The 72,089-nt window shown below is 38.0% G+C and overlaps 2 protein-coding genes across 2 annotated transcripts; one reads left to right on the top strand and one right to left on the bottom strand.

Moving 5' to 3' along the window:
• Positions 1-49,555: 49,555 nt before the first annotated feature.
• Positions 49,556-53,944, top strand: LOC112797220 (uncharacterized). Its single transcript, XM_025840043.3, has 3 exons — positions 49,556-49,822; positions 50,607-50,738; positions 51,043-53,944. The coding sequence occupies exons 1-3, from the start codon at positions 49,673-49,675 to the stop codon at positions 51,118-51,120; spliced, it is 360 nt and encodes a 119-aa protein (XP_025695828.1). The 5' UTR covers positions 49,556-49,672; the 3' UTR covers positions 51,121-53,944.
• Positions 52,887-53,646, bottom strand: LOC112797219 (auxin-responsive protein SAUR72). The gene has a single exon (XM_025840042.3). It carries the CDS (start codon positions 53,644-53,646, stop codon positions 53,119-53,121), a length of 528 nt encoding a protein of 175 aa, XP_025695827.1. The 3' UTR covers positions 52,887-53,118.
• Positions 53,945-72,089: the final 18,145 nt, after the last annotated feature.

The raw sequence follows: 72,089 nt of genomic DNA, 5'->3' as shown, positions 1-72,089 counted from the left end.
GATGCACAAAACCGCCATATAACCATTTTTACCCATCTCAAACAAATGGCTAATTTACAAACACATTAACATGTCATACATCTTTCCTCATCCCAATTTCCAACAATACTATTTCCAATCAATCATCATTACACATAATCAATATTATACTCACTGTCACATAGTTTCACCCACAAATCAACCTTAATCATTTCTCAAGCATATACCACAACATACATATCTCTTATTCATCATCATACCATCAAGGAATCAATAATCATGATCACATATACGACCACATAACATACCTCAACCAAAACCAAACATACCTCATCTATACAATTTCACCCAGAATTACCAATTTCCACACTTCATCTCCTCAAACCTCATTATTCAATAACCAACCCAATCATTCATATATTCATTATCTAAAATCCATCCAATCACTTGTGTCATCATACAATGCACACCTCAACTTACCTTCCTTACCTCTTACCGGCCTCCGGCCCAAAATTTACGGCCTCTGGCCCAATTTCACAATTTAAATGCATAAACCACAAATCAATACTCATTACCCAATACATCAAATTTTTAATACACCAAACATACAAGGCCACACAATTCTCAATCCAATCATTAATTTCACATTACATACCAACTATGTATATTAGCACCAACCATTTACACAATCCAAACTTAATCCTAGGGGCATCTAGCCTAGGAATTCTCATCACACCACACGGTACTTAAATGAAACTTAAACCGTACCTCTTGTAGCCAAACCAATTGAGCCTCTTCTTTAGAAGCCTCCACCAACCTTAGTCCCAAGCCTCACTAAAGTTCCTCAAGCAACACCAATCTCCCAATTGTGCACCAAGATCATCAAAGGCACTAACATAACCAATATCACATACATACATCAACCTAGGGCTCATAAAAATGACAAATTACAAGGGTTTGAGCACTTCTTACCTCAGCCCATATGAAGTAGGGATAGAACCCACTTAGAATCCATGTTGGAGTATCCCTAAACACCCAAAATCACAAGATTTCAACACTAACTTCCCAAAAACGTGTAACAGTGGGAATTTCGAAAACTGGGCAGAGATGAATGGAATAATCACCACAAAACTTAGATAGAATTGTAGAGGATGAGAAGAGCGACGCGTGGCCGCAAACGGCTCGTCAATCGGAGCTCCGTAGCTCAAGTTATGGTGGTTTGAAGATCAAAGAGAGTTAGGTTTTCTCTCTTCTCTTCTCTCTTCTTAATTCAGCGCCCCAACCCTTCTTTTTAGGGTAAAATGAGCTGAAATGCTCATAACTAATGTTTATATATGTTGGGTCTTGGGCCCACTTAGGCCCGGTTCACTTATTTTTGTCCGTTGGCCCAATTTTGGGCCAAAACCTTTAAGATTAGCGCTCCAAATCGCACTTTAAATATTTCTACCTCCCCTAATCATAATTCCTCATTTCTTAATCTTATTTACTCATAATTAATTTTCTCAGCTGCAGTACCAGACAAGTCTCAGCCGGTACTGTCGGTCAAAATTCCACTGCGCGCTTTTACGCAGAAAACTATGTCTTCCGACTCGGAAAACTTCACTGAATCCAAATATCATATTTAAATCATCAAATTCCAATTGCCAAATATTCTAATCATATTCGCTACTACTTAACTCACTATTTAATTAATTTCGATTAGACCGGGTATTACATTCTACCCCCCTAACAGAAATTTTCGCCCTCGAAAATTCCATCCATCACTACGAGTACGCGAGCGTAGTCTGCCTTTATATCCAACACATAACAGTTCCAATGTCCTTTTACTCTGCGCGCTTCCGCTACCGCGCTCTGATTTCTCTATTCCTGAGGGTCTCGGTCGTTCGTTCAACGCTGACCAACAGCCTCGTTCCTTACTTTTACCGTCTCATCAACCCGCACCCTATTAAATCTCAAATCATGTCATCAATAATATAGCCATCTTCGTTAATCATAGCCATCATCCCACATCACTATAATCAATCAAAGCTTTCTTCGTTTTTAGAATTCAATGAGTTTGGACTAACAAGCCAACAAACCCTTAAGAATCCGCTTTCCTTTACTAATCTATAAAAGCTTTCGAGACACATCTCTTTTGTTGAAGTTACTCAGATCAAAAATCATTTTCTAAAATATAACCAACACTCCTTCAAATTCTTGGGAAAAATTCAACAGCACCTCCCCAAAAATTGGAGTTTACCACCCGTCACGGATTCCCTCAAACCAATCTCAGTACCGCATCAGCATTGCAATTTAAAGGTTTCCAAACGATTCCTCTGAAACCGATCATTACAAATCTTAGCACTCATCTCTCGAACACGACAACTTGCACTCAATCATCATCTAAATTCGACTACGCATCAATGATAATTTCCTCATCCGTTTCAGAACCATTAAGGCTCACAGCTGCAATTAATTCCAATTATCGAGAATCAGTATCTGTATAAGCTCACTAAACTTTTAAGTACTCAAAGCATAAAGCATTTCTAATCATACCCCACTTTTCCTTATTATTACCATACTATGCTAACGGTTTTAGCAAGCTTCCGCTATGCCACTTTGATTTCTCGTCAAGTATTAGCCCCATCACTTATTTCCTCAAGTACCCAACCACAACTTAGCATGACTGGTATTTCAAATCAACGTTTCTAAATCCATCATTTAGGACCATTTCTTATCTATTTAAATCAAAGGAACTAAAAGTCACAGGTTCAATCCGTTTTACCAAAAATCTAGAAATCAACCAACTACATAGCAAACACAACACATCATTTTCAACAGAAAATCATTTACATCACAGGCATTTATCCATTTGTATTAAGGCAATTCCTTACTCAGACCATCCGGTTTGCTTCTCAGTCTAATATTAAGATTGACATTCCCAGTTTTACTGTACATGCGGTATTATAAAATCACACACTGCCATTTAAGCTTGATTATTGCAATTACCTCAATCTTACTGCCGCAATCGGCCCGCATCCTGACTCTCTCCCTGTTGGCAATTTCTTGATACATGCCCTGGTAACCCGCACTTGTAACATACGCCTAACCCCAATCGGCATGGCCTATTTGGGTGATGACTTCCACACCTCTGACAGCTCAAAACATTAGAAGCAGCCGCTGCCCGTTTTCCCTTACCATTCCTTTGGGACTCCTCACTCGTCGCAAGGTCATTTCGCCTTTGAGGAAAACGTTGTGGGTATCCTCTTCTCTTAGACTCTTGACCCCTTGTTGGGTATTCTTGATTGTGCTCCCTGCGGTGGGACTCCCGACGGTCATTCTTTGCCTCAACAGCCTTCCTCACACATTCTTCGGCAATACGGCTCTTGTTCACAAGTTCAGAGAAGACCTTAATCTCCATCGGTCCAACGGAGCTCAGGATTTCACTTCGAAGTCCTCCCTCATACTTAATACACTTCCATTCCTCAAAGTCTCCCGGAGCTCCCTGACACATGCGGGAAAACCTGAATAGCTCCTCAAATTTGTCTGTATACTCAGACACAGACATAGCACCTTGCTTTAGCTGTAGTAACTCCAATTCCTTGGCTGTTCTGGCGGAATTCGGAAAGTACTTCTTATAGAATTCCACCTGGAAGGCATCCCAAGTGATAGGATCATTCCCCTGTTGCAGGAGACGTCGAGCCCCTTGCCACCAATGTGATGCTTCCCCCGTGAGCAGATAGGTAGCAAATTCAACACGCTGCTCTTCAGGCACCAACTGCGCTTGCAGTGCTCGCTCCATGGCCCGAAACCAAGTATCAGCTTTAGTCGGATTGGTGGTTCCCTTGAACTTAGGTAGATTAACCTTTAAGAAAGTTGCCAGTGTCATCGGGCCCTGAGCTTCCCTTCCGCCATTGCCATTATTGTTTATCTGTTGCCCAAGAGCCTCCGCAGTGGCTTGCATAGCAGCAGCCATATTCTCCAATGCCGCCATAAGGTTTACCGGGTTATTCAGGTTGACTTCCGGTTCCTGCGTGCTAGTACGATCTCTCTCACGTCCCCGACCGGGTCCACGAGGCGCCATCTGGTTCCTATACACACCAAACAATCGATATCAAGTTGATCAGTCTCAATATCGGAAGTATAGTGCTTCAAAATACCAAAGGTACACTCATGGACTTCATGCTAGATGTATCAGTTAGATACTCTAACTAGCACAGGCACAAACTCAGAGTATGCATTGAAGCATAAGCAGTTCCATCCCTCAGGCTCACGAGGATGAACTGCTCTGATACCATAATGTAACACCCTAATATTCAAATCCTTATGCTCGAGTCATAGGTCAATGATATTACGGTGGTACGACTCTCAGGTGGATTTTTAATATATAAACATAGGTAATTTCGAAAGAAGTATTAATCGAGAAGCCTGAAAAGAGTAGAAATAAAATCGCGAAGACGTATCACTCACGTTTCGACAACGAAAAGATAAAACGTGAAGCCGAAAGCGATATATGGACAAGGCATAAAGGAGATTAAGAGATAGATAACAGATAGATATATATAACATAAGTAAATAGCCACTAGTCGCGACCCGCGAAGTTTAGGCCGGCTAGGGTACAGTATGAAAGTAACTGACAACAGTACATCCTAATCTCTCCCAAAGGAAACATAAGAGCCTCTATAGGCAAGTTCCAAAATAGTTCAACACATAATATAATCTTTTCAAAGCAAAGGTGGAGAGATTCTAAGGAAAACACAAAGTAGAGAAAATAAATATCTTCGCCGTCTCTAAGACGAACCGCAGCTCACTTCTGAGCACCTGAACCTGTATCTGAAAAACAAGAGATATATACGGAATGAGAACCCCGGGCCCATGGGTTCCCAGTACGGTAAAAGTGCCAAATAAATACAATGCACTGCAATAAAAGCTCACTAAGCATCCTAAACTCCTTTTCACCAAGTATTCAGCCTAGATTCTCACTAATCCATAAATAGGCATCTGACGTAAGGGGATACTAAATCTAGTTCATGTTACACATGTTTCCCAACTCGCTGATTCTTCCACGAATCAGACTCAGAATCATAAGCAAAACCATCACCAGTTGTTCTGCCTCAGCAACTCTATATCAATACATCATACCCTCACCTGGAGCTAGTGAAATCACATCACTGCGTCTACCCAGGGGGCTCAAATTATCTCATTCAAAAATCATCATCATCATGCAATCGCATCATCAATTCATCTCATCAAGAACAGCCCTCAACATACACCGACACCAACATGTGGATCTCTCAGTTGTACAAACACAAGCAATACAGACAAGTAATACACAAATAAGGTACAAGTAGAACAAGTAGCACATAATCAGGTAACATAGCATATATAATGTAGAAATCCAAAACAAATAGGCAAACCCAAACAATTCAAACATATGCAAATGATGTATGCCTGCCCTATGGCTGATGATATCATCTGTCGGTTATATAGCCAACCCGACATGTCCTGGTAGCTAACCATGGACAGAAACACCCCTCGCGGAGCAAGTGAGTTTGAGCTACAACCCATTGCTACTACCCGCTCAACCCAGAGCCAGTGGATTAACCACTACTGCGGCTACTACCCAGGCGTCACAATCTCTGACCTGGAGCAAGTGGGACGAACCACAACCCTTGCTACTGCCCAGGTATCTTAAGCATTAACCCGGAGCAAGCGGGACGAACCACAACCCTTGCTACTACCCAGGTATCTTAAGCATATATTCAATCAATCTCAATTCACATTATCAATCCTCATTGTTATCAAATCTCAAACATTAACCTGGAGCAAGTGGGACGAACCCCAACCCTTACTACTACCCAGGTATCAGAGTTACATTCATTCAAAACTCCATAATTAACTCATTTATCATAAACATCCTTTTCCATCTCGTACCCGGAGCAAGTGGACAACGCCACTGCCTACTACTCGGGGTTACACATCACATTTCAACATTTCCATTATTATCCATTTAACACATTCATTCATTAATCATATATGCATTTATACTCAGCCATAATCAATAATGGCTTTGCCGTGACCCGGCAATAACTCAGCCATCCGGCTCATGGTTCAATCCAGAACCAGCCATTTATCAATAAATATAGCCCTTCGGCTCATGGCATACACGGTACTTCTACCGTCATCCTCCATATCTCATATAATCATCGTTGATCACCATTGATCATAACTTTTCCCCTTGCTTCACTCGCAAGTTACCACATCCCCTAGCTCCTTTCTCATTGCTAGGCATATCATAATGATCTAATACATGAGGGGTGAGATCAGAGGCTTAGAAGTATGAGATTTAGCTTTTAAAACTCAAAAATCAACTTTGGGATGAAAACAGGGCCACGCGCACGTGTGGATGGCCACAAAGCACATCGACGCGTATGCGTCATACACACAGACGCGCGGATTGAAACACAGCCAGACGACGCTTAAGCGTCAGCCACGCGTACGCGTGGGTGCATTTGCACCCCAGGCACAAAACTGGCACAACTCTCGGGAAAATGGCTGGGCATTGGGTGCAGCGCATCGACGCGCACGCGCACACCACGCGCGCGCGTGGATGGTGCCTTTTTGAAGAACGACGCGTACGCGCCAAGTGCGCCTACGCGTGGAGGGTCATTCTGCTAAAAATTTTCTAAGTTAAGAGCTGCAGAATTCACAGATTCAACCCCCAATCTTCCGACGAACATAACTTCCTCATTTTAAATCATTTTTCACCCGTTCTTCGAACGGCAGGGACATCCCGGATCCAATTTCATTTCTAAACAGATTTGGTACAAAACAGAGATCCGTAGTCCAAGTTATGTCCCGTCAAAGTATGCCCAAAAACCATGTTTTTCATACAAAACCACAAGGTGCCCTTTTCAAAACAAGCCATTTTCAACCCTTTTTAAAATCAACCAAAACATGCTAGTTTCAACCCTTTTCGAAATCAATCAAAATATACCAAAATCAACATCAAGCCTCCTCAACTCATACATTAACACTTTACCACGATGCACAAAACCGCCATATAACCATTTTTACCCATCTCAAACAAATGGCTAATTTACAAACACGTTAACATGTCATACATCTTTCCTCATCCCAATTTCCAACAATACTATTTCCAATCAATCATCATTACACATAATCAATATTATACTCACTGTCACATAGTTTCACCCACAAATCAACCTTAATCATTTCTCAAGCATATACCACAACATACATATCTCTTATGCATCATCATACCATCAAGGCATCAATAATCATGATCACATATACGATCACATAATATACCTCAACCAAAACCAAACATACCTCATCTATACAATTTCACCCAGAATTACCAATTTCCACACTTCATCTCCTCAAACCTCATTATTCAATAACCAACCCAATCATTCATATATTCATTATCTAAAATCCATCCAATCACTTGTGTCATCATACAATGCACACCTCAACTTACCTTCCTTACCTCTTACCGGCCTCCGGCCCAAAATTTACGGCCTCTGGCCCAATTTCACAATTTAAATGCATAAACCACAAATCAATACTCATTACCCAATACATCAAATTTTTAATACACCAAACATACAAGGCCACACAATTCTCAATCCAATCATTAATTTCACATTACATACCAACTATGTATATTAGCACCAACCATTTACACAATCCAAACTTAATCCTAGGGGCATCTAGCCTAGGAATTCTCATCACACCACACGGTACTTAAATGAAACTTAAACCGTACCTCTTGTAGCCAAACCAATTGAGCCTCTTCTTTAGAAGCCTCCACCAACCTTAGTCCCAAGCCTCACTAAAGTTCCTCAAGCAACACCAATCTCCCAATTGTGCACCAAGATCATCAAAGGCACTAACATAACCAATATCACATACATACATCAACCTAGGGCTCATAAAAATGACAAATTACAAGGGTTTGAGCACTTCTTACCTCAGCCCATATGAAGTAGGGATAGAACCCACTTAGAATCCATGTTGGAGTATCCCTAAACACCCAAAATCACAAGATTTCAACACTAACTTCCCAAAAACGTGTAACAGTGGGGAATTTCGAAAACTGGGCAGAGATGAATGGAATACTCACCACAAAACTTAGATAGAATTGTAGAGGATGAGAAGAGCGACGCGTGGCCGCAAACGACTCGTCAATCGGAGCTCCGTAGCTCAAGTTATGGTGGTTTGAAAATCAAAGAGAGTTAGGTTTTCTCTCTTCTCTTCTCTCTTCTTAATTCAGCGCCCCAACCCTTCTTTTTAGGGTAAAATGAGCTGAAATGCTCATAACTAATGTTTATATAAGTTGGGTCTTGGGCCCACTTAGGCCCGGTTCACGTATTTTTGTCCGTTGGCCCAATTTTGGGCCAAAACCTTTAAGATTAGCGCTCCAAATCGCACTTTAAATATTTCTACCTCCCCTAATCATAATTCCTCATTTCTTAATCTTATTTACTCATAATCAATTTTCTCAGCTGCAGTACCAGACAAGTCTCAGCCGGTACTGTCGGTCAAAATTCCACTGCGCGCTTTTACGCAGAAAACTATGTCTTCCGACTCGGAAAACTTCACTGAATCTAAATATCATATTTAAATCATCAAATTCCAATTGCCAAATATTCTAACCATATTCGCTACTACTTAACTCACTATTTAATTAATTTCGGTTAGACCGGGTATTACATCTCTAATTTTCGAAAACCACTAACCCCTTTTTCAAAATTATTTTCAATTAACTAATTATTTTAAATTCTAATTTTATTTTATTTTATTTCTTTCAAAAAAAAATTTCGAAAATTTTCCCTCTCTCTCATCTCTTTCTATTTAAACACTAGCATTCCTCCTCCATTGTCAATTCGGACTCTCTCCTTCTTTATATGTTCAAATTTTTCCTTACCTACCTCATCCTTCTATTCTCCTTTTCCTCTGACACCTCAAGGAATCTCTATACTGTGACATAGAGGATTCCATATTTCCTTTGTTTTTTTCTCTTTCATATGAGCAGGAACAAGGATAAAGGCATACTTGTTGAAATTGATCCTGAACCTGAAAGGACTCTGAAAAGGAAGCTAAGAGCAGCTAAAGCACAAAACTCTGAAGAGGACCTGACAGAAATTTTCGAAAAGGAAGAAAAAAAACAAATATGGCCGAACCTAATAACAATGCAAGGAAGGTGCTTGGTGACTTTACTGCACCAACTTCCAACTTCTATGAAAGAAGCATATCAATCCCTGCCATTGGAGCAAACAATTTTGAGCTAAAGCCTCAATTAGTTTCTATGTTGCAACAAAATTGCAAGTTTCATGGACTTCCATCAAAAGATCTTTATCAGTTTTTAACTGAGTTCTTGCAGATCTGTGATACTGTTAAGACCAATGGGGTTGATCCTGAGGTCTACAAGCTTATGCTTTTCCCTTTTGCTATAAGAAACAGAGCTAGAACATGGTTGGACTCACAACCTAGAGATAGCCTAAACTCTTGGGATAAGCTAGTCACGGCTTTCTTAGCCAAGTTCTTTCCTCTTCAAAAGCTGGACAAGCTTAGAGTGGATGTTCAAACCTTCAGGCAGAAGGAAGGTGAGTCCCTCTATGAAGCTTGGAAAAGAAACAAGCAATTGACCAAAAAGTGTTCTTCTGACATGCTTTCAGAATGGACCATCTTGGATATATTCTATGATGGTCTGTCTGAATTATCTAAAATGTCACTGGACCACTCTGCAGGTGGATCCATTCACCTAAAGAAAACGCCTGCAGAAGCTCAGGAACTCATTGAAATGGTTGCAAATAACCAGTTCATGTACACTTCTGAGAGGAATCCTGTGAATAATGGGACGCCTCAGAAGAGGGGAGTTCTTGAAATTGATGCTCTGAATGCCATATTGGCTCAGAAAAAAATATTGACCCAGCAAGCCAATATGATTTCACATAGTCTGAATGGATTGCAAGATGCATCCAACAATACTAAAGAAGCATCTTCTGAAGAAGAAGCTTATGATCTTGAGAACCCTGCAATGACATAGGTGAATTACATGGGTGAAGCCTTTGGAAACACCTATAATTCTTCATGGAGAAATCATCCAAATTTTTCATGGAAGGATCAACAGAAGCCTTAACAAGGCTTCAATAATAATAATGGTGGAAGAAACAGGTTTAGCAATAGCAAACCTTTTCCATCATCCTCTCAGCAACAGTCAGAGAATTCTGAGCAGAACCCCTCTAGCTTAGCAAACATAGTCTTTGATCTATCTAAGACCACTCTCAGTTTCATGAATGAAACAAGGTCCTCCATTAGAAACTTGGAGGCACAAGTGGGTCAGCTGAGTAAAAGGGTTACTAAAACTCCTCCTAGTACTCTCCAAAGCAATACAGAAGAGAATCCCAAGAGAGAGTGCAAGGCCATAAACGTAGCCAATATGGCCGAACCTAGAGAGAGTGAAAAGGCAGTGATTCCCAGTAAGTAAGACCTCAGGGAACATCCACTAGCCACTAAGGAGTACCCTAATGAGGAACCAAAGGAATCTGAGGCTCATATAGAGACAATAGAGATTCCATTGGACTTCCTTTTACCATTCATGAGCTCTTATGACTATTCATCTTCTGAAGGGGACAAAGAAATTGCTGAAAGGCAAATTGCTCAGTATTTAGGAGCAATCAAAGCTGAATGCTAAGCTATTCGGTAATGAGACTTGGGAGGATAAACCTCCATTGCTCATTAATGAGATGAATACCTGGGTTCAGCAAACTTTACTTCAAAAGAAACAGGATCCTAGCAAATTCTTAATACCTTGTACCATAGGTACCATGAACTTTGAGAAAGCTTTGTGTGACCTGGGGTTAGGGATAAACTTAATGCCACTCTCTGTAATGGAGAAACTGGGGATCTTGGAGGTACAAGCTGCAAGAATCTCATTAGAGATGGCAGACAAATCAATGAAACAGGCTTATGGACTAGTAGAGGACGTGCTAGTGAAGGTTGAAGGCCTTTACATCCCTGCTGATTTCATAATCCTAGACACTAGGAAGGATGAGGATGAATCCATCATCCTTGGAAGACCCTTTCTAGCCACAGCAAAAGCTGTAATTGATGTTGACAGAGGAGAGTTGATTCTTCAGTTGAATGAAGACTACCTTGTAGTTAAGACTCAAGGTTCTCCTCCTGTACAAATGGAGAGTAAGCATGAAAAGCTTCTCTCAATACAAAGTCAAACTAAGCCCCCACATTCAAACTCTAAGTTTGGTGTTGGGAGACCACAACCAAACTCTAAGTTTGGTGTTGAGAAGCCACAGTCAAACTCTAAGTTTGCTATTGAAAGACCTCAACCATGCTCTGATTATCTGTGAGGCTCCATGAGAGCTCACTGTCAAGCTATTGACATTAAAGAAGCGCTTATTGGGAGGCAACCCAATTTTATTTTAATTTTATATATCTATGTTATTTTGTGTTTTCTTTTAGGTTGATAATCATGCGGAGTCACAAAAACAATTGCAAAAATTAAAGCAAAATAAAAAACAGCATTGAAAATAGCACACCCTGGAGGATAAGAGTACTGGCGTTTAAACGCCAGAAAGAAGCAACAGACTGGCATTTAACGCCAGAAAGAAGCATCAAGCTAGCGTTAAACGCCAGAAACAAGCAATAGCTTGGCGTTAAACGCCAGAAATGGTATAAAAGCTGGCGTTTAACGCCAGAAACAGGAAGCAGTCTGGCATTAAACGCCAGGATTGCACTCTAAGGCCTTTTATACGCCTAATTGGAGTAGGGCTGAGAAATTCTTGACCCCTCAGGATCTGTGGACCCCACAGGATCCCCACCTACCTCAACTCACTCTCTCTCCTCTTCATATCTTTTCACAACACTCTTTCCCAAATACCCTTCACCAATCACCTCCATATCTCTTCCCAAATACCCTTTACCAATCACCTCCATATCTCTTCCTCAAAAACCCCACCTACCTCCAAATTCAAAACCATTTCCCTTCCAAAACCCACCCAATTCCATTCGGCCTACCCTCTCTCATTTCCCTATAAATACCACCCTTTACTTCTTCATTTTCACATATCTCAAAAACCTTCTTCCCCCCTTGGCCGAACCATATACCACCCTCTATCTCCTTCATTTTCTTCTTCTTCTACTTCTTTCTTTCTTCTATTTGCTCGAGGACGAGCAAAACTTTTAAGTTTGGTGTGGTAAAAGCATTGCTTTCTATTTTTCCATAACCATTTATGGCACCTAAGGCCAGAGAAACCTCTAGAAAGAGGAAAGGAAAGGCAATTGCTTCCACCTCTGAGTCATGGGAGATGGAAAGATTCATCTCAAAGGTCCATCAAGACCACTTCTATGAAGTTGTGGTCAAGAAGAAGGTGATTCCTGAGGTCCCTTTTAAGCTCAAAAATGGCGAATATCCGGAGATCCGACATGAGATTAGAAGAAGGGTGTGGGAAGTTCTCTCCAATCCCATTCAACAAGTTAGAATCTTAATAGTTCAAGAGTTCTATGCAAATGCATGAATCACTAGGAACCATGATCAAAGTATGAACCCGAACCCAAAGAATTGGCTTACAGTGGTTCGGGGAAAATACTTAGATTTTAGTCCGGAAAATGTGAGGTTGGCGTTCAACTTGCCAACGATGCAAGAAAATGCACACCCCTACACTAGAAGGGTCAACTTTGATCAAAGGTTGGACCAAGTCCTCATGGACATATGTGTGGAAGGAGCTCAATGGAAAAGAGACTCAAGAGGCAAGCCGGTTCAATTGAGAAGACCGAACCTTAAGCTTGTGGCTAGAGGATGATTAGAGTTCATCCAACGCTCTATCATTCCTACTAGAAACCGATCCGAAGTAACTGTGGATCGGGCCATCATGATCCATAGTATCATGATTGGAGAGGAAGTGGAAGTTCATGAGATCATACATCTAGAACTCTATAAGGTGGCTGACAAGTCCTCCAGTATGGCAAGGTTACCTTTTCTCATCTCATTTGTCACCTATGTAATTTGGCTGGGATTGTCATAGAGGGAGACATCCTCATTGAAGAGGACAAGCCCATCACTAAAAAGAGGATGGAGCAAACAAGAGAGCTCATTCATGGACCTCAACAAGAGCATGAGGAAGTACCTCATCAAGAAATCCCTGAGATGCCTCAAGGGATGCATTTTCCTCCACACAATTATTGGGAGCAACTCAACACCTCTTTGGGAGATTTGAGTTCTGATGAGCGGATAATTTGTACGCTTTTTGGCATTGTTTTTAGTATGTTTTTGGTATGATCTAGCTAGTTTTTAGTATGTTTTTATTAGTTTTTAGTTAAAATTCACTTTTCTGGACTTTACTATGAGTTTGTGTGTTTTTCTGTGATTTCAGGTATTTTCTGGCTGAAATTGAGGGACCTGAGCAAAAATCTGATTCAGAGACTAAAAAGGACTGCATATGCTGTTGGATTCTGACCTCCCTGCACTCGAAGTGGATTTTCTGGAGCTACAGAAGCCCAATTGGCGCGCTCTCAACGGCGTTGAAAAGTAGACATCCTGGGCTTTCCAGCAATATATGATAGTCCATACTTTGCCCAAAATTTGATGGCCCAAACCGGCGTTCAAAGTCACCCTCAAGATTTCCAGCGTTAAACGCCGGAACTGGCACAAGAATGGGAGTTAAACGCCCAAACTGGCACCAAAGCTGGCGTTTAACTCCAAGAAGAGTCTCTACACGAAAATGCTTCATTGCTCAGCCCAAGCACACACCAAGTGGGCCCGGAAGTGGATTTTTATGTCATTTACTCATCTCTGTAAACCTTAGGCTACTAGTTCTCTATAAGTAGGACCTTTTACTATTGTATTGAGACATCTGGGTAGCTATCCTTGTTCTTATGCTATCTTAGATCATTGGGAGGCTGGCCATTCGGCCATGCCTAGACCTTGTTCTTATGTATTTTCAACGGTGGAGTTTCTACACACCATAGATTAAGGTGTGGAGCTCTGCTGTACCTCGAGTATTAATGCAATTACTATTGTTCTTCTATTCAATTCCGCTTGTTCTTGTTCTAAGATATCACTTGTTCTTCAACTTGATGAATGTGATGATCCGTGACACTGGTGCACGAAATTGCAATCACACTTTGCAATCCCGCACAACTAACCAGCAAGTGCACTGGGTCGTCCAAGTAATACCTTGCGTGAGCAAGGGTCGATCCCACGGAGATTGTCGGCTTGAAGCAAGCTATGGTTATCTTGTAACTCTTAGTCAGGATATCAGAAATTATCAGGATTGATTGTGAAAAACAAAAGAACATGAAATAAGTACTTGTTTTGTAGTAATGGAGAATAGGTTGAGGTTTTGGAGATGCTCCATCTTCTGAATCTCTGCTTTCCTACTGTCTTCTTCTTCAAGCACGCAAGGCTCCTTCCATGGCAAGCTGTATGCAAGGGTTTCACCGTTGTCAGTGGCTACCTCCCATCCTCTCAGTGGAAATGTTCAACGCACCCTGTCACGGCACGGCTATCCATCTGTCGGTTCTCAATCAGGCCGGAATAGAATCTAGTGATTCTTTTGCGTCTGTCACTAACGCCCCGCCTTCAGGAGTTTGAAGCTCATCACAGTCATTCAATCATTGAATCCTACTCAGAATACCACAGACAAGGTTTAGACCTTCCGGATTCTCTTGAATGCCGCCATCAGTTCTAGCTTATACCACGAAGATTTCGGTTAAAGAATCCAAGAGATATCTACTTAATCTAAGGTAGAACGGAGGTGGTTGTCAGGCACACGTTCATAGTTGAGAATGATGATGAGTGTCACGGATCATCACATTCATCCGGTTTAAGAACAATTAATATCTTAGAATGGAAGCAAGCATGATTGAATGAAAAACAGTAGTAATTGCATTAATCCATCAAGACACAGCAGAGCTCCTCACCCCCAACCATGGGGTTTAGAGACTCATGCCATGGAAGATACACAAAGAAATGTGTAAAGTGTCATGAGGTACAGAAACAATGTCAAAAGATCCTATTAATAGTAAGCTAGTAACCTAGGGTATACAGAAATGAGTAAATGACGTAAAAATCCACTTCTGGGTCCACTTGGTGTGTGCTTGGGCGGAGCATTGAAGCTTTCATGTGTAGAGACCTTTTCTGGAGTTAAACGCCAGCTTTCATGCCAGTTTGGGCGTTTAACTCCAATTTCCATGCCAGTTCCAGCGTTAAACGCTGGAAATTCTGAGGCTGATTTGCAACGCCGGTTTGGGCCATCAAATCTTGGGCAAAGTATGGACTATTATATATTGCTGGAAAGCCCAGGATGTCTACTTTCCAACGCCATTGAGAGCGCGAAAATCCACTTCGAGTGCAGAGAGGTCAGAATCCAACAGCATCTGCAATCCTTTTTAGCCTCTGAATTAGATTTTTGCTCAGGACCCTCAATTTCAGCCAGAAAATACCTGAAATCACAGAAAAACACACAAACTCATAGTAAAGTCCAGAAAAGTGAATTTTAACTAAAAACTAATAAAAATATACTAAAAACTAACTAGATCATACTAAAAACATACTAAAAACAATGCCAAAAAGCGTATAAATTATCCGCTCATCACAACACCAAACTTAAATTATTGCTTGTCCCCAAGCAACTGAAAATCAAAATAGGATAAAAAGAAGAGAATATACTATAGACTCCAAAATATCAAGGAAACTTAGCTCCAATTAGATGAGCGGGACTAGTAGCTTTTTGCTTCCGAACAGTTTTGGCATCTCACTCTATCCTTTGAAGTTCAGAATGATTGGCATCTATAAGAACTCAGAACTCAGATAGTGTTATTGATTCTCCTAGTTAAGTATAATGATTCTTGAACATAGCTAGTGTATGAGTCTTGGCTGTGGCCCAAAGCACTCTGTCTTCCAGTATTACCACCGGATACATACATGCCACAGACACATAATTAGGTGAACCTTTTCAGATTGTGACCCAGCTTTGCTAGAGTCCCCAATTAGAGGTGTCCAGGGTTCTTAAGCACACTCTTTTTGCCTTGGATCACAACTTTATTTCTTTCTTTTTCTTTTTTTTTTCTTCTCTTTTTTTTCTTTTTTTTTCGAAATTTTTTTTTTGTATCCACTGCTTTTTCTTGCTTCAAGAATCAATCTGATGATTTTTTTTTAAGATCCTCAATAACAGTTCTCTTTTTTCTCATTCTTTCAAGAGCCAACAATTTTTAACATTCTCAAAACAACAAATTCAAGAGACATATGCACTGTTTAAGCATTCATTCAGAAAACAAAAATTATTGTCACCACATCAAACTAATTCAACTAGTTTCAAGGATAAATTTCGAAATCCTGTACTTCTTGTTCTTTTGTGATTAAAGCATTTTTCATTTAAGAGAGGTGATGGATTCATAGGACATTCATAGCCTAAAGACATGAATTTTAAATTTTATTAGTTATGAATTAAGAACAAGACTCAAAGATAGATATAAAATGAGACTAAAAAAAATCAACAAAAAATTTAAACTAGGCTCCTAATAATAGAGGTTTTCACAGAGTTAGGACTCAACAACCTTGATTTTGAGAAGTGGATGCTCCCTCAAATTGAGAGGAGAATTTCTGGCGTTTCAGCTCTTGGAGTTCACGCCCCTGCTTCTCTTGTTCCTTCAGCAATTTGCAAAGCATGCAGTTCTGATTCTGCTGTTCTTACTTAAGTTGCTCCATAGTCTCTTGCAACTTGGTGATAGATGCTTCTAGGCTGGCCCAATAGCCAATTTCAGGGAATTCAGGGAGGAACTCCTGCGCCCTCCTTTTGATAGAGTTGTCTTGCATTTGTCCTTCCATTGACTTCTTGGTGATTGGATGTTCAATGTGTATGAATTCATCTACTCCCATCTTCACCCCAGCCTCTTTACAGAGCAAGGAGATCAAGCTTGGGTAAGCCAATTTGGCTTCAGTGGAATTCTTATTTGCAATTGTGTAGATCTCACAAGCAATCACATGATGAACCTCCACTTCTTTTCCAAGCATAATGCAATGAATCATCACTGCTCTCTTGATGGTGACTGATGAGCGGATAATTTGTACGCTTTTTGGCATTGTTTTTAGTATGTTTTTAGTATGATTTAGTTAGTTTTTAGTATATTTTTATTAGTTTTTAGCTAAAATTCACTTTTCTGGACTTTACTATGAGTTTGTGTGTTTTTTTGTGATTTCAGGTATTTTCTGGCTGAAATTGAGGGCCCTGAGCAAAAATCTGATTCAGAGACTGAAAAGGACTGCAGATGCTGTTGGATTCTGACCTCCCTGCAATCGAAGTGGATTTTCTGGAGCTACAGAAGCCCAATTGGCGCGCTCTCAACAGCATTGGAAAGTAGACATCCTGGGCTTTCCAGCAATATATGATAGTCCATACTTTGCTCAAGATTTGATGGCCCAAACTGGCGTTCAAAGTCACCCTCAGGAATTCCAGCGTTAAACGCTGGAACTGGCATAAAACTTGGAGTTAAACGCCCAAACTTGCATAAAAGCTGGCGTTTAACTCCAGAAAAGGTCTCTACACGAAAATGCTTCATTGCTCAACCCAAGCACACACCAAGTGGACCCGGAAGTGGATTTTTACGTCATTTACTCATTTCTGTATACCCTAGGCTACTAGTTTACTATTAATAGGATCTTTTGACATTGTATCTGTACCTCATGACACTTTACACGTTTCTTTGTGTACTTCCTACGGCATGAGTCTCTAAACCCCATGGTTGGGGGTGAGGAGCTCTGCTGTGTCTTGATGGATTAATGCAATTACTACTGTTTTTCATTCAATCATGCTTGCTTCCATTCCAAGATATTACTTGTTCTTAAACCGGATGAATGTGATGATCCGTGACACTCATCATCATTCTCAACTATGAACGTGTGCCTGACAACCACCTCCGTTCTACCTTAGATTAAGTAGATATCTCTTGGATTCTTTAACCGGAATCTTCGTGGTATAAGCTAGAACTGATGGCGGCATTCAAGAGAATCCGGAAGGTCTAAACCTTGTTTGTGGTATTCTGAGTAGGATTCAAGGATTGAATGACTGTGACGAGCTTCAAACTCCTGAAGGCGGGGCGTTAGTGACAGACGCAAAAGAATCACTGGATTCTATTCCGGCCTGATCGAGAACCGACAGATGGATAGCCGTGCCGTGACAGGGTGCGTTGAACATTTCCACTGAGAGGATGGGAGGTAGCCACTGACAACGGTGAAACCCTTGCATACAGCTTGCAATGGAAGGAGCCTTGCGTGCTTGAAGAAGAAGACAGTAGGAAAGCAGAGATTCAGAAGATGGAGCATCTCCAAAACCTCAACCCATTCTCCATTACTGCAAATCAAGTAATCATTTCATGTTCTTTTGCTTTTCACAACCAATCCTGATAATTTCTGATATCCTGACTAAGATTTACAAGATAACCATAGCTTGCTTCAAGCCGACAATCTCCGTGGGATCGACCCTTGCTCACGCAAGGTATTACTTGGACGACCCAGTGCACTTGCTGGTTAGTTGTGCGAGGTTACAAAAGTGTGATTGCAATTTCGTGCACCAAGTTTTTGGCGCCGTTGTCGGGGATTGTTGAGTTTGGACAACTGACGGCTTATCTTGTTGCTTAGATTAGGACTGTTTTATTTTTGTTGGTTTAGAGTCTTTTAGTTGAGTCTAGTTTCATATTTTAAGTTTGGTGTCAATTGCATGCTTTTCTTTTTTCTTTTAATTTTCGAATTTGCATGTCTTTAGTCCCTTTTTGATCCGTAAAAATTCTAAGTTTGGTGTCCCCTTTGTGTTTTTCCTTCAAATTTTCGAAAATTAGTGTTTGATTTTCTAAAAATTTTAAGTTTGGTGTCTTTTTGTTGTTTTTCTCTTTCCTCTTTTCAAAAATCAAATCTTTTTCATAAAAATTTTTAAATCATATCTTTTTAATTGCTATTTTCAAAATCTTTTAATTCACTAATTGATTCAGTTCTCAATTTGCTTGATCTTATTTTCTTTTTGATTTTCGAATTTTTATCTTAATTTTTTTTTGTTTTATTTTATTTTTTTTTCGATTAATTCAAAAAAAACAAAAAACAAAAAAACAAAACAAAACTTATCTATTTGCAATCCATTATGGACCTAAGTGGGATTGATCAGTCCAAAAGGACTCTGGGGTCATATGCTAACCCCATTACAGCTGCATATGGGAGTAGCATCTGTACACCTCCCATCAAAGCAAGCAGCTTTGAGCTAAATCCTCAACTCATTATCATAGTGCAGCAAAATTGCCAGTATTCCGGTCTTCCACATGAAGAACCTACTGAGCTTCTGGCACAGTTTTTACAAATTGCTGACACAGTACATGATAAAGAGGTGGATCAGGATGTCTACAGACTATTACTGTTTCCATTTGCTGTAAAAGATCAAGCTAAAAGGTGGTTGAATAACCAACCTACAGCAAGCATAAAGACATGGAAACAGTTGTCAGACAAATTCCTGAATCATTTTTACCCTCCAAAGAGGATGACACAGCTAAGGCTGGACATCCAAGGCTTTAAACAAGAGGATAATGAATCCCTTTATAATGCCTGGGAGAGGTATAGAGGTATGCTAAGGAAATGCCCCTCTGAAATGTTTTCAGAGTGGGTACAGTTAGACATCTTCTACTATGGGCTTACAGAAAAAGCTCAGATGTCTTTAGACCACTCAGCTGGTGGATCTATACACATGAGGAAGACAATTGAAGAAGCTCAAGAGCTCATAGACACTGTTGCTAGAAACCAATATTTGTACTCTAGCAATGAGTTCTCTCCAAAAGAGGAAGTCATGGCAGTAGTCACTGACCCTAGTCCTCAAGAACAGATAATTAAGCTTAATCAACAATTGCTCCTGATGACAGAACAGTTAGCAGACTTTAAAGAGATGCTCCATGAAACTAAAGTTGCTAACAAGAGCATAGAACTACAGTTGAATCAAACAAAACAGCAAATATCTAAATAGATAACAGAGGAATGTCAAGCAGTTCAATTGAGGAGTGGGAAGACACTGAATACCACTGCTCAAAAGAGCAGAAAGCCAAACAAGGAACAATTGACAGAGGATAACCAAGCCACTGTTCAAAATCCCTCTGAGGACAGTAAGAGCCCAGAGAGGAACGTTATTGGCGTTCAAACGCCAGAAAGGGAAGGAAAGCTGGCGTTAAACGCCCATTCCTTGCCCAGTTCTGGCGTTCAAACGCCAGAAAAGGGGGAAAAGTTGGCGTTAAACGCCCATTTTCCACCCAATCCTGGTGTTCAGACGCCAAGAGAAGATCAGACACCTGAGAGTGCTGACAGTAATCCTTCTAACAAGGCTTCTTCAACCACTTCTGTAAGGAATAAACCTGTAGCATCTAAGGTTGAAGACTATAAAGCCAAGATGCCTTATCCTCAGAAACTCCGCCAAGCGGAGCAGGATAAGCAATTTGCCCGCTTTGCAGACTATCTAAGGACTCTTGAAATAAAGATTCCGTTTGCAGAGGCACTTGAGCAAATACCTTCTTATGCTAAGTTCATGAAAGAGATCTTAAGTCATAAGAAGGATTGGAGAGAAACTGAAAAAGTTTTTCTCACTGAAGAATGCAGTGCAGTCATATTAAAGAGCTTACCAGAAAAGCTTCAAGATCCAGGAAGCTTTATGATACCATGCACATTAGAAGGTGCTTGCACCAAGACAGCCCTATGTGATCTTGGAGCAAGCATCAATCTAATACCTGCATCCACTATCAGAAAGCTTGGGTTGACTGGAGAAGTCAAACCAACCCGGATATGCCTCCAACTTGCTGATGGCTCCATTAAATATCCATCAGGCATAATAGAGGATATGATTGTCAAGGTTGGGCCATTCGCCTTTCCAACTGACTTTGTGGTGCTGGAAATGGAGGAGCACAAGAGTGCAACTCTCATTCTAGGAAGACCTTTCCTAGCAACTGGACGAACTCTCATTGATGTACAAAAAGGGGAAGTAACCTTGAGAGTCAATGAGGATGAGTTCAAGTTGAATGCTGTAAAAGCTATGCAACATCCAGACACACCAAATGACTGCATGGGCGCTGACATTATTGACTCTCTGGTAGAAGAGATCAATATGACTGAAAGCTTAGAATCAGAGCTTGAGGACATCTTCAAGGATGCTCAACCTAATCAAGAAGAATCAGTGGAAACAAAGGAATTTTCGAAAATTCCTCAGGAGGAGGATAAGCCTCCCAAACCTGAACTCAAACCACTACCACTATCCCTGAAGTATGCATTTCTGGGAGAGGGTGACACTTTTCCAGTGATTATAAGCTCTGCTTTAAATCCACAGGAAGAGGAAGCACTGATTCAAGTGCTAAGGACACACAAGACAGCTCTTGGGTGGTCCATAAGTGACCTTAAGGGCATTAGCCCAGCTAGATGCATGCACAAGATCCTGTTGGAGGATAATGCCAAACCAGTGGTCCAACCACAAAGGAGGTTAAATCCAGCCATGAAGGAGGTGGTGCAGAAAGAGGTAACTAAATTATTAGAGGCTGGGATTATTTATCCTATTTCTGATAGCCCCTGGGTGAGCCCTGTCCAAGTTGTCCCCAAAAAGGGAGGCATGACAGTGGTTCATAATGAAAAAATGAAATGGTTCCTACAAGAACAGTCACAGGGTGGCGTATGTGTATTGACTATAGAAGGCTCAATACAGCCACCAGAAAGGATCATTTTCCTTTACCATTCATAGACCAAATGCTAGAAAGACTAGCTGGTCATGACTATTACTGCTTTTTGGATGGCTATTCAGGCTACAACCAAATTGCAGTAGATCCTCAGGACCAAGAGAAAACAGCATTCACTTGCCCTTCTGGCGTGTTTGCCTATAGGAGGATGCCTTTTGGTCTGTGCAATGCGCCTGCAACCATTCAGAGGTGCATGCTCTCTATCTTCTCAGATATGGTAGAGAAATTTCTGGAAGTCTTCATGGATGACTTTTCAGTATATGGAGACTCATTCAGCTCCTGTCTTAATCACCTAGCACTTGTCTTGAAAAGGTGCCAAGAGACTAACCTGGTTTTAAACTGGGAGAAATGTCATTTTATGGTGACTGAAGGAATTGTCCTTGGACACAAAATTTCAAGCAGGGGAATAGAGGTGGATAAGGCAAAGGTAGAGGTAATTGAAAAATTACCACCACCTGCCAATGTTAAGGCAATCAGAAGCTTTCTAGGGCATGCAGGATTCTACAGAAGGTTTATAAAGGATTTTTCGAAAATTGCTAAACCTTTGAGTAACCTGTTAGCTGCTGACACACCATTTGTGTTTGACACACAGTGTCTGCAGGCATTTGAGACCCTGAAAGCTAAGCTGGTCACAGCACCAGTCATCTCTGCACCAAATTGGACATTGTCATTTGAACTAATGTGTGATGCCAGTGACCATGCCATTGGTGCAGTGTTGGGACAGAGGCATAACAAGCTTCTGCACGTCATTTATTATGCCAGCCGTGTTCTAAATGACGCACAGAAGAATTATACAACCACAGAAAAAGAGTTACTTGCAGTGGTCTATGCCATTGACAAGTTTAGATCCTATCTAGTGGGGTCCAAAGTGGTTGTGTATACTGACCATGCTGCTCTTAAATACTTACTCACAAAGTAGGATTCAAAACCCAGGCTTATAAGATGGGTGTTGCTTCTGCAAGAGTTTGATATAGAAATAAGAGACAGAAAAGGGACAGAGAACCAAGTAGTTGATCATCTGTCCCGAATAGAACCAGTAGCTGGGGCGTCCCTCCCTTCTACTGAGATCTCTGAGACTTTCCCAGATGAGCAACTCTTTGCCATTCAGGAAGCTTCATGGTTTGCAGATATTGCAAATTATAAAGCTGTGAGGTTCATACCCCAGGAGTACAGCAGCGTACAAAGAAAGAAATTAATTTCAGATGCCAAGTACTACCTCTGGGATGAACCATATCTCTTTAAGAGATGTGCTGACGGAGTGATCCGCAGATGTGTACCCAGAGAAGAAGCACAAAGGATCCTATGGCATTGCCATGGATCACAGTTTGGAGGACATTTTGGAAGTGAGCGAACAGCCACTAAAGTCCTCCAATGTGGCTTCTACTGGCCTACTCTCTATAAAGATTCCCGAGAGTTTGTGTGTAATTGTGATAGTTGCCAAAGAGCTGGTAACTTGCCTCACGGATATGCCATGCCTCAACAAGGGATATTAGAGATAGAATTGTTTGATGTATGGGGAATTGACTTCATGGGGCCATTCCCACCATCATACTCAAACACTTACATTCTGGTGGCAGTGGACTATGTATCTAAGTGGGTAGAAGCAATTGCTACACCCACTAATGATACCAAAATTGTGCTGAAATTCCTCCAAAAACACATCTTCAGCAGATTTGGTGTTCCCAGAGTACTAATCAGTGACGGAGGCACTCATTTCTGCAATAGACAGCTACACTCTGCTATGGTTAGATATGGAATTAGCCACAAAGTGGCAACTCCGTATCATCCACAGACAAATGGGCAAGCTGAAGTCTCTAACAGAGAACTAAAGAGAATCCTGGAACGGACTGTGATAGCCCGAAGAAAGGATTGGGCAAAGAGCTTGGATGATGCTCTGTGGGCATACAGAACAGCATTCAAGACTCCTATAGGAACCTCTCCATACCAAATGGTGTATGGGAAGGCCTGTCATCTGCCCGTGGAACTGGAACATAAAGCCTACTGGGCAACCAGATTCCTAAACATGGATGCTCAGTTAGCTGGTGAAAAAAGATTGCTCCAGCTAAATGAGCTAGAGGAGTTCAGACTCAATGCCTTTGAAAATGCAAAAATTTATAAGGAAAAGGCAAAGAAATGGCATGACAAGAAGTTGTCAACCAGAGTCTTTGAGCCAGGACAAAAAGTTCTGCTCTTCAACTCCAGGCTCCGATTGTTTCTAGGAAAACTCAAATCCCGGTGGAGGGGTCCGTATGTGATTACAGGAGTGTCACCATATGGATATGTTGAGCTTCAGGATATTGATTCTGACAAAAAGTTCATTGTTAATGGACAGAGAATCAAGCATTATCTTGAAGGCAATTTTGAGCAGGAATGCTCAAAACTGAGACTTGAGTGATTCTCAGTAAAGGTCTAGCTAAAGACAGTAAAGAAGCGCTTGCTGGGAGGCAACCCAGTCATTAGGAGGTTATATGATTTGTTCTTACAGAGGCAAGTATCAAAAATGAAGGAATTCACAGAGTTACAGAAGGATTCAGCTCAAAAAGCAGAGAAAAAGAGCTTACCGGCGAAAAAACGCCAGTAAGGGGCATTTTGGGCGTTAAACGCCAGAATAGGTATCATTCTGGGCGTTTAACGCCAGGAATGGTACCATTTTGGGCGTTAAACGCTAGAATGGGCACCATTCTGGGCGTTTAACGCCAGGTGTGCAGCATCCTGGGCGTTTAGAAAAACGCCCAGTGATAAAGGAATTCTGGCGTTTAACGCCAGCCAGGGCACCTGGCTGGGCGTTAAACGCCCAAAAGGGGCATCAAATGGGCGTTAAACGCCATAATGGGTGCCATTCTGGGCGTTTAACGCCAGAAAGGTGGGGGGACCACAATTTTGTTTTCAAACCAAATTTTTTCAAACTTTCCTTTTCTTATCCATATTTTTCTACAAAAACACATTTCAATCTCTCATCATTCACTTTCAAATTTTCAAAAAAATCTAAAATCATTCTTCAAATCTCTCAAATCAATCCCAAATTTTGTTCAAAAACTCACCCCTCTCTCAAATTCTCTCCATATCTTCTCAAATCTTCTTTCAATTTTTCTTTTTTTTTCGAAATCTCTCCTCCCCACCTTATAAATACACGTTTTTCCCCATCATTCCTACACACCATTCGAATTTGCTCTTCTCTTCTCTCTCTCTTCTTTCCTTTCTTTTGCTTGAGGACAAGCAAACCTCTAAGTTTGGTGTGCTTTTTCGTGATCACTAAGCCAAGATTCATCAAGATCATGGCTCCTAAGGGAAAACAAACCAATTTAAGAGGAAAGAAAGAGAATAATCCAAAGAATCTTTGGAATCAAGAGAAGTTCTTAACCAAAGAACATGAAGACCATTATCACAAAATAATGGGTCTGAGGTCAGTGATCCCGGAAGTTAAATTTGATCTGAAAGAAGATGAATATCCGGGGATCCAAGAGCAAATTCAAAACAGAGGATGGGAAGATCTAACCAATCCTGAGATAAAGGTTGGAAGGAATATGGTTCAGGAATTCTACTCAAATCTGTGGTTAACAGATAAGCAGAGAATGACTGGAACTGCTTACCATACCTACAGAACCATGGTCAGAGGGAAAGTTATGTACTTCCATCTGGACAAAATAAGAGAAATTTTCAAACTGCCTCAACTGCAAGATGATCCTGAATCCTTTAATAGGAGGATGGTGAGAGCAGATAAAGGGTTGGATCAAGTTTTAGAGGACATATGCCTCCCTGGAACTAAATGGATAACCAATTCTAAGGGTGTCCCAAACCAACTCAAGTGGGGAGACCTCAAACCAATTGCAAGAGGTTGGCTAGACTTTATTGGGCATTCCATACTACCCACTAGCAACCGTTCTGAGGTCACCATCAAGAGAGCAGTGATGATTCATTGCATTATGCTTGGAAAAGAAGTGGAGGTTCATCATGTGATTGCTTGTGAGATCTACACAATTGCAAATAAGAATTCCACTGAAGCCAAATTGGCTTACCCAAGCTTGATCTCCTTGCTCTGTAAAGAGGCTGGGGTGAAGATGGGAGTAGATGAATTCATACCCATTGAACATCCAATCACCAAGAAGTCAATGGAAGGACAAATGCAAGACAACTCTATCAAAAGGAGGGCGCAGGAGTTCCTCCCTGAATTCCCTGAAATTGGCTACTGGGCCAGCCTAGAAGCATCTATCACCAAGTTGCAAGAGACTATGGAGCAACTGAAGGAAGAACAGCAGAATCAGAACTGCGTGCTCTGCAAATTGCTGAAGGAACAAGAGAAGCAGGGGCGTGAACTCCAAGAGATGAAACGCCAAAATTTCTCCTCTCAAGTTGAGGGAGCATCCACTTCTCAAAATCAAGGTTGTTGAGTCCTAACTCTGTGAAAACCTCTATCAGTAGGAGCCTATTTTTTGCGTTTTTTCTTTCTTTTGTTTTGTTTTCTATTTTTATTTTTTTTAGTCTCATCTTATATCTATTTTTGAGTCTTGTTCTTAATTCATAATTAATAAAATTGAAATTTTATGCCTTAAAGATATGAATATCCTATGAATCCATCACCTCTCTTAAATGAAAAATGCTTTAATCACAAAAGAACAAGAAGTACAGGATTTCGAAATTTATCATTGAAACTAGTTGAATTAGTCTGATGTGATGACAATACTTTTTGCTTTCTGAATGAATGCTTGAACAGTGCATATGTCTCTTGAATTTGATGTTTTGAGAATGTTAAAATTGTTGGTTCTTGAAAGAATGAAGGAAAAAGAGGACTGTTATTGAGTATCTGAAAAATCATCAAAGTGATTCTTGAAGCAAGAAAAAGCAGTGAAATCAAAAAAAAATTTCGAAAAAAAAAAGAGAGAGAGAAAAAGAAAAAGAAAGAAATAAAGTTGTGATCCAAGGCAAAAAAAGAGTGTGCTTAAGAACCCTGGACACCTCTAATTGGGGACTCTAGCAAAGCTGGGTCACAATCTGAAAAGGTTCACCCAATTATGTGTCTGTGGCATGTATGTATCCGGTGGTAATACTGGAAGACAGAGTGCTTTGGGCCACAGCCAAGACTCATACACTAGCTATGTTCAAGAATCATTATACTCAACTAGGATAATCAATAACACTATCTGAGTTCTAAGTTCTTATAGATACCAATCATTCTGAACTTCAAGGATAGAGTGAGATGCCAAAACTGTTCGGAGGCAAAAAGCTACTAGTCCCGCTCATCTAATTGGAGCTATGTTTCCTTGATATTTTGGAGTCTATAGTATATTCTCTTCTTTTTATCCTATTTTGATTTTCAATTGCTTGGGGACAAGCAACAATTTAAGTTTGGTGTTGTGATGAGCGGATAATTTGTACGCTTTTTGGCATTGTTTTTAGTATGTTTTTAGTATGATTTAGTTAGTTTTTAGTATAATTTTATTAGTTTTTAGCTAAAATTCACTTTTCTGGACTTTACTATGAGTTTGTGTGTTTTTTTGTGATTTCAGGTATTTTCTGGCTGAAATTGAGGGCCCTGAGCAAAAATCTGATTCAGAGACTGAAAAGAACTGCAGATGCTGTTGGATTCTGACCTCCCTGCACTCGAAGTGGATTTTCTGGAGCTACAGAATCCCAATTGGCGCGCTCTCAACGGCATTGGAAAGTAGACATCCTGGGCTTTCCAGCAATATATGATAGTCCATACTTTGCCCAAGATTTGATGGCCTAAATCGGCGTTCAAAGTCACCCTCAGGAATTCCAGCGTTAAACGCTGGAACTGGCATAAAACTTGGAGTTAAACGCCCAAACTGGCATAAAAGCTGGCGTTTAACTCCAGAAAAGGTCTCTACATGAAAATGCTTCATTGCTCAACCCAAGCACACACCAAGTGGGCCCGGAAGTGGATTTTTACGTCATTTACTCATTTCTGTATACCGTAGGCTACTAGTTTACTATTAATAGGATCTTTTGACATTGTATCTGTACCTCATGACACTTTACACGTTTCTTTGTGTACTTCCTACGGCATGAGTCTCTAAACCCCATGGTTGGGGGTGAGGAGCTCTGCTGTGTCTTGATGGATTAATGCAATTACTACTGTTTTTCATTCAATCATGCTTGCTTCCATTCCAAGATATTACTTGTTCTTAAACCGGATGAATGTGATGATCCGTGACACTCATCATCATTCTCAACTATGAACGTGTGCCTGACAACCACCTCCGTTCTACCTTAGATTAAGTAGATATCTCTTGGATTCTTTAACCGGAATCTTCGTGGTATAAGCTAGAACTGATGGCGGCATTCAAGAGAATCCGGAAGGTCTAAACCTTGTCTGTGGTATTCTGAGTAGGATTCAAGGATTGAATGACTGTGACGAGCTTCAAACTCCTGAAGGCGGGGCGTTAGTGACAGACGCAAAAGAATCACTGGATTCTATTCCGGCCTGATCGAGAACCGACAGATGGATAGCCGTGCCGTGACAGGGTGCGTTGAACATTTCCACTGAGAGGATGGGAGGTAGCCACTGACAACGGTGAAACCCTTGCATACAGCTTGCCATGGAAGGAGCCTTGCGTGCTTGAAGAAGAAGACAGTAGGAAAGCAGAGATTCAGAAGATGGAGCATCTCCAAAACCTCAACCCATTCTCCATTACTGCAAATCAAGTAATCATTTCATGTTCTTTTGCTTTTCACAACCAATCCTGATAATTTCTGATATCCTGACTAAGATTTACAAGATAACCATAGCTTGCTTCAAGCCGACAATCTCCGTGGGATCGACCCTTGCTCACACAAGGTATTACTTGGACGACCCAGTGCACTTGCTGGTTAGTTGTGCGAGGTTGCAAAAGTGTGATTGCAATTTCGTGCACCAGTGACCTCAGAACGGTTGCTAGTGGGCAGTATGGAACGCCCAATAAAGTCTAGCCAACCTCTTGCAATTGGTTTGAGGTCTCCCCTCTTGAGTTGGTTTGGGATACCCTTTGAATTGGTTATCCACTTAGTTCCAGGGAGGCATATGTCCTCTAGAACTTGATCCAACCCTTTATCTGCTCTCATCATTCTCCTATTAAAGGATTCAGGATCATCTTGCAGTTGAGGCAATTTGAAGATTTCTCTTATTTTGTCCAGATGGAAGTACATAACTTTCCCTCTAACCATGGTTCTGTAAGTATGGTAAGCGGTTCTAGTCATTCTCTGCTTATCTGTTAGCCACAGATTTGAGTAGAATTCCTGAACCATATTCCTTCCAACCTTTATCTCAGGATTGGTTAGAACTTCCCATCCTCTATTTTGAATTTGCTCTTGGATCCCCGGATATTCATCTTCTTTTAGATCAAATTTAACTTCCGGGATCACAAACCTCAGACCCATTATCTTGTGATAATGGTCTTCATGTTCTTTGGTTAAGAACTTCTCTTGATTCCAAAGATTCTTTGGATTATTCTCTTTCTTTCCTCTTAAATTGGTTTGTTTTCCCTTAGGAGCCATGATCTTGATGAATCTTGGCTTAGTGATCACGGAAAAGCACACCAAACTTAGAGGTTTGCTTGTCCTCAAGCAAAAGAAAGGAAAGAAGAGAGAGAGGAGAAGAGCAAATTCGAATGGTGTGGGGGGAATGAGGAGGCCAAACGTATTTTTATAAAGGGGGGAAAGAAGAGATTTCGAAAAATTGAAAGGGGATTTGAGAAGATATGGAGAGAATTTGAGAGAAGGGTGAGTTTTCGAACAAGATTTGGGATTGATTTGAGAGATTTGAAGAATGATTTTTGAAGATTTGAAAGTGAATGATGAAAGGTTGAGATGTATTTATGTAGAAAAGTATGGGTAAGAAAAGAAAAGTTTGAAAAAAATTTGATTTGAAAACAAAATATTGGTCCCCCCCACCTTTCTAGCGTTAAACGCCCAGAATGGCACCCATTCTGGCGTTTAACGCCCATTTGTTGCCCATTGTGGGCGTTTAACGCCCAGCCAGGTGCCCTGGCTGGCGTTAAACGTCAGAATTCCCTTTATCACTGGGCATTTTGCTAAACGCCCAGGATACTGCACACCTGGCGTTAAACGCCCAGAATGGTGCCCATTCTGGCGTTTAACGCCCAAAATGGCACCTTTACTAGCGTTAAACGCCCAGAATGGTGCCCATTCTGGCGTTTAACGCCCAAAATGCCCCTTACTGGCATTTTTTCGCCAGTAAGCTCTTTTTCTCTGCTTTTTGCGCTGAATCCTTCTGTAACTCTGTGAATTCCTTCATTTTTGATACTTGCCTTTGTAAAAACAAAACATATAACCTGCTAATGACTGGGTTGCCTCCCAGCAAGCGCTTCTTTACTGTCTTTAGCTGGACCTTTACTGAGAATCACTCAAGTCTCAGTTTTGAGCATTCCTGCTCAAAATTGCCTTCAAGATAATGCTTGATTCTCTGTCCATTAACAATGAACTTTTTGTCAGAATCAATATCCTGAATCTCAACATATCCATATGGTGACACTCCTGTAATCACATACGGACCCCTCCACCAGGATTTAAGTTTTCCTGGAAACAATCTGAGCCAAGAGTTGAAGAGCAGAACTTTTTGTCCTGTCTCAAAGACACTGGATGACTGATGAGCGGATAATTTGTACGCTTTTTGGCATTGTTTTTAGTGTGTTTTTAGTATGATTTAGATAGTTTTTAGTACATTTTTGTAGTTTTTAGCTTAAATTCACTTTTCTGGACTTTACTATGAGTTTGTGTGTTTTTCTGTGATTTCAGGTATTTTCTGGCTGAAATTGAGGGTCCTGAGCAAAAATCTGATTCAGAGACTGAAAAGGACTGCGGATGCTGTTGGATTCTGACCTCCCTGCACTCGAAGTGGATTTTCTTGAGCTACAGAAGCCCAATTGGCACGCTCTCAACGGCACTGGAAAGTAGACATCCTGGGCTTTCCAGAAATATATGATAGTCCATACTTTGCCCAAGATTTGATGGCCCAAACCGGCGTTCAAAGTCACCCTCAGGAATTCCAGCGTTAAACGCTGGAACTGGCATAAAACTTGGAGTTAAACGCCCAAACTGGCATGAAAGCTGGCGTTTAACTCCAGAAAAGGTCTCTACACGAAATTGCTTCATTGCTCAACCCAAGCACACACCAAGTGGGCCCGGAAGTGGATTTTTAAGTCATTTACTCATCTCTGTATACCCTAGGCTACTAGTTTACTATTAATAGGATCTTTTGACATTGTATCAGTACCTCATGACACTTTACACGTTTTCTTTGTGTACTTCCACGGCATGAGTCTCTAAACCCCAAGGTTGGGGGTGAGGAGCTATGCTGTGTCTTGATGGATTAATGCAATTACTACTGTTTCTCATTCAATCATGCTTGCTTCCATTCTAAGATAATACTTGTTCTTAACCCGGATGAATGTGATGATCCGTGACAATCATCATCATTCTCAACTATGAACGCGTGCCTGACAAACACCTCCGTTCTACCTTAGATTAAGTAGTTATCTCTTGGATTCTTTAATCGGAATCTTCGTGGTATAAGCTAGAACTGATGGCGGCATTCAAGAGAATCCGGAAGGTCTAAACCTTGTCTGTGGTATTCTGAGTAGGATTCAATGATTGAATGAATGTGACGAGCTTCAAACTCCTGAAGGCGGGGCGTTAGTGACAGACGCAAAAGAATCACCGGATTCTATTCCGGCCTGATCGAGAACCGACAGATGATTAGCCATGCTGTGACAGAGCATAGGAACATTTTCACTGAGAGGATGGGAGGTAGCCATTGACAACGGTGAAACCCTACATACAGCTTGCCATGGAAGGAGCCTTGCGTGCTTGAAGAAGGAGACAGTAGGAAAGCAGAGATTCAGAAGACAGAGCATCTCCAAAACCTCAACCTATTCCCCATTACTGCAAAAGAAGTAACCATTTCATGTCCTTTTGCTTTTCACAATCAATCCTGATAATTTTTGATATCCTGACTAAGATTTACAAGATAACCATAGCTTGCTTCAAGCCGACAATCTCCGTGGGATCGACCCTTGCTCACGCAAGGTATTACTTGGACGACCCAGTGCACTTGCTGGTTAGTTGTGCGAGGTTGCAAAAGTGTGATTGCAATTTCGTGCACCAATGACAACTTCTTGTCATGCCACTTCTTTGCCTTTTCCTTATAGATTTTTGCATTTTCAAAGGCATTGAGTCTGAACTCCTCTAGCTCATTTAGCTGGAGCAATCTTTTTTCCCCAGCTAACTGAGCATCCATGTTTAGGAATCTGGTTGCCCAGTAGGCTTTATGTTCCAGTTCCACGGGCAGATGACAGGCCTTCCCATACACCAATTGGTATGGAGAGGTTCCTATAGGAGTCTTGAATGCTGTTCTGTATGCCCACAGAGCATCATCCAAACTCCTTGCCCAATCCTTTCTTCGGGCCATCACAGTCCGTTCTAGGATTCTTTTTAGCTCTCTGTTAGAGACTTCAGCTTGCCCATTTGTCTGTGGATGATACGGAGTTGCCACTTTGTGACTAATTCCATATCTAACCATAGCAGAGTATAGCTGTCTATTGCAGAAATGAGTGCCCCCGTCACTGATTAGTACTCTGGGAACACCAAATCTGCTGAAGATGTGTTTCTGGAAGAATTTCAGCACGGTCTTGGTATCATTAGTGGGTGTAGCAATTGCTTCTACCCACTTAGATACATAGTCCACTGCCACCAGAATGTAAGTGTTTGAGTATGATGGTGGGAATGGACCCATGAAGTCAATTCCCCATACATCAAACAATTCTATCTCTAATATCCCTTGTTGAGGCATGGCATATCCGTGAGGCAAGTTACCAGCTCTTTGGCAACTGTCACAGTTACGCACAAACTCCCGGGCATCTTTATAGAGAGTAGGCCAGTAGAAGCCACATTGGAGGACTTTAGTGGCTGTTCGCTCACTTCCAAAATGTCCTCCATACTGTGATCCATGGCAGTGCCATAGGATCCTTTGTGCTTCTTCTCTGGGTACACATCTGCGGATCATTCCGTCTGCACATCTCTTAAAGAGATATGGTTCATCCCAGAGGTAGTACTTGGCATCTGAAATTAATTTCTTTCTTTGCACTCTGCTGTACTCCTGGGGTATGAACCTCACAACTTTATAATTTGCAATATCTGCAAACCATGGAGCTTCCTGAATGGCAAAGAGTTGCTCATCTGGGAAAGTCTCAGAGATCTCAGTAGAAGGGAGGGACGCCCCAGCTACTGGTTCTATTCGGGACAGATGATCAGCTACTTGGTTCTCTGTCCCTTTTCTGTCTCTTATTTCTATATCAAACTCTTGCAGAAGAAACACCCATCTTATAAGCCTGGGTTTTGAATCCTGCTTTGTGAGTAAGTATTTAAGAGCAGCATGGTCAGTGTACACAACCACTTTGGATCCTACTAGATAGGATCTAAACTTGTCAATGGCATAGACCACTGCAAGTAACTCTTTTTCTGTGGTTGTGTAATTCTTCTGTGCGTCATTTAGAACACGGCTGGCATAATAAATGACGTGCAGAAGCTTGTCATGCCTCTGTCCCAGCACTGCACCAATGGCATGGTCACTGGCATTACACATTAGTTCAAATGGCAATGTCCAATCTGATGCAGAGATGACTGGTGCTGTGACCAACTTAGCTTTCAGGGTCTCAAATGCCTGCAGACACTGTGTGTCAAACACAAATGGTGTGTCAGCAGCTAGCAGGTTACTCAAAGGTTTTGCAATTTTCGAAAAATCCTTTATAAACCTTCTGTAGAATCCTGCATGCCCCAGAAAGCTTCTGATTGCCTTAACATTGGCAGGTGGTGGTAATTTTTCAATTACCTCTACCTTTGCCTTATCCACCTCTATTCCCCTGCTTGAAATTTTGTGCCCAAGGACAATTCCCTCAGTCACCATAAAGTGACATTTCTCCCAGTTTAAAACCAGGTTAGTCTCTTGGCACCTTTTCAAGACAAGTGCTAGGTGATTAAGACAGGAGCTGAATGAGTCTCCATATACTGAGAAGTCATCCATGAAGACTTCCAGGAATTTCTCCACCATATCAGAGAAGATGGATAACATGCATCTCTGAAAGGTTGCAGGAGCATTACACAGACCAAAAGGCATCCTCCTGTAGGCAAACACGCCAGAAGGGCAAGTAAATACTGTTTTCTCTTGGTCCTGAGGATCTATTGCAATTTGGTTGTAACCTGAATAGCCATCCAAAAAGCAGTAATAATCATGACCAGCTAGTCTTTCTAGTATTTGGTCTATGAATGGTAAAGCAAAATGATCCTTTCTGGTGGCTGTATTGAGCCTTCTGTAGTCAATACACATACGCCACCATGTGACTGTTCTTGTAGGAACCAGTTCATTTTTTTCATTATGAACCACTGTCATGCCTCCCTTTTTGGGGACAATTTGGACAGGGCTCACCCAGGGGCTATCAGAAATAGGATAAATAATCCCAGCCTCTAGTAATTTAGTGACCTTTTTCTGCACCACCTCCTTCATGGCTGGATTTAGCCTCCTTTGTGGTTGGACCACTGGTTTGGCATTATCCTCCAACAGGATCTTGTGCATGCATCTAGCTGGGCTAATGCCCTTAAGATCACTTATGGACCACCCAAGAGCTGTCTTGTGTGTCCTTAGCACTTGAATCAGTGCTTCCTCTTCCTGTGGATTTAAAGCAGAGCTTATAATCACTGGAAAAGTGTCACCCTCTCCCAGAAATGCATACTTCAGGGATGGTGGTAGTGGTTTGAGTTCAGGTTTGGGAGGCTTATCCTCCTCCTGAGGAATTTTCGAAAATTCCTTTGTTTCCTCTGGTTCTTCTTGATCAGGTTGAGCATCTTTGAAGATGTCCTCAAGCTCTGATTCTAGGCTTTCAGTCATATTGATCTCTTCTACCAGAGAGTCAATAATGTCAGCGCCCATGCAGTCATTTGGTGTGTCTGGATGCTGCATAGCTTTTACAGCATTCAACTTGAACTCATCCTCATTGACTCTCAGGGTTACTTCCCCTTTTTGTACATCAATGAGAGTTCGTCCAGTTGCTAGGAAAGGTCTTCCTAGAATGAGAGTTGCACTCTTATGCTCCTCCATTTCCAGCACCACAAAGTCAGTTGGAAAGGCGAATGGCCCAACCTTGACAATCATATCCTCTATTATGCCTGATGGATATTTAATGGAGCCATCAGCAAGTTGGAGGCATATCCGGGTTGGTTTGACTTCTCCAATCAACCCAAGCTTTCTGATAGTGGATGCAGGTATTAGATTGATGCTTGCTCCAAGATCACATAGGCTGTCTTGGTGCAAGCACCTTCTAATGTGCATGGTATCATAAAGCTTCCTGGATCTTGAAGCTTTTCTGGTAAGCTTTTCAGAATGACTGCACTGCATTCTTCAGTGAGAAATACTTTTTCAGTTTCTCTCCAATCCTTCTTATGACTTAAGATTTCTTTCATGAACTTAGCATAAGAAGGTATTTGCTCAAGTGCCTCTGCAAACGGAATCTTTATTTCAAGAGTCCTTAGATAGTCTGCAAAGCGGGCAAATTGCTTATCCTGTTCCGCTTGGCGGAGTTTTTGAGGATAAGGCATCTTGGCTTTATAGTCTTCAACCTTAGATGCTGCAGGTTTATTCCTTACAGAAGTGGTTGAAGAGGCCTTGTTAGAGGGATTACTGTCAGCACTCTCAGGTGTCTGATCTTCCCTTGGCGTCTGAACGCCAGGATTGGGTGGAAAATGGGCGTTTAACGCCAACTTTTCCCCCTTTTCTGGCGTTTGAACGCCAGAACTGGGCAAGGAATGGGTGTTTAATGCCAGCTTTCCTTCCCTCTCTGGCGTTTGAACGCCAAAAGTATTCCTCTCTGGGCTCTTACTGTCCTCAGAGGGATTTTGGGCAGTGGCTTGGTTATCCTCTGTCAATTGTTCCTTATTTGACTTTTTGCTCTTTTGAGTGGTGTTGTTCAGTGTCTTCCCACTCCTCAGTTGAACTGCTTGACATTCTTCTGTTATCTGTTTAGATATCTGCTGTTTTGCTTGATTCAACTGCAGTTCTATGTTCTTGTTTGCAACTTTAGTTTCATGGAGCATTTCTTTGAATTCTGCTAACTGTTCCGTCATCAGGAGCAATTGTTGATTAAGCTCAATCATCTGTTCTTGAGGATTAGGATCAGTGACTACTGTCATGACTTCCTCTTTTGGAGAGAACTCATTGCTAGAGTACAAGTATTGGTTTCTAGCAACAGTGTCTATAAGCTCTTGAGCCTCTTCAATTGTCTTCCTCATATGTATAGATCCACCAGCTGAGTGGTCTAAAGACATCTGAGCTTTTTCTGTAAGCCCATAGTAGAAGATGTCTAACTGTACCCACTCTGAAAACATTTTAGAGGGGCATTTTCTTAGCATACCTCTATACCTCTCCCAGGCATTGTAAAGGGATTCATTATCCTCTTGTTTAAAGCCTTGGATGTCCAGCCTTAGCTGTGTCATCCTCTTTGGAGGGTAAAAGTGATTCAGGAATTTGTCTGATAACTGTTTCCATGTCTTTATGCTTGCTGTAGGTTGGTTATTCAACCACCTTTTAGCTTGATCTCTTACAGCAAATGGAAATAGTAATAGTCTGTAGACATCCTGATCCACCTCTTTATCATGTACTGTGTCAGCAATTTGTAAGAACTGTGCCAGAAACTCAGTAGGCTCTTCCTGTGGAAGACCGGAATACTGGCAATTTTGCTGCACTATGATAATGAGTTAAGGATTTAGCTCAAAGCTGCTTGCTTTGATGGGAGGTGTACAGATGCTACTCCCATATGCAGCTGTAATGGGGTTAGCATATGACCCCAGAGTCCTTTTGGACTGATCAATTCCACTTAGGTCCATAATGGATAAAGGGAAATGATATGGATTGCAAATAGATAAATTTTGTTTTTTTTTTTTTTTGAATTAACCAAAAAAAATAAAATAAAACAAAAGGAAATCAAAATAAAAATTCAAAAAGCAAAAAGAAAATAAGATCAAAGCAAAATGAGAACTGAATCAATTAGTTAATTAAAAAGATTTTGAAAATGGCAATTAGAAAGATATGATTGAAAAATTTTTATGAAAAAGATTTGATTTTTGAAAAGAGGAAAGAGAAAAACAACAAAATGACACCAAACTTAAAATTTTTAGAAAATCAAACACTAATTTTCGAAAATTTTTAAGGGAAAAACACAAAGAGGACACCAAACTTAGAATTTTTATGAATCAAAAAGAGACTAAGGACATGCAAATTCGAAAAACTAAAAGAAAACAAAAGCATGCAATTGACACCAAACATAAAATATGAACTAGACTCAACTAAAAGACTCTAAACCAACAAAAATAAACAGTCCTAATCTAAGCAACAAGATAAGCCGTCAGTTGTCCAAACTCGGACAATCCCCGGCAACGGCGCCAAAAACTTGGTGCACGAAATTGCAATCACACTTTGCAATCCGCACAACTAACCAGCAAGTGCACTGGGTCGTCCAAGTAATACCTTGCGTGAGCAAGGGTCGATCCCACGGAGATTGTCGGCTTGAAGCAAGCTATGGTTATCTTGTAACTCTTAGTCAGGATATCAAAAATTATCAGGATTGATTGTGAAAAACAAAAGAACATGAAATAAGTACTTGTTTTACAGTAATGGAGAATAGGTTGAGGTTTTGGAGATGCTCCATCTTCTGAATCTCTGCTTCCCTACTGTCTTCTTCTTCAAGCACGCAAGGCTCCTTCCATGGCAAGCTGTATGCAAGGGTTTCACCGTTGTCAGTGGCTACCTCCCATCCTCTCAGTGGAAATGTTCAACGCACCCTGTCACGGCACGGCTATCCATCTGTCGGTTCTCAATCAGGCCGGAATAGAATCCAGTGATTCTTTTGCGTCTGTCACTAACGCCCCGCCTTCAGGAGTTTGAAGCTCGTCACAGTCATTCAATCATTGAATCCTACTCAGAATACCACAGACAAGGTTTAGACCTTCCGGATTCTTTTGAATGCCGCCATCAGTTCTAGCTTATACCACGAAGATTCCGGTTAAAGAATCCAAGAGATATCTACTTAATCTAAGGTAGAACGGAGGTGGTTGTCAGGCACACGTTCATAGTTGAGAATGATGATGAGTGTCACGGATCATCACATTCATCCGGTTTAAGAACAAGTAATATCTTAGAATGGAAGCAAGCATGATTGAATGAAAAACAGTAGTAATTGCATTAATCCATCAAGACACAGCAGAGCTCCTCACCCCCAACCATGGGGTTTAGAGACTCATGCCGTGGAAGATACACAAAGAAACGCGTAAAGTGTCATGAGGTACAGAAACAATGTCAAAAGATCCTATTAATAGTAAGCTAGTAACCTAGGGTATACAGAAATGAGTAAATGACGTAAAAATCCACTTATGGGTCCACGTGGTGCGTGCTTGGGCTGAGCATTGAAGCTTTCATGTGTAGAGACCTTTTTGGAGTTAAACGCCAGCTTTCATGCCAGTTTGGGCGTTTAACTCCAATTTCCATGCCAGTTCCAGCGTTAAACGCTGGAAATTCTGAGGCTGATTTGCAACGCCGGTTTGGGCCATCAAATCTTGGGCGAAATATGGACTATTATACATTTCTGGAAAGCCCAGGATGTCTACTTTCCAACGCCGTTGAAAGCGCGCCAATTGGGCTTCTGTAGCTCCAGAAAATCTACTTCGAGTGCAGGGAGGTCAGAATCCAACAGCATCTGCAGTCCTTTTTAGCCTCTGAATTAGATTTTTGCTCAGGACCCTCAATTTCAGCCAGAAAATACCTGAAATCACAGAAAAACACACAAACTCATAGTAAAGTCCAGAAAAGTGAATTTTAACTAAAAACTAATAAAAATATACTAAAAACTAACTAGATCATACTAAAAACATACTAAAAACAATGCCAAAAAACGTATAAATTATCCGCTCATCAGACACTCATCATCATTCTCACCTATGAATGTGTGACTGACAACCACCTCCGTTCTACCTTCGATTGGGGGAATATCTCTTGGATTCCTGATACACGATGCATGGTTGATCGCCTGACAACCGAGTGCTCGCCTGACAAACGAGCCAGCCATTCCGTGAGATCAGAGTCTTCGTGGTATAGGCTAGAACTGATGGCGGCATTCAAGAGAATCCGGAAGGTCTAACCTTGTCTGTGGTATTCTGAGTAGGATTCAATGATTGAATGACTGTGACATGCTTCAAACTCCTGAGGGCGGGGCGTTAGTGACAGACGCAAAAGAATCACTGGATTCTATTCCGGCCTGATTGAGAACCGACAGATGGATAGCCGTGCCGTGACAGGGTGCGTTGAACATTTCCACTGAGAGGATGGGAGGTAGCCACTGACAACGGTGAAACCCTTGCTTAAGCTTGCCATGGAAAGGAGTAAGAAGGATTGGATGAAGGCAGTAGGAAAGCAGAGAGACGGAAGGGACAAGCATCTTCATACACTTATCTGAAATTCCTACCAATGAATTACATAAGTATCTCTATCTTTACCTTTATGTTTATTTCGTATATCACCCATATCCATTTGAGTTTGCCTGACTAAGATTTACAAGGTGACCATAGCTTGCTTCATACCAATAATCTCTGTGGGATCGACCCTTACTCGCGTAAGGTTTATTACTTGGACGACCCAGTACACTTGCTGGTTAGTTGTGCGAAGTTGTGTTTATGCCATGGTATTGAACACCAAGTTTTTGGATTCATTACCGGGGATTATTTGAGTTGTGAAAAGTATTGATCACAATTTCGTGCACCAAGTTCTAATATGGAGCAACTAAGGATGGAGCACCAAGAGTACTCCATTATTCTCCATGAAATTAGAGAGGATCAAATAGCCATGAAGGAAGAGCAACAAAGGCAAGGAAGAGACATAGAAGAGCTCAAGAGCACCATAAGATCTTCAAGAGGAGGAACAAGCTGCCATTACTAAGGTGGACCCGTTCTTTAATCTCCTTGTCTAGTTATTTTTCTGTTTTTGGTTTTATGCTTGATGTTCTATCCATGTTTGTGTCTCTACTACATGATCATTAGTGTCTAGTGTCTATGTCTTAAAGCTATAAATAATTCCACAAATCCTTCACCTCTCTTAAATGAAAAATGTTCTAAATATAAAAGAACAAGAAGTACATGAATTTCGAATTCATCCTTGAAATTAGTCTAATTATTTTGATGTGGTGACAATACTTTTTGTTTTCTGAATGAATGCTTGAACAGTGCATATTTTTTATAGTGAAGTTTATGAATGTTAAACTTGTTGGCTCCTGAAAGAATGATGAAAAAGAAAAATGTTACTGATAATCTGAAAAATCATAAAATTGATTCTTGAAGCAAGAAAAAGCAGTGAATAACAAAGCTTGCGAAAAAAAAGTAGCGAAAAAAAAGAAGAAGAAAGAAAAAGAAAAAGAAAAAGAAAAAGAAAAAGAAAAAGAAAAAGCAAGCAGAAAAAGCCAATAGCCCTTTAAACCAAAAGGCAATGTTAAAAAGCATCCAAGGCTTTGAGCATTAATGGATAGGAGGGCCTAAAGGAATAAAATCCTGGCCTAAGCGGCTGAATCAAGCTGTCCCTAACCATGTGCTTGTGGCATGTAGGTCCAAGTGAAAAGCATGAGACTGAGTGGTTAAAGTCGTGATCCAAAGCAAAAAGAGTGTGCTTAAGAGCTCTGGACACCTCTAACTGGGGACTTTAGCAAAGCTGAGTCACAATCTGAAAATGTTCACCCAGTCATGTGTCTGTGACATTTATGTATCCGGTGGTAATACTGGAAAACAAAGTGCTTAGGGCCACGGCCAAGACTCATAAAGTAGTTGTGTTCAAGAATCAACATACTAAACTAGGAGAATCAATAACACTATCTGAATTCTGAGTTCCTATGGATGCCAATCATTCTAAACTTCAAAGGAAAAAGTGAGATGCCAAAACTGTTCAGAAGCAAAAAGCTACTAGTTCCGCTCATCTAATTGGAGCTAAGTTTCACTGATATTTTGGAATTTATAGTATATTCTCTTCTTTATATCCTATTTGATTTTCAGTTGCTTGAGTACAAGCAACAATTTAAGTTTGGTGTTGTGATGAGCGGATAATTTATACACTTTTTGGCATTGTTTTTAGGTAGTTTTAGTAGGATCTAGCTACTTTTTAGTATATTTTTAGTAGTTTTATGCAAAATTCATATTTTTGGACTTTACTATGAGTTTGTGTATTTTTCTGTGATTTCAGGTATTTTCTGGCTTAAATTGAGGGATCTGAGCAAAAATCTGATTCAGAGGCTGAAAAAGGACTCCAGATGTTGTTGGATTCTGACCTCCCTACACTCGAAATAAATTTTCTGGAGCTACAGAACTTCATTTGGTGCGCTCTCATTTTCGTTGGAAAGTAGACATCCAGGGCTTTCCAGCAATATATAATAGTCCATACTTTGCTCGAGTTTTGATGACGCAAACTGGCGTTCAAACACCAACTTCCTACCCTATTCTGAAGTTAAACGCCAGAAACAGGTTACAAGCTAGAGTTAAACACTAGAAACAGGCTACAAACTGGCGTTTAACTCTAAAATAAGTCTCTACACATGAAAGCTTCAATGCTCAGCCCAAGCACACACCAAGTGGGTCCGGAAGGGGATTTCTGCATCATCTACTTATTTCTGTAAACCCTAGTAGCTAGTTTCATTATAAATAGGACCTCTTACTATTGTATTTGAGACATCTTGGGATCTTTGGATTATCTTTGTATCACTTTTGATCTCTTGATCACATTTAGGGGGCTGGCCATTCGGCTATGCCTGGACCTTCATCACTTATGTATTTTCAACGGTAGAGTTTCTACACACCATAGATTAAGGTGTGGAGCTCTGCTGTTCCTTGAGTGTTCATGCAATTACTACTATTTTCTATTCAATTCAAGCTTATTCTTGTTCTAAGATATTCACTCGCACTTCAACCTGATGAATGTGATGATCCGTGACACTCATCATCATTCTCACCTATGAACGCGTGCCTGACAACCATTTCCGTTCTATCTGCAATAGCTTGAGTGTGTATCTCTTGGATACTTGGTTCATGCATGTTGATTGTCTCTCCTGATAACAGAGCCTTCAATTCCTTGAGATTAGAGTCTTCGTGGTATAAGCTAGAATCCATTGGCAGCATTCTTGAGATCCAGAAAGTCTAAACCTTGTCTGTGGAATTCTGAGTAGGATCTGGGATGGGATGACTATGACAAGCTTCAAACTCATGAGTGTTGGGCGTGTGACAGACGCAAAATGATCATTGGATCCTATTCCAACACAAGTGAGAACCGACAGATGATTAGCCCTACCTAACCCGTAGTTGGACCATTTTCACTGAGAGGACGGGAGGTAGCCATTGACGACGGTGAAACCCAACATACAGCTTGCCATGGAAAGGAGTATGACTGATTGGATGAAAGCAGTAGGAAAGAAGAGATTCAGAAGGAATGAAGCATCTTCATAAGCTTATCTGAAATTCCCACCAATGAATTGCATAAGTATCTCTATCTTAGTTTATGTCTTATTTATCTTTTAATTATCAAAACACCATTACCAATTGAATCTGCCTGACTGAGATTTACAAGATGGCCATAGCTTGCTTAAAGCCAACAATCTCCGTGGGATCGACCCTTACTCACGTAAGGTTTATTACTTGGACGACCCAGTGCACTTGCTGGTTAGTTGTGCGGAGTTGTGACAAAGTGTGTGAACCATGTTTCGAGCACCAAGTCTTTGGTGCCATTAATGAAGATCACAATTCCGTGCACCAGAGAGCAATTAGGTTTAGCTTAGTATCATGTTGTAGGATATTTTCTAGAGAGAGAAGCTCCCCCTTTTCTCTAGAATTAGGGTTCTTAGTTTAATTTTCCATTTAATTTCAGATTTTAATTCTTGTTTTAATATAGTTTCATTTATGTTTTCATGCTCTCTTGTCTTTATTTTCTTAGTTTCTTTTGTTAATTTCTCATCTATGCCACTTTTTAGTTTTATGAACTCTTGTTGATCTTAATTTTCATTTAATGCACTTTGATGTTTCTTTGTTTATTGTCATTTAATTGAGTTGTTATTATTGTTATCTTGCATTTGGTAGCTTTAGATTTTATTTTTATTGCAATTTAATATGCTTTTATTTTCATAGACACCAAGTATTTGATAAAATGCTTGGGTTAGTTTTAGTGTAGTTTTCGACACTCTTGGCTTGGAATTGAGGACTTTGGTGACTTTGAGTCATTGATGTCCATTCTTGGTTGATATATTAGGGTAGTTAATTGATTTGGTTTTCACTAAGGCTATCTTTCATTAAGCTAATTAGTGAGTTGGCTAGGACTTGTGGATTGAGATCAATTTTGCCTATTTGACTTATCCTCGATGTTAGGGTTGACTAAGTAGGATTAACTCTTCATAATCATCATATGTTTGTGGTTAATGGCTAGGATAGGTAACCTTAACTCTCACTCTTTGCCAAGAGGTTTATTAGCATTTGAATTTTCCCTTTCTTTTGCTTTATTGCCTTGAGTTAAATTGCCTTTGATATTTAGTTATTGCATGCTTCTTTAATTCCTTGCTATTTACATTACTTGCCTCTTGCAATCTCAACCCCATTTTCCCATAACCAATAATTAAGCACTTCATTGCAATTCCTAAGGAGAACGACCTAGGAGTTTAAATACTCTCGGTTATTTTGTGTTGATTGTGACACCTTTGAATTAAACTTTGATGTTGATCAATTGTCGGTTTGGACTATACTTGCAACGAAGAAATTCCATTTTGTGAAATTCCGAACCTAGTTTTGGCCCTCATCAAGTTTTTGGCGCCGTTGCTGGGGAGTTGCAATGGTGTTATATTGTTGGCTATTGTGCATGTGTGAATATTATGAATAGCTTATTTTTGGTTGATCAGTTGCTTGCTTTTGTTAGTTGTTAGGAGTTTGTTTTAGTTTCTCTTATTAACTTTTGTTTTTTATTTCATCTTTTCTCTATGAATTATCACCCTTTTGGTTTGGAGTTTGGCTGTTATGGATTGTGGGATCAATTGAGTGAGGAGTCATATGCTTCTAGGCAACCCTCTTGGTAACAACCTCCTCCATTTCCTTATAGCTACTATCCATCTCTTAATGCGCACCAATACAAACCAAACCCTCAACATTATGATCAACCTTACTCACAAGCCACATCACACTATCACCAAATACCTCCATATGAGCCTAACCTATACCCACCATACCATCAACCTTATGTGCCTCATGAACAACCTTATGAACTACACTTAAAACCACCATAATTCCAACACCAATACTCCACACCACCTCAACATTCTTACCAAGTACCAACCACCTTCTACATATGAGGACCTTCTCCCACATGATGAACCTTCTTTTTTTTTCACAACTTTCAACGGAGGAAGCACTCCAATTCTTCCTTCAAGAGCAAGAAGAGTACCAAATGAGGCAAGAAAACATCATAGCAACCTTAGCCGAAGCCTTATCTCACCTAGCCTCACTACATTTTTCCAACAATTCAAGCACCTCCATGAATGAAAGTAAAGAATCAACTCCAATTGAAGCATGTAGAATGTAAGAGAGCTTGGAACTACAAGGGGAAGAAAAAGAGTTGAAGCATGGGTTGCAAGTGGAGGAGGTTGAGATCAAGGAATTAGAAGGTTGAAGAATTTAAAGAAGTTGAACAAGGAAACAAGCTTGAGAAAGCTTGTCAAGAGGTGGAGATTATACAAGAAGTACCATCCACTCCTTCATTTAAATGGGTAAAATCCTTAACCTTGAGCTTCATTATCTCACTTGAATATAGTTTGATTGAAAATGATAGTCAACTAAGGAATCTTTGTGGATTGGAAAGTAAGAGGGAGTTAGATAGTGGTTGGAAACAAGAACCTAGGTTCATTAAGGTTGAGTCTTTGAAGCTTGGTTTCAATGATGGGTGTGATGCCAAAGTGGATGAATCTAAAAGAATGCTTGGGTGCTTGGGTGAGAATTTTGAATGCTTGGCACCTGGATGGAATCACATGAGTCAACAAGAAGATCGGATGTACAAAATTTGGGATCCCGGAGGCTATTGGAAATGCCAACATTGGCAGAAATTCAAGGAAGAATTCAAACACAAGCCACCATAGCAAGGGCATCCCCAATTGTCCAACTTAAGGACATTAAACCAAAGTGCTAGGTGGGAGACATCCCACTATAGTAACATCTTTCTAACTCTTCCTCTCTTTTAGCATTTGTTTGTTGGATTTTTGCTTCTCTTGTTAGCTTAGTTTGATTAGATTTTTTGTATGGATCATGAGTTTGTGAAATTCTGGGTGTTTTGGGGTTGAAACCCTTAGTTGAGCTCAAGTTTGGTACCTTAGAATTTGAGAAATTTTTTTGGAGAAATAGAGCATTGTGCGTATGCACACTACTATGCGTACGCACACTTCCCCCAGTTTTTGTCATCTGTTCCTACGCACCCATTTGTGTATACGCACACTCGTTTGCACATCCTCTGCCGGGAGCGCTCGCACACACTTGTGCGTCGCATCCCAACCTTTTACCCTTTTTGTGCGCACGCACGCATTTGTGTGCACACACACATGATCCTTTTTCAAGTATAAAAAAATTGCCTTTTATGCGTACTATGCGTATGCATGAGCCTATGCGTACGCACACTTTCATACCACTTCCCTTCCCAGAGCATCCGCACACCTAGGTGTGTACTCACAATTTTTTTCAAACCTGCCCGCAATGCGTACGCGTCGCCTTCCATTTTCTCCCTGTCACGCGTACGCCTGCCAGACGCGTATGCGTCGATCCCCATTTTCGCAAGTCCCATGTGGACGCGTGATCCACGCGTACGCGTGACCCCTCCCATGTTTCATATAATCTTCTTTTCTCCTCTTCTTTCCATTTTTTCTCTTCTTTTTTCTTCCCCTCTCTTCTTCCCCCCTCCAACCATCATCCATCACTATCACTCACTATCCACCATCATCTCTCTTTAGTTAGTTAGTTAGTTAGTTAGTTAGTTTATTTTTCTGTTTTGGTGGTAAGTGTTGGATTATTGATTTGATTCACTTATTCTGTTGAGATTTTGCTGCTGGATTGTTGTTGCTATTTATTGGATATCTTTGTTGAGGTTATACTTTGTTGCTTGGTATTAAATTTTGAATGTTGGACATTTGTACATACCAAGTACTTATGACATTGCCTTCATGAATCTTGTTGGATTTCTAAATTGCATGTTGTAGCTAGCCACCATGTGATTTGATTTCATTATCTATCATTAGGCAATTTATTTTTTTTAGTTAATGCATTTTTTGTTAGGTGATGCTTGTTTATGATTGATTTTTATTTAAGTCACCTAGTTGATGTATTAAAATTAAAGAATTGTGAAATTGGATCGTAAGCTTACCTAGTGACATTTTTTGAGCTTTTTAAACTTTGTGGACCATGCTTGCTATGTGATTAATCTCATCTTATACCACTCTTTTCCTAAATTACATAGCAACCATGTTTTCCACTTCATGTTAATTAGGTGTTGCAAACAAACGTTCCTCCATTATCTATTTCACAATTGCTTAATTGTTGCTTGATTGCTTTTATGCTCCTTGTGTACTTGTTTGTTTATCTTAACCTACAAGTTTTTTTTAAGTATCTCAAGCACACTAAAATGAGTGAAGTTCATTGCCTCTTTTGTGTAATTGTGACATAGCTTTCTATGCTAGTGTGTGTGTTCTGAACCACGCAACTTAGAATTCACACACTTGTTTCCTTCATGTTACAAACTTATTCACTCAATTTTAGTGATCATCACCTCATTCCAACACTATATGCTTCCTTACTTTTGCATTTACTTGTATTGCCATCTTGTCTTCTATTTTTTTTCATGGATGATTCACCATAAGCAAAAAGGAAAGTGAAAGAAAGAACACGCAGTAAGCCGGTTGATCCACCAGCTGAAGGTGGCAATCTGTATCATCGCTGTACCTGCTTGCTCACCTCTAAATGCACGGAGGACCGTGCAAACTTTTAAGTGTGGGGAAGTCGTCACCAATCAGCAATTTTGGGTGATAAATTCTAATCCCAAACACTTTCACATTCTTTTTGAATTCTTAGTTGCATTTTTTTTCTTGGTTTGTATATATTTTAGAGATCTATTTGCATTTTTCTTAGTTTGTTGCATTCCTTTGCATATATATAATAAGTTTAGTCAAAATGAAAATTTCCAAGATCATTCCTATATAGGGCATTGACATCCTAATTGATTTGAGTGAAAAATTTTCATTGAACTTGCATGATTTATACATTGTGGAACTTAGTTTTTGAGCAAAGAACACATAAGCTTGTGAGTTTTGAGTCTAATTGTGTGGTTACATTATATAACCACTATTTTCATTCTTGTGTGTGTTATTCTCTTTTTATGATTACAATCTTTGACTTGTTTGATTCTTTATATCTATTATTTGATGTATATATGCATTTATATGATTGAGGCCATCATTTCATTTATCTCACTTACCCAAATAGCCTACCCTTTTATCTTCCTTTGTTAACTAACTTTGAGCCTATTTTAATCTCCTTTTGTTCTTAATTTTAGTACATCACTACTCTTAAGTGAAAAATAATAAATCCTTCTTTTGGATCTTTGATTAGCTTAAGATTGTGAGAGTGTGTATCATCTAAGTGTGGAAAAGTTTAGAAACTTTGGTTGAGGTAAAACTTAAAAGTAGATTTTTGTACTTTTGTTGAAAATCTTTAGAATTGGGTACATATTCATGTATTCAATATTTAAACCATATGCATTAGTCCTTTGTATATATTTTATTGTGAAAAAAAGAGAAAAATAAAAGAAAAAAGTAAAAAAAGAAAAAAAAAGAGAAAAAGAACGCAATAAAAAGGGGACAAATGTTAACCCCAAAGTTTGAGAAATAAAAAAGCATATGTGACAAGAATGGAAAGAATGCATGAGTGTTTGAAAAAGTGAATAATGGGTAGCTAGGTATTGTATTAGAATTGTATAGGTTGTTATATGTGTTTGGTGAGAGCTTAGGCTAATCAAAGATGCAAATTTCAAGCTCACTTGACCATATGCATCCTTACCTTTACCCTAGTCCCATTACAACCCATGAAAAGTCCTCATGATATTTGTATGCATCCATTGAATATTTGTTGACTGTTAGATGAAAAATAAATTTTGAAAAGCAAGATTAAGAGGAGAATTGAGTGAATCAACCCTAAACATTTGAGCGATTAGAATATATACACATCTGGTGAGGGATTTGATTGCTCAATTCTATGTTTTCACCTATGATTATTTCTTATCTTGCAAGTTATAAATTCTTTTCAATAACTCTAATCAATTTATGGATTTAATTTGATTGCTATTGCCTTAGCCCTTATGTTTATATGTGTATTTTTGGAAATTGATTTATTTTGACCAAGTAATTGTATGCATTTAGATAGATTGCATGTAGATAGGTTGCATTTAGATACTGTGCATTGAATAAATGTTAATACCCCTTTCTTGTTTCTTTCTTGAGTTTAGCATGAGGACATGTTATTGTTTAAGTGTGGGGATGTGATAAATCCATATTTCATTATATTTATTTGCTTTAATTGGATGAATTTTATCAACTTTTCTCACATTTATTCAATGAAATAGCATGATTTTATAAATTCTTCCTAATTTGTGCTCAAAAGAAAAAACATACTTTTTAGACTCTAAAATTGATAAATTCTATTCACTTTAATTCCATTTGATGCCTTTGATGTGTTTGTTGAGTGATTTCAGGTTTATAAGGCAAGTATGTATTGAAGAAATGAAGATAAAGCATGTAAAGTGGAGAATTTATGAATAAATGAAGTTTTGGAAATCTGCCATGCGAGACGTACGCATAACCCACGTGTACGCGTGACCAGAATTCGTCAAGTGACCAGAATCCGTTCTTTTGGATGAGCATACATGTGGTTAATGTGAAAGATAGTTATTTTTGCTGATGTGATGTTATATAATTAAATGCACGTATAAAACTACTTTACACTGATAGTGCATCAAAATTAAATTTTAAATTAATAGAGACAATATATTCCAGTTATATCCAGTTAATATACTTTATCTTCTTTATATTCCAATAGAATTACAAATATCTTATCAAACTAACTTATCAATTTTTAAATGTTAATAATATTTTTACAAAGTTAAGCTTCAGCAATTTTTATTTTTCTCTTCAAGGATCATTATTTTTCAAACTACGCTTTAGTTTTACATAATCATTCTATTTATTTCTCTTCCCGCATATAGCGGAGGTATCTTGTTAGTTATATTATATGAATTTAATTATTGCTTAACTGTCATCGGCTCATCGCATAGTAAATTACACGTAATTTCCTTATATAAAAAGTAAACACAAATTTTCGTGCATGATCCAAAAATCAAAATTAATAGTTTTCTTTGTAAAGGCACTAAGGGCTGGTTGAAAATTTTAGAAGTAATTTTTTTTTAATTTTTGATTTATGAAAAATAGTAATATTAATGTGTGGTGTAATTTTTAAAATTAAATTACAACTTTTTAAAAAGTTATTTAGGAATTTATAGAGAAGTTAAAAAATGACTTCTCTCATAATACTTCTATTTTTCATCACATTCTATAAAATAAACACTTTTAGAGTTAAAAATCCAAACACAAAATAAGTTATTTTATCAAAAGAAACTTAATTAAGTTGGTTATTCAAACTGGACTAACCATAATGTGGCAATGGCATAAATGTTATTTTGGCACAACCGAGGGTTAGAGTTGTGTTACGTGGCTTCGGGTTTTGGATAACGCGATGGAAGGAAGAAAGGAAGGGAAAAACCAGAAGCGAAGCTCAAAACCCAGAAATGGCGACTATGTTCAATATTATTGCAATTACATCACCATCTCTGCGAAATTTTGGTTCCCTTTCTTCTTCTTCTTCATCTTCAGCTCCCATGCACACCCGTGTAGTTCACACGAAGCCACTTCAGTGTGCCCCTATTCAGCAACAAATGGTACATGCTACTGATGTACCATGCTTATTAATTTAATTAATATTTTATCCTTTCATCAATCCAAATGTTTCTTTATCTTCTGCGTCTTCATACTCCTCCATTTTGAAATTTTGATTTATACCTTTTTATTTTTTTAATTTTTCGTCGAACCGTTTGTCTCAAAAGCATAGCATAGATAGAGGTATATTAAATTAAATAATTGTTTATATATTTAACACGCTTTTTCTTGATCTTGAAGCGTGAATCGTGGTATGCAAATATGAGTTGGAATTTGTATTAGCTTTTAGTAAAAATATTTTTTTTAATTTTTTTTATTAAAAAGACAATTTTCCATTTGGATAGAAAATATAAGAAGTATTTATCTAATAAAAAAAATTGTTAAAACCTTTCAAAAAAACAAGTTTACTTATTCATAATGTCTGTATTTGTGTCACAAAAATAACTTTCAAATGCTAGATTTTTATCTAAATATATGGAGTTAGAAATGTATCAAATTTCCCATGTGATATTAGATTTGGTGGAAGGGTGAGTATGAATCTTTACTCCAACACATAGTTATGTGAAAAATATACATATGACGTTTTGGTAAGCAGTTGAATTGGTATGCGGTACACTATCTAATTGGTGAATTCATGTAACTATGATCCACATTCAAACTCTTGTTTTTGGATCATGTTATTTGTGAATGGACACCATAATTTAGGGTGTTTAAACAAACAAATATGGTTGATTAGTTTATTTCCTATGGACAATAAATAATGTGTTGTGTTGTGTTGGTGTTAAGGTTGATGGCACCATAATGTGTGAGCCTTGCAATGGGAAAGGGTGGTTGTTATGTGACTTCTGCAAAGGCCAAAAGACAAATGTCAGAGCCGAAAACAAGCGCCTCTACCGTAGATGCCCTACCTGCAGAGCTGTAACTACTTCTCACTATCACTAATGTCATGCTATTGAAATGAAAGGCATTCAATTTGTCTGCATTGTCGGTGTTTTACGTAGACATCCAATCACGTAGTGTCTAAGTGTCATATGATCTTTTCAGCAAAACTTACTACTTGAATAATCATCTAACAGAAGTATTTGATTAGGTGACTATGCAAAACTTAACTCAATGAGAAAATGACAATGAAACCAATATATGATGTTAAAGATGATAGTTGGTGTTGTTATAATAAAATTTATAGCTTTCTTCTTGTACTTTTGTATTTTTATTTGTGTAGGTTGGATATATCTTGTGCTCAAGGTGCAAGGTCTTTAAGTGTGTCACTTTTCCAAACTTCGATGACAGCGAGGAATGAAATGATTTGGGGACTTACTTTGAGAGCATTCAATTCCAACTACTTGTTGGAGAGTTAAAGGAATAGAAGGTTGAATCTTTCTTTGACATTTCTCATGATTGTGTCTGAATATGATATGATTGAAAATGCAATTTTCATTTCTTTTCATTCCTGGTGTTATCACTTGAAGACTTTAGTTTCTGTTTATTTCTTTTCATATCAACTTTCTTTATCACTAGCTGAGGTTCATAGTAATAATACAAAAGAATCTTCTTCTCTGTTCAATTCTTTAAGCACACTATTTGCAATGAATCCAATTAATCTCTGTCACTCTAACGCATCCCCGCCTTCTCAGTTTATTGTTTAATGCTGTGAAATGTTTAGTCAGTTAGTCGATCTTTCCTGTGACAAATAACAGTATTATATCCGTGTCAAAATAACTATCAATTTGGACAAAATATTACTGGATTATCCAAATATATTTATTTCCCTCTGTTTTGGAGTAACAGTCAATTTGGACAAAGTGGTATGTTAAAATAAATTTATCAGAAGTCCAATGTATCTAGATAATGGATAATACAGGTAGATTGATTTTTAACATATCACTTTATTCAAATTAATTATGTTTAAACAGAAAGAATTTAGATAAAAAGGAACATTGTTTGAATGCCATCATTAACCTGACCACTATTGCTTCCACGTAGAACTTATTTGGGATTTTTCTTTCCTAGCTGACTAATTACACATGGACCCAAATATAGATATGATATGTGTGCTTGAATTTGGATCTAAGGATAGCTATTTGACTTCTCTGATACTGACATACTGTGCCTTGTTTGACTGGAATCTATTTCATCTTAAATGAAATGTGATTTTACAGTTTATTGAGAAACTAAATTGCCAGTAATCTTTATTGTACATTTATACCTTGCTGCTGAATTGATGAATGTATAGTACATATAATTATTCCTCTGTATTGTTTGGGCATGTGCTATAATATTATAGGTCACATAACTTTTATTGAATTTAATAGAAGAGTAGTTTAAGTCCCTAGCTTAGATCATATATACCACGTATAACGAGAGCTGAATTTGCAAGCTTTAATGTTTACATGTGTGTTTAACTGCTGAAAATGAATGCTCCCATGTGAACTATGTAGTGCAAGTTTTAGAAGTATAATCTGGTTATATGGACATAAATCGTTTAATGTGTCAATTGGCGCTAACGATTCACGTGCAAATAAGTAGAGAATTCACATACCTTATAGAGAATTGGGTGATACATGAATATTTAGTGTTAATGGTCACCCAATTCTAGTGGTGTATGTGAATTCTCCACTCATTTGCACAATCTCTAGTGTCAATTGAGCCCTCAAATAACTATGTACAAATAACATCTCTATTAGAAACACTAGATAGACATGACTCTAAGGCGAGCAAGTGCAATTTAACATTGTTAAACATTATTCCATCATTGGAATAGTTGTTTGCCTATTTCTGTTCTGGAAGTGTTGGAACTTTTGATCTCCAGCTCTCAGATTTCAAAGGATACTTGAATGTCTCTTCTTTTATCTATTCCTTCATCATTATTGTTCAATAATTGTGTCCTTTACAACCTTTTGACTCCTTTTTCTTTTGAAAAATTGGTAGTGAATTCAATTTGAAAAGAATAGTTATTTCCAAGTTCTATAATCTGTATATGATACTGCATGTGTATGATTAAGGTCTTCCATGTAATGCAAGACTTTCTTGATAGTAGGATAGTTATATGATTTGAACTGTTAAATATGAAAAACTTTCAACTCTAGATCATTCTAGAATTATATATGATTAAGAGTAGCACTTCTATAAAACAACCATTATTTGCTTCATAATACCCCAAAAGGGATTATCTTACATCTAGTTAAATCACTCTCCCTCACTTCCACTTTCACTTTCAGATAGAAAGAACATCATAAAAAAAAAATGGACAATGTCAGATTCCTATACTATCTATCTATCTATCTATCTATCTATCTATCTATCTGCACATAGGACTTTGAGGATGATGCGAATAAGTAAGCTGATTGAAGGAGCAGTACCCCATCATCATCTTTTCTACACTGAATAATCCGCAATTGTGAGCCGAAAACTTGTCCTTTTCCTCCACCATCTTCAGGACACTCTCGAACACAGATACTTCACAAGGAATCCTCAGAACGCCGGTCTGCTCAAACCCGAACTCTTCTTCAGCTTCTCTTAGCAACATGTGAAAGGCTTGGTGACCCAAATATACAGTTGGTATGACAAATCTCTTGAGCTCTAGTCCGACGCAAACAGCTAAGTAGCCTTTTGGAACCGCATTGCTTGACGATCCTTTGTCACGCTCGGACAAAGAAAGTGTCCTTTTCAGAAACTTAATGCTTTTACTGCTGGTGCTGCCGCTATGATTGTTGTTGTTGTTGTTGTCACTTGATTTTGAAGAGTTGGCAATCCTTCTCCATTTCTTGAGGATCTGTTGAAGCCTGACAATGTCCTTGATCTTGTTAGATTTCTTTGGTGGATCCATGGATATACTAGTTTCTCTCTTTCTTGGGGTTATTTTGGTAATTTCAGTTTTCTATCTTCCTTTTATTTTGGTAGCTAGTATCTAGAGGAATTGAAACTGAACCCCTTTCCCACATTTTTTTTTGGTTACGAGTTAGAAATCAAGCACTCTTTAATCAGGTTAGCTTTAACTCTTGGCCATGTGGTTGGTGCATGCCTCCAATTTCTAAAGAAGAGTAAGAGAACTTGGTAGCTCAATATTAAAATTACATTTCTATTAAACAAAGAATATAATTCTATAATAATTGTTGTGTTTTCTATGTCACATGCATGACAAAACCTAACAGAAGATGTTGTCATAAGGTTAGGTTAAGAAATGGTTCAAGTTGTGTTCTCCAAAACTTTGCATGTGAGTGACTAGTGTATGTGTTAAGGTTTGATGAGCTTTCTTTCTCACTCACAATACTTTGTTTTCAAAGTTAAATCCATATGGTTTTGGACTAATTTATATAAAGTGTGACTAGGACTTTAGATATATTATTAGTGAATTTGCAATTATTGAACATATTTTTCTATGTTAAACTCGGTGACAGGTATTGGCGCATTGGTGAATCATACAGTACAAGGGTACATTACTATTATATTAGTAATGTACCGGAAAAGGAAGTAATTAGGTCCTTTTTTTTTTGTTGTGCTAGACTAATGTAAAAGAGTGTATTCTCAAAAGTCATGAATAATATATATATGGGTTAATTTCAAGGTCCAACTTCAACCATAAGCTAAAATGTTTCTTTGCAGATTCATTGCATCCTTGAACAGAAGGTGAAAAGAATATATACCTAATCTTTGGGGGAGGGGTTAATAATAACAATAATAAGTCCAACGAAACAAGAAATATTGAAAGTTCTGGCTCAACCCATGCAGCTTTCATTCACTACTGTTTAAAGGAAATTAACATTGGAATTAAGGCTTTCTAAATGTATGTGGCTATGTCAATCTTTCTTTGTTTTTCATGGTATTTTTTTGACTTAGCAGGTTGACCAATAGGCTGTTGTATAATGTATATATAAGATAGGATTTGAATTTTTAATATTTATTTAAATAGATGAGTAAATTAATTACTTGATTGTAAGCATGTCAATCTAATGGAAAATTTTGGCGACATTATTCTCTTTCCATATATGAAGAGTTTAAAAGAAATATCAATAAAATAATGATGCACCTTATGCACGTATGTAGGTAACTACTTAATTATTTATTATTTTATTTTATAATATTGAAATAGAAGATAACATTTTTGAAAGAGAATTAAAGGGTGCTTCCGTGCTTGCATATGCATAGAATATATACAATGAACCTTTTCTAGCATTAGAGCTTGCTATTTCTTCCTAATAATATAATTATAAAGGTTAAGTTACATATAATTAACATATAATTATAAATATTATATATATAAAATATTGTATATATATAAAATTATAAAGATTAAGTTCATAAAAAAATTTTTATACTATTTTTTCTCTAGCATTATTCTTGTATTATTAATATTATAGTATGAGCCATTTGACTTTGCCTTATAAATTTTATTTAGTTTAATTCCAAAATTAATACATTATCATGGAAGTTGCTCCGATCATGACCCGTACTCAGTTGCACCGTTTTAGATATTAATAAGTAATAACCGACTAGGCTTAAAAATAAAAAATCATCCATTAATTGTATATTAATGCATATTTAGCATCTTGAAAGAATTATTTATTATTATATTATTATAAATAAATTTAATTATTTTTTATTGTTTTATTATAATATGTTTGATTATTGTAACCGTTAATTATTTAGTTGATTATATATAAATATATACAATTAAATAATAGTTGATTCGGTAGTTATTATTAATTTATAGATAGAGTATTTTTGCAACCCATAACGTTTAATTACTAAATGATAATAATAATAATTGAGTGGTCGGTGATATTATTTTCAAAGTTTTATTAATTTAATAATTTGGTGACACGTTACTTAAACACTAGAACGAATAAATATTTATTGGAATTCAAAAACCATGCTTGGTTTTACCTAGAAGGAATAAATCATTATTAGAAAAATAAAAAAAGTAACATGGTTTGTTTCAGGGTTTTTTTTGTTTAAATTATTTAAATATAATATTAACAAAATGTGTAATATGTGGTATTTTTATGTATATACAAAATAGTTCATATTTTGGGTACATAGTCTTAAATTAAGTTATGCACATTTTAGATATATTGTATTTTAGATATAAAACAGGCAAAACACAATTTGAGTGCTACCGGAATACGCTTAAAATGTAGTAATCAAATATTGTGTATTCGAGACACGTATGTAACAAAAAAGCAGGCATAGTACTTAAGATACGTTAGAACGCTGTATAAAGCGTGTAGCCAAGATTCTTGGCTTCCTTCTAATTTTTTTTTAGTTTTGGATAATTTTAAAAGTATACATGGTTAGATAAGAAAGTTATGTCTGATCAAAAAATATTAGTAGGCTGAATGTAATCTGATATATGATCGGAGTACTGTATTTTGAAGTCAGTTTGTGTATTTATTATTTTTAATAGTTAATATATTTTAATTTATCTAGTTTTTAGTTAATACCACCTTATATGTTAATTAGATGTTTAATATTTACTTGGATGAGATTTGTTAAAAAAGTAGAATATTAGAATTTAACTAGGTATATATGAAATAATTTTTATCTATCGTGTTAGTTTATTATAAAATATATTTTTTATTTATTATTCTTAATTAAATAATACATTCTCTTATGCATTAAATTAGGTAATAAATCATGCTTAAATTTAATTAAATTACATTATTAAGTAAATAATACATTTTCTTATATATAGTAATATTCATATGCATTAAATTATTTAATGATTCTTGCTTAAATTTAATTAAGTTATATTTTTAATTATTTTATTGTAAAGCAATAGGCAAAAGACTAATGAATAGGAGTTGTACAGTCACTTTGGTTGCTCTTGGCACGTCATGTTACTTTGGGGCTCCCGCCGCATGAGGTGCTACTACCTTATATTAGGATGGCTGGGTTTAGACATGCAGTAGAGTTAAGGGATTTCATCTTCGACAATACCTTACTCTCTGTATTTGTAGAGCGGTGGAGACTAGAGATCCATACTTTTCACCTTCTGTGGGACGAGATCACTATCACACTCTAGCATGTGCCATACTATCTTGGATTGCACACAGATGGTGACTTGATAGGCAGTTGCACTAGAGATTTTCAACAGTTTCATGGGCATCCCACATGACAGTGGGTTGAGGATTTCCTCAATGATAAGCATGCGCCCTAGCCCGAGGACAAGAAACATAATTTCGAGCTGAAGATGACTTGACTCAGAAATAGGGTGACCCACATTCCACCAGGGATTGATGCAGCTATTCTCCGCCAGTATGCCAGATGTTACTTATGTTGATCGAGGGATACTTGTTTACTGACAGGTCAGTCAACCTTGTCTCCCTCAGATGGTTGCCACTTCTGGAAGACTTTGATAGTTGCAGACGGTTATCATGAAAATCTGCGTTATTGTCATACACCTATCATTCGTTGTGTAGCACTGCCCAACGTGATATGGCAGACATTGCCGGGTGCGTGCCGTTAGTCATGTCGTGGATCTACCACAGGTTTCTGACTTTCTGTCATGCTGAATACGATATTCTCAGATTTTCACTTGCTTTGAGGTAATTATTTAATATCTTTATTGTAATAATAAGAATGTGCAATTTAAAAACTAACTGTAATTTTTTTCGATTATTAGGTTAGTGGAACTTGAACAGCAGACTCGGGACCACCAACATAACAGAGACCTTAGATTGTGGCACAAGCTGGATGCGCTCAGGTTTAACGAGGTACGATGTCTGGAATCTTCCTATATTATACACAAATTATTCTTCCAGTGCAAAATATAGTATTATGCGTATTTCCAATTCCAATGGACACCGTACGATGATTCCCAACTACAACAGATGACACCTGACTGGATTAGGAACGCTAGAGAGATTCATATATGGAGATCCATGGTGCCATTAGTGTGCTTTCATTTTGTGGAGTTCCATCGTGTGGACAGGATAAATAGACAGCTCGGAGGTCAACAACATCGGCTTGAGGGCCCAGTCAATGTGGATGAGTTCTTGTTTAGGATGACTCGGGGTGACGACGTGTGGTGGCCTGAGCGATACTATGTTTGGTATGACATGTGGAGGGAGCATGGTCACCAGCATAGGATGGCCACCATTGAGAGTGACCCAGATCCTCGGCCCACGAAAGACTACTTATGGTGGCAGGGAGCATGTTTGGGGATGAGGTATTGGCCCCTCCTCAAGAGCACAGCAACATGATACATCATTCACAGTAGGATAGCAGGATGGCATCGATGTGATGGATGAGATTGTCTTCAATGAGTTGTGTGACCTCATGCGTGTGCCGATAGATATCATAGACGCTCTCGTAGATAGGTATCGTGGTAGGAGAGATTTGTTGGTCCATCAAGGAGACCAGTCTTTCACATCTGGGGAGCCCACATATATACATGGGCACATGGTGAGTCCTGTCATTTAGCAATAGACTCCAGCACAGTGGAACTATACCCAGGGATTTCTGATGTATGAAGCTACACAGGCGGCTCCAATATATCCACATGTACCACCTATAAGAGAGTACCAGGCGATTGTGCCACCTTCTCCACTTCCAGGTTATCAGTCACTCCCGTCATCAAGATATCAGTCAGTCTCTCACCCTTCACAGCACCAGTCTGTCATTTGTCTTTGCCCCAGCTGACCTCAGTGACAGACACGTGATGCATGAGCATCTTAAACACTTTTCATTGGCATTTATTATAGAAAAGTGATGACTTTTGCTTCATAATTATATGATTTTCAAGGTTATTCTATTAGTACTTTTATTTCCTTGGTTTCATGATTCTTGTAGGGAAATTTCAGGAAAAGAGAAGCAAAAGAACAAGGAGGAACCAAGAATTGAAAACAAGTGCAAAGAGAATTCGTGGATACTGTCAACCCTAAACTCCTCACACTCCAATGCACATAACTTGAGCTACAGAGGTTCAAATGACACGATTTTAGAGGAAATAGAAAGTCAACTTCCAGAGCTTTCTAACGATATATAATGGTTTATGCTTGCTCTCTATCATCATGGCGCTAAATGCCGCGACATTGGCATTTAGCGATAAACCGTGTCCAGCATCACGATCTTCTCGGGACTCCCGGCGTTTAGCGCCATGCCTGTAGAAAAGAGCGCATGATTTGTATCAGAAGTGGCGTTTAGTACCACAAAAGTGGCGCTAAACGCCAACAACATGGCCCAGAGCCCAACCACGTTTATATAAAAGAAAAAAAGGGATTGAGCAGCGAGAAGATATTCTCTCTTCCGTCTTTCATTCTTTTTAGTTTCAAGTTTTACTCATTATATTAGGATTTCAATTTCTTTGCACTATGGGCAACTAAACCTCCATTATTAAGGTTAGGAGCTCTGTTTACTTTGATGGATTAATAATTATTTGTTCTTCTACTCTTGATTAATGCATTGATTTATGCATAAGAATTAGTTTCGTTTTTCATCCTACGGATTAGTGTGTATTAGAAAATAACCCTAATCTAAATTGAATTTTTTTGAATCTTGAAAAAGTTATATCACTAGAATAAAGCTTGAAATCCTTTTCTCACAACTCCTTAATTGTCTGGATTTAATGTGATACGTGACATATAATCGGATTATTTTTAGGTTCTTAGGGATTGTGTGGCTTATAAATCAGATTTTGAACTTAACCTTCTAACACAATTGATTGATCAAGGAATTGACGGTTTGTTGGGTTAGAGGAGATTGAATTTCCTATGAATAGGAGTTCAATCACCTAGGATTTGCCATGAATTATATCTTTGCATGATCAAAGTAGATAAATATAATTATTAATCTTGAAATTTAAATATCTCTGACACCTTAACTATCTTTATCATATTACTTTTTTAACCAATTTTAGTTTGTACTTGTTTAAATTTCTGTTTTCATGTTACTTACTATTCAAAACCTAAATTTTGATTGTCTGACTAGAATAATCAATTTACCATTGCTTGCATAATCCATTAATTCTCGTGGGATCGACACTCACTCACCATGATTTTATTACTTGGTATGACCCAGTGTACTTGCCGGTATGTTGTGGTTAGAAGTTTTGCACCAAGTTTTTGGTGCCGTTGCCATGAATTATTTGTGATTAACAAAATACCAGTTGATTGATTTCCTAGATTAGACACCTTTTTTCTTTTTCTGTTTCCCTTTAGTTTCAAAAAAAATTAATTATAAAAATAAAAACTAAAATAAAAATTAAAAAATTAAAAAAGAAAATTCTTTCTGTTCCTTTTTCTTTACTTTTCTGTTTACCACATGGTGTGTTTTGGTTGTTTTGTGCTAAGAAAAATAATGGAGAGAGATCACATGGGTTACTACTCACACTCAAAGAATGATTCATATTACTGTGGATGGAGGAACTATCCGAATTTTGGTTGGGAAAGTCAAGACCAAAGAAACTTCAATGTTCCATATTCCATCCATCAAGAATCATCATCTCCTTACCCATACCAAGAATCATCATCTATTCATATTAAGAAGCACCACCTCTATATTTATACCAAGGATCATCACCTTTTTATTCATATCAAGAATCATCAACTCTTGAGCTTGCCATGAAAGAGTTAGTGAATACTACTCAAAGTTGCACACATGATATAAAAATGAGTGTAAAAAATATAGAGAAACATGTGAAGTTGATTACCAAATATTTGACAGAGAAATAAGCAAATTCCTTCCTAAGAGATACAATGCAAGATCCTACGAAAAATGTGACGAAATCAATCAAAGGAGTTCATACTCCAGGGAATTAGAGAACTCTCCATCCTCACACATGGAAGAGGAGGAGGATGCTCAAACAAAGAAGGAAGTGATAAACTACTATTTTATGATTTATATTATGCTAAATTGAGTGGTTTTTCATCCATTATTCTCACGCTTATTCATAGAAATCGCATGTTTTACGTTTTCCTTCCTAATTTTGTGCTATGATTGAAAACATGTTTCTTTGGCCTTATATTTGCTATGTTTAATCCTTTTTATTTCCATTTGATGCCATGATATGTGTGTTAAGTGTTTTCAGAGATTATAGGGCATGAATGGCTTAGAGGATGGAAAGGAAGCATGCAAAAGTGGAAGGAATACAAGAAACTGAAGAAACTACTAAAGTTGTCCAACCTGACCTCCTGGTACTAAATCGATTATAACTTGAGCTACAGAAATCCAAATGACGCATTTCTAGTTGTGTTGGAAAGCTAACGTCTTGGGCTTCGCAACGATATATAATTTGCCATAGCTGCCCCGAAACCAGGCAACGCGAACGCGTGGATCACGCGGACGCGTGACCTGGCAAAAAAAAACCCAATCCGCGCGAACGCGTGGACGACGCTTCCGCTTGACTTTGCCGCGACCTGTACGTACCAGAAATCGCTGGGGGCAATTTCTAGGCTATTTTTGACCCAGTTTTCGGCCCAAAAAGCACATATTAGAGGCTATAAAGTGGGAGAATCCATCCATTCATTCAACATATACAACATTCATTCATAATTCACAATTTTAGTTTTTAAATGTAGTTTTTAGAGAGAGATGTTCTCTCCTCTCTCTTAGGATTAGGATTTAGGATTTCTATTATGTTTAGGTTACTTCTTTTCAAATTACAGGTTCAATGTTCCTTTAATTTATTTTCTACTTTTATTTGTTCTATTACTTTAATTGTTATTTATCTTTTCTAAATTGGCTTATGACCCCTTTCATGTTAGATTTGAATTTATGTTTAAATATAAATTGAGATATTTCAGATTTATGATTTTAATTTAGCTTTTTACACTCTTAGCTTTGGTTGAGTAATTGGTGATACTTGAGTTATCAAACTCAGCTGATGATTGAAAATTAGAATTCTTTGCTGATTGATTTGAATTCCCCTAACTCTAGTCTTTTCTTAGGAATTGACTAGGACTTGAGGAATCAAATTGATTTATCCACTTAACATACCTTCATAGTTAGAGGTTGACCAAGTGAAAGCAAAAGTCAATTCTCATCACAATTGATAAGGATAACTAGGATAGGACTTCCAATTTTCATACCCTGCCAAGAGTTTTCTTAATTATTAATTTATTTTTCTTGTCATTTAAATTGCTTGTTCCTTATTTCAAAAACCCAAAATAAAAAATATATTTTTTCATAACCAATAATAAATCATACTTCCCTGCAATTCCTTGAGAAGACGACCCGAGGTTTGAATACTTCGGTTATTTATTTTTATTGGGTTTGCTTAAGTGACAAACAAACTTTTGTACGAAAGAATTCTCTGTTGGTTTAGGAACTATACTTACAACGCGATTATATTTGTGAATTTCTTTACCGATAGAAAAATCCGATCTTCAGGAAGCCATGCACACTCCATGCATGCACATTCCAATAATTAAGGAGGTAGCCATATAAGTCCCTTCAACTCTATGCATGCAAGCTTTTGAGAAGAAAATTCTGAATGCACCGCCCACATTTGAATTGAAGTGTTCTTTCCCAACACTTGAATATGCTTTCCTTAATCCTAGTGAATCAGAGAGTTGCATGGGGGTTGATTTTTGGTGGATATTCTTTTTCTCCTCATGTCCATTGAAGTCATTTCTCTTAACAAATTAGAAAAAGAGGAAGAAAATCCAAGAACCAACTGTCAAGATAGTGACGTTAAAAAGCGCTTGTTGGGAGGCAACCTGACATTAGGTAATTTCTTTTTATTTTTCTTTTTTCTTTGCTTCATGTTGCATATGTATTTCAAGGATTATGTTTGGTGTTGCTACACCAACATGATGCTTGCATTTCAATGGGTACTTGGCCTAGCCTCTCATTGATTGTGTCACACTAAGTTTGGTGCTCTCACACCAAGTTTGGTGTTGTCCCACTTCACCCATGCAAGGTCCACTCTTCCTAGCAACATGTTTATTTTGCTTTATTTTGTCTTGCTTTTTGTTTTATTTTATTTTTTTCTTGTTTTATTTGAATGAGTTTTCACCTTGCTTCCTTATTTCTACTAGACAATAATGATTATTCCTATTTTTGTGACCACTATTTTTCTTTGTTGCTTGAGGACAAGCAATCATTCTGAGTTTGGTGTTGGAGGCTATGCTCTACATAGCCTAAAAAGATAATGAAAAGAAAGATGAGAAAGATGATGGCAATGAGAACTAAGGTTATTGACTTCTATTTGTTTCCTTCTTTTTTAATTATATGCATATGTTATCTTGTTCTATCCTATATAATGCATTTGTGAGTCTTGTTAGTCAAGTACATATCATTAATTGTCTTTCACAACCCACAATTATAATTGTGCTTTCTCCTAAATGTGAGTAAGGATCATTTGTCAAGAAAGAACAAAAAGAAAAAGGAGATTGATCATAAAGAGTATGACAATGTGAGTTTGGAAGGCCAAACTAACTAAGAATGTTCAACACAAGCTGAGCCAAATTGCTTGAGGCCTTAGTCTAGAGGACTATTATGGGATCTTTACACTTGACAAAGCCTTAAAGGAGAAACACGTAATGAGAAAAAAAAAGGGGGTTGAAAGAAAATTCGAAGGCTCTGAGTACCACTTACTAAGGATCCGAGTCAAGTGCTTGTGGTGCTTAAGTATTAAGCAAAAGCTTGAAAATAAAGCATTTAAAGTCATGACTAGCCTTAAGTTACAAAGTACTCCTCCCAAAAGAAGAGAAAGCCAAAGGCTCTGAGCACCAATGATGGGAATGTTAAAAGGACATGGTAAGCTCAAAGAGCTCCCCAATCAAGTGCTTGTGGTGTTTCTGTGTCCAGTAAAGCTTGAGACAAACCATTTAGAGTCACGGCTAGACTCAAGGTGCAAAGCACCCAAAGAAAATAAGCTTGAAAGGAAAGTAAATTTGCTTGCTTCAAGGCAATGATTCAAGAAAGGATTCTATAATCTAATCTGAACAGAGGCTTTGAAAGATTATAGCCAATTGTGTTGAATTATGCATATGTGAAACGGCTAACCAAACTCATTTGAATTGCAACCATTCACCCTTGTATTTTAAGGTTGGAAAGTTTGATAACTATGCCATGATTCTTTGCTTGCTTGAGGACAAGCAAAAGTTTAAGTTTGGTGTTGTGATGCATGAACATCTTAAGCAGTTTTCATTGGCATTTATTATAAAAAAAGTTATGAATTTTGCTTGATAATTATATAATTTTCAAGGCCATTCTATTAGTACTTTTATTTTCTTGGTTTCATGATTCTTATAAAGAAATGTTAGGATAAGAGAAGCAAAAGAATAAGGAGGAACCAAAAATTGAAGACAAGTGCAAAGAGAATTCGTGGATGCTGTCAACCCTGACCTCCTCACACTTTAATGAGCATAACTTGAGTTATAAAAGTCCAAATGATACGGTTATAGTGGCATTAGAAAGCCAACTTCCAAAGATTTCCAACGATATATATTAGTCTATACTTGATCTCTCGTATCACAAAATTAAATACTGCAATATTGGCATTTAGCGCCAAATCGCGTCCAGCATCACCATCTTCTTGGGACTCCCGGCGTTTAGCGCCAAGAAACTGGCATTTAGCGCCAGACCTGTAGAAAGGAGCACGTGATTTGTATCATAAGTGGCATTTAGTGCCACCATGCCAGCAACACGGCCTAGAGCCAACCATGCTTATATAAAAGAAAAAAAGGGACTAGGCAGGGTGAAGACATTCTCTCTTCTGTCTTCCATTCTTTTTAGTTTTAGGTTTTATAAATTAGATTAGGATTTCAATTTCTTTGCACTATGGGAAACTAAACCACCATTATTAAGGTTAGGAGCTCTGTTTATTTTAATGAATTAATAATTATTTATTCTTCTACTCTTGATTAACGCATTGATTTATGTTTAAGAATTGATTTTGTTCTTCATCCTATGAATTAGTGTGTATTGAAAAACAACCCTAATCTAAATTAAATTCTTTTGAATATTGAAAAAGTTACATCACTATAATTAAAGCTTGAAACCCTGTTCTCACAACTCCTTAAATGTCTGGATTTAATGTGATATGTTATATATAATTAGATTATTTTGGATTCTTAGGGATTGAGTGGCTTATAAATTAGATTTTGAACTTAACTTTCTAACACAATTGATTGATCAAAAAATTGATGGTTGGTTGAGTTAGAGGATATTGAATTGCCTAGGAATATGAGTTCAATCACCTAGGGTTTGTCATGAATTATATCTTTGCATGATCAAAGTAGATAAATATAATTATTAATTCTGAAATTGAAATATCTCTGACACCTTAACTAAATTTATCATATTACTTTCTTAACCAATTTTAGTTTGTTCTTGTTTAATTTTTTGTTTTCATATTATTTACTATAGAAACCCTAAATTTTGATTGTCTGACTAGAATAATCAATTGACCATTACTTGCTTAATTCATTAATCCTTGTGGGATCAACACTCACTCACCATGAGTTTATTACTTGGTATGACCCGGTGCACTTGCTAATAAGTTGTGGTTAAAAATTCTGCACCGACACACCCAGCTGCATGTGGGACGGGACATGACTTGATCACCATCCTAGACAGTAATAGTGACTTCACTATAACTTTATATAGTGTTTTATATTGTGTATTCATCTTCTATTTGTTTTTTGGTACTTATAGCCTTTAGAAATCTTGTTACTTTCTGAATTATGTAGCAGTTGCTTATGTTTGCTATGTATGTTATATTATTTATATGAATACTATATTTGAAAATGCGAAAACTTAACAGGTAAATGGAAACAACACACTTATTCAAATGAGTAAATATTTAGACACAGGCGTTAAAATTACATAAACATTTTGAAATTGACATGAAACAACACTACTATCCTATTAAAGTACTATATCACTGTTCCGATGTTGGAGTGTTAGGACATCCTTGCCTCATATGACTTTTCTGACGACAAAGACAGCACCTCTTCTCAGATCTCTCAACAACGTCCATTTTATTACGTAATCATGTCAATACTGGTCATCCTTTTGCCTTTCTGGTCGTCCATCTCATGTGGGAATTGAGTTTGACTTATAAATGGATGCATTTTTAAGGAGATCACAAACATAGTTAGTTTGTGCGATATGTATGTCACTAAAAAGCAAAAAGTTAAATTGCATGCCTAAAAATGATACAGTATCTCTAAGTTCTTTGATGAGAAAATTTGATTCAACTGAGAGATAATGGATTCTATTTCAAATTTATCACTACCTGTGATGACTATGTCATCAACATAGCAAGAAGAAAAAAGTAGAAGAGGTTTTGAAATGAACAAATAAAGAAGGATCAGATGAAGTATTTTGAAAATAAAAAATAAATAGAATAGTGCATAGTTTAGAAAACCAAGTCCTGGGAGCCTACTTGAGGTTATATATGGCCTTGTCAAGTTTACATACTAAACCAAAACCAAAACTGAAGAGGCCAGGGGTGGTGCCATATAGGAGTGTTCAAAATCGATCCGGACCGAACTAAACCTACGGACCGAACTAAAAAAATCAAAAACCAAATTAACCGAAAACTGAAAAAACCAAAAAAATGATGTGTTGCTGTTTTTTTGCGGTTCGGTTCGATTTTCGATTCTCATCACCAAAACTCTAACAGAACCGAACCGAACCGTTTCTTCCCAAAATCCTAAAAATTTAAAACTACCTACCCCACCCCTAGGCCCAGACCCAGACCCAGACGTGAGAGTGTGAGACGGCCACACCCCCACTCCCCCTGTCCCCCAAACACGTCCTTGATCCTTCTCCTTCCCCAGACGGCTAAACCCATGCTCGACAGCTTCCTTCTCCAAATCCCTCTCCAAATCCCAGATCGAAGCCTTCCTCAGTTCCTCCAAATCCCACCGCCGCACAGAGGAGAACCCCCACTGCCGGTGCACGACCCAGCCTCCACCCAGCAGCGTTTCTGGAGCCACCTCCGACCTCGCCGCCTCCAGTCCACCCAGCAGCGTTTCTGGAGCCCACCCACCCAGCCACCGATTGTCCGATTCAAGTGCATATGGAGCCCGAGCCATCTATTCTGGTAAACTTTGCTGATTTGTTGTTCAGTTTAGGCCTAGGGTTATAACTTAATGATTTAAACTTCAACTGCTTGTTTATTGCTGGTTCTGTGCTTGTTTATTGCTGGTTCTGTGCTTGATTTATTGCTGGTTCTGTGCTTGTTTATTGTATTGCTGGTTCTGTGCTTGTTTATTGCTGGTTCTGTGCTTATTTATTGCTGGTAAAAGTGCTTGTTTATTGCTGGTTATGTGCTTGATTTATTGTTCAGATTATCTGGTTTTGTTGAGTTTATTGCTTGTTTATTGCTGCTTAATGATCTAAACTTCAGCTGCTTGTTTCTGTGATTGATTTATTGTTAAGATTATCTGGTTTTGTTCAATTTATTGCTTGTTTATTGCTGGCTGCTGCTTAATGATTTAAACTTTTATTGCTGATTTTCTGTGTTCTATTGATTTTTTACTTCTTGATTTACTGTTCTCTCTTCTTCTAATTTTTGTTGGCTGCTGCTACTATTATCTTTTTTTTAATTTGTTAATTAATCATTATTATTTCTACTGCTACCGTTAACTGTTATGATTTATTGTAGGTTCATATTTGTTCACTAGTTTGAAATTGATATGAAGCAAATCATGAATAGTGGTTCTTGCTACAGGAGTCAGGGTAAGTGGCGGGTTAAACCAATGAATTTGTTTAATGCTTCTTTTTAAATTGTGAAGTAAGGGGAAATGAGTGTGATTTAAAGAAAAAATGAATACCTAGCTGAAAATAGTTATGTTAACGAGAAGGAATTTTGAATTTACCAATTATGGAAATTTTCAATGGTTACAGTTTGTGCTAGTTTTAGAATATTATGGCTGAGGAAGATTGATGCTATTGAAACTTGGTTGATTAACAGAGTAATTGGAGAAATCTACTTTACTAATGCTTTAATTGTGAGATGCAGGTCAGAAGTTTTGTTTTTACAAAGGGTCTACCAGCATTGCATAGTAGCAGATATAAAATCCATCAACAAAGCCACTCCATTTCTGAGGTTAGTTAATTTATGCACACTGCTATACTGCTCTGAATCCCATTTCTTATAGTTTTAAAGCTATATCATATTTCACTCTCTTTACATAGAAGCTTCTACATTGTAGAACATAATTAAAAAAATCTGTTTGAGTTGCTACATTATTTATAAATTTCACTGTTAGGATATCCATAACTGTAGATGTTCTTCAGAGAAGCTTAAACTAGTTCGATGATTTATTGTTATTCTATTTTTGGTTTTGATTCACGGTTGTGTTGATATTTAATGTTGTATCTTAATATTTTTGCAGTTTGGCCATAGTACGAGGGATAATATTGGTGAAAGTGAAGGTGAAACTGGTGGAGTGGTGGACATGTATTGCTCCTCTAAACAAATCTGCAAATATAAGATCACCAACAAATTGATTGATTGAATCATTTTTTTCACTAATCTAGTTTTTTTATACATATTATGTTATGATTGTTCCTTGTTTTATAGAAGTTGTATCCACTCCTATCTTTTTTTATATGTTTTATATGATTCTTCCTTTTTTTTAATTTTGTATCATTATGAATTTATGATGAGCTATGTGCTCATATTGTTCATTGTTTTTGTCTGAATTTAAAAAACCGAACAAACCGAACCAAACCAAACCGATTTTAATTGGTTTGGTTTGGTTCGGATAGTCTTGGCAAAAAATCGAACCAAACCGAACCGCAGTTTTAATAAACGATCGGATCGGATGGCTTTTCCTTAAATAACCGAACCAAACCGCACCGCGAACGCCCCTAGTGCCATATACACATTATTCTCAGGGAGATCTCCATTAAAAAATGCATTGTTAAAATCATATTGCTTAAAAGACTAATTTTTAGATAAAGCCAAGGATAAGATGACTTTAATAGTTGTTGGTCTAATAACCGGGCTAAAGATTTGAGAATAATCGATGCCCTCAATTTGATAGTATCCCTTGGTCACAAGGTGAGCTTTATATTTTTTTAATAGAGTTATCAGGTCCATGGTTAATGGCAAACACCCATTTAGACTCAATAATTGTGTAGTTGGATGGTGGCCGGACTAAATGCCAAGTTTTATTTTTTTTATTAGAGCAGTATATTCCTTTTTCATGGCTTGAAACCAATAAGAGGAGTTCTTAGCTTGAGATACAATACTGAAAACATTATTAACTAAGTCAATATTATTAGAATGTGTAATAAGAGCCTTAGACTTAGAGACACGAGATTTAGAACGAGTTACCATATCACTAATCTTGGAAGCTAAATTTCAAAACCAAAAATTGGTATTAGTGCAGAATCTATAACAACTTCCTCAAAAGGTAATTAATTAATAAATAATAAAGCATTGTTAGTTAGAGGAGTAGAACCCGTATTAGAGTCAGTAAGCATAGTTGATGTAGTTGGAGCTTTACTTGGAATACAAGGTAACTGTGATGTACTAGAATTTGAAATAGGAATCTAAGGTAACATCTTATGCTTATAAAAAAAGGTTATTGATGAATCAGAGACAATATTCTTATGTAAAAATAGGAAAAATAAAAAAAAATTTATAAAAAAATAACATTATGTCTAATAACAACTTTATCATCTTGTTTTAAACATTTACACCTTTTTTAAAAAGGAGCATAACTAAGAAAATTGCATTATTTAAACCTATAGTCTAATTTATGTTTATTAAAGGGCTTTAAGTTTGGATAACAAGCACAGCCAAAAACCTTCAAAATAGAATCATTTGGGGCTTAGAATGATGAACCTCAAAGGGTGATTTCATATTAAAGACAATCTATTAATAAGAAAAGTAGCAACAAGAAAAACATCCTCCCAATATTCTATTGGCAAATGTGCAACAGCAAGAAAGGTAAATCCCATTTCATAGATATGTCTATGCTTCTTCTCTACAACACCTTGTTGCTGGTAAGTATAAAGGCATGACAATCTATGAATGATGCCATTGGTATTGAGAAAGGTTTTGAATTCATTTGATAAGAATTTTTTAGCATTATCCATTTGAATAGATTTAAGAACTTGACATGTTTGAGTTTTCATCATAGATTTATATTATTGTAAAATTGTAAACACTTGAGATTTGGTAGTTAATAAGTAAACACATGTGTATCTAGTGAAGGCATCCACAATACTCAAGTAATAAGATTACTAGAATGAGATATAAAAGGAGTAGGGTTTCAAATATCTACGAAAACTAATTGTAAGGGTGCAATATAAGTGATTTTAGAATAAGAAAAAGGTAAGGTGTGCATTTTTTTCTTTATAACTTGCTTCACAAACAAAAGATGTTGAATCAACTTTATTAGAAAATGGAAGATTATACTATTTAATGACAATTTCAATAATAATTGGAGATGGATAGCCTAGGTGTTTATGTCATAACTTTAAATTTGTCCTACAAAGTAGCTAAAAAGGCATGAAAATCTGAATTATCATAACATGATTTTGGAATACAAAATTGATCAAACATATATAGCCTACGTTCAAGTTGTCCTTGAAGAGTACTTGTTTGGTATCTTGTGATTTAACTACACAATAAAATTGATAAAATTCAAAAAAGACATTATTGCTCAAATAAAATCTTAAACACTAATTAAATTTTTAGCTATTTGAGAAATATGAAAAGATTCTTTAAAATGAAAACATGATCATTAGATGAATTCTTAAAAAATGAATAACTAGATTTAGAGATAAGCAAACCTGAATGATTGACTATGTATAATTGATCAGGTCTTGTGTATTCTAAGGCTGAAATCAAACTTGATGTATCATTAGTGAGGTGGTGAGCGACACCAAAATCAGGATACTAGGACATAGCTGAATTTTGAGAAGAGGATGCAAGAAATGATTATGGTTGATGAAATAAGGTTGGTAGAGGAGGTGGTTGATTGATAGTTGGAGAGGAGGTTGAAGAATTTGTAGAAGAAGCTCTCTGGTAATTATGATCAGATCAAACGAAGCATTAAAGGGTACTGTGTCCAATAACTTGACAAATTTACCTATTATTAAGTTGCTAAGAAATTCTGCCTGCATGAGAGAATCTGTCACCTTTAGCACCCCTTCTACCTTCATAAGGACGATTGAAGTTTTTTGGATTTGGAAAATTAGTTTGAATAAGATTTATTTGAACCGTTATTAAGAAATTCTATTTGAATTTTTCAATGGTAGCTTCATGAGATACTAAGAGTTTTTCAACCTCACATGTAACACCTAACTTTTAGCACCTCATGATCGCACTAAAAGTCCGAGCGCTACTTACCTCTATTCCTTTAATTATATACTATGTTTATTTAATATTGAGTCTTCGCGAATATGAACCAAAACTTTAATTAAGAAAACGGAAAGTTTTTACTTTTAATCACTTAATCACAAAGATATATATTCACATAGCATTATATACATAGGCTTATTTCAAGATTCTCAAATACAAGTCATATCTCCTCTAAAAATTAAAAACAATAAACGACGAGGGGAAAATAAAATCTAACAACTCAACTTGTAAACCTAATCTTCTATGCTCCTGTAGCTCCGCATTAAACCTTCGCACCTGTAGCTGAAAGTGGTGGAAATATGGGGTAAGAACTGGAGAGTTCTTAGTAGGGTCGGGGTGTATAGTTATGTTCATTTTTATTATCATAGCCAACAGAAACAAGCAATAGAATACATTTAGACTTAACAAATAAAGAACACAGAAATCAAACAATCATATAGCATACCCACAATCACAGAAAACACACTCACAAATAAATATGTACAAACAAGTATGATGCATGTCTAGTCCTATACAAGCCATGAGCTCATGTGTCGGTTTGTTGTTCGATCTCCGACACTGGTCCTGAGATAAGCGTCTCGTATCGCCGTCCCTATCTCAGCCAACGTTCTCCTCCATGAGCGTTACGCATCACCGTTCTCATGGGGGAACCTTCCTTTCGGTCTCCAGTGAGCGTTACGCATCGCCGTCCCCACTAGACACTTGGTATTAAGGCCCAAACAGTACTTAATTTCTTTTTGATCTTTGCTTTCTACTCTACTGCAGCAAAGATCCATTTAATTAATACTTTCTTTTCTATCTGCTCTACTGTGGCAGATATTCATTAAAATCTTTTCAGTCATTGCTCTCTACTCTTCTGTGGCAGAGATTCTTTTACTTAATATATTCTTCTCTTTTTGTTCTTTTTCTTTTCTTTTCCTTCTCATCTTTCTCTTTTATTTTCTTACTTCTTTTATTTCTCTCTTTTTTTCTTCAATCTTTTAATTCTTTAT

Source organism: Arachis hypogaea, chromosome 4, assembly GCF_003086295.3.
Source record: "Arachis hypogaea cultivar Tifrunner chromosome 4, arahy.Tifrunner.gnm2.J5K5, whole genome shotgun sequence".
Classification (NCBI taxonomy): domain Eukaryota; kingdom Viridiplantae; phylum Streptophyta; class Magnoliopsida; order Fabales; family Fabaceae; genus Arachis; species Arachis hypogaea.
This window is presented reverse-complemented; position numbering and strand designations above follow the sequence as displayed.

Excerpts from the sequence above, each read along its gene's own strand:
- LOC112797220 (XM_025840043.3), top strand. The coding sequence starts at position 49,673 with ATGGCGACTATGTTCAATATTATTGCAATTACATCACCATCTCTGCGA. Across the intron at positions 49,823-50,606 it reads CCCCTATTCAGCAACAAATG|GTTGATGGCACCATAATGTG; the intron begins GTACATGCTACT and ends GTTGGTGTTAAG. Across the intron at positions 50,739-51,042 it reads GATGCCCTACCTGCAGAGCT|GTTGGATATATCTTGTGCTC; the intron begins GTAACTACTTCT and ends TTATTTGTGTAG.
- LOC112797219 (XM_025840042.3), bottom strand. The coding sequence starts at position 53,646 with ATGGATCCACCAAAGAAATCTAACAAGATCAAGGACATTGTCAGGCTT.